The 66,149-nt window shown below is 35.8% G+C and overlaps 1 protein-coding gene across 2 annotated transcripts; it reads left to right on the top strand.

The window, feature by feature from the left end:
• The first annotated feature begins 5,905 nt into the window (after nt 1–5,905).
• On the top strand, nt 5,906–57,223 carry LOC148955376 (heterogeneous nuclear ribonucleoprotein Q-like). Of its 2 annotated transcripts, XM_089101856.1 has the most exons (11): nt 5,906–6,016; nt 22,011–22,443; nt 24,388–24,629; nt 27,619–27,754; nt 29,079–29,284; nt 38,175–38,324; nt 40,694–40,839; nt 43,191–43,279; nt 46,004–46,128; nt 47,985–48,141; nt 53,715–57,223. In XM_089101856.1, the coding sequence occupies exons 2-11, from the start codon at nt 22,029–22,031 to the stop codon at nt 53,897–53,899; spliced, it is 1,851 nt and encodes a 616-aa protein (XP_088957982.1). In that variant the 5' UTR covers nt 5,906–6,016; nt 22,011–22,028; the 3' UTR covers nt 53,900–57,223. The 2 variants fall into 2 exon arrangements, with proteins under 2 accessions (XP_088957982.1, XP_088957990.1); XM_089101864.1 differs by lacking the exon at nt 46,004–46,128 and having other exon boundaries at nt 53,715–53,853.
• Nucleotides 57,224–66,149: the final 8,926 nt, after the last annotated feature.

The following is a 66,149-nucleotide window of genomic DNA, read 5'->3' as shown; positions in this document are numbered from 1 at the left end:
TCATTTGTCCACCATGCTTTAGGAATTTGTTTAGGGAATGTTTTCTTAGGTGTTGTCCTGGGGATAGCATGATTAGCTGTATTTATTAGTAAAGATGTCAAGGCTTCAGCCAACAAGCAAACAAGGGAATTTATGTTCTCCCAAGGTGGGGGGGGGGAACGAATTTGGCTTTTTCATAAGGGCCAAACAAGGGAAACGTAGAGTCTTGCTACTTCCGCCGCAAATTAAGATGCTATCCTTATTCCAATCCTTATTGACTAGTTCATTTATACATTTCAGAAATGCATCTTTATTGAGTAGCATCCTCAGCTTGAGACTGCTCTTCTTTGTGGACTTTTAATTATTAACACATACCGAGTAACTTGCAAATACACCGAAATGATCAGAAGTATCACTTATAAGAACAGACATATACTACCAGACTACCAGACATATAATATGAAAATATGTTATCCAGACATTTCGACTACATCCCCGTAACACGAGTACTATGTAAAAAAGCCCGTTGGGCGACCACGAAAAAAGTAAAATAAGATAGTAAGACTTGTTGTCTAGACACTTAGTGTCTAGCTGTGTTTCCTTTGTTTTATACGAATTTTTTTTAGCTGAAGTAAAAGACATCAGAAATGAACTTTTCACTTTGTCGTTTTGTTCTACTATATCTAAAACAATGAAAGTAATTTGGGAGCAAAATTGTCTCTGGAAATTTTGGATTTTTTTAACGTGACTGACACATCCAAATGTGACGGCTATAATTTTCTTGGATAGAGTCATCTTGGTGTAGATTCACTTTTCTTACTTTTTTTTTGTTTCCCAGTATGGCCTATAGTTTCACCTCCATCTGCTTTTAAAAACTTTAAACTCGATTATTTCGAAAACTGTTTTCTCCCAGTGGGACAATTTTGCTCTGAGGTGACGACTAGCTTATAATGGTTCGAGTACAATATGTAAGAAATATACAAGTATACAGGTGGTTGTCAGATTTATGTCGGAAGCAAATGAAGCAAAGGTTACGGGACCTGGAAATTCATATATGACACGAGGAGCTGGCAAAAACACAGTCACTAGATTTGCTCAAGCAGGTCAAAGAGGTGTGAGGGGCAAAGATTTGTTTCAGGATAGGAATCTGGGAAGGGGGTTGTTTGATAAGCATGAGAGCAGAAGAATTAGTGCTTGAGGAAAGAAGGAAGTACGTGGGTCAGGGCAGTCAGAAAAACGGTTCTTACTTGCAACCAATGTGTGGAAATATTGGGGGAAACTTGTTTTTCCCCCAAATACTCACAAAATGAAATTGCTATCTCAGAAGAAATCATATGAATCCTGATGGATAACAGGGTTTATTAAGTTAAATGAACCTTGCATGGCTTATAAGTTTTCAGATAGACCTTAATATAACTCTCTTTGCGCTTTCCTTACAGGTTAAGCAAATTATGTTGTAAATTTAATTGTTGATAAAAAATGTCTCTCTGTCTTATGGTAGGCTGAAAAAAAAATTAGAATTTTATGATTTTATTAAGGATAAAAACAGGAAGTTCCACAGACAGTTGGCACCCAGCAGAACTAGAAAATTGAAAATATTTTTTATGTACTTTGTGTCAAAGTTTCTTTGGATTCAATATTTATATTTTTGAAAGTCAGCAGATTGCTTTGTCCAAACTATTTTTCTGGATTACGAAATAATTAAGTTTAGGATTATCTGGGCTAGAAAAAATATGAAAACATTTTTGAATTTACTGTGTGTCAAAATTTCTTTGGATTCAATATTAATATTTTTGAAAATCAGCAGATTCTTTCATCTAAACTTTTTTTTTCTGGATTACGAAATAATAAGGGCTAGGATTATCTGGGCTAGTTAAAACCAAATCTGCTCAAATCGTGTATTTTTTCTTTTTGAAAAAGTTTTCAATATGTTCGACTCGAAAAGCAAAAGTAAAGACAATAAGCTAATTAATTATAAATATTGTTTTAATTTCACATATTAGATTTTAAAGGACTGGACACACTTAATTTTTGTTGGCACCTGTTTGCCAAATCAGCACCTAATTGAAAAGAAAACGACAGTGATTCGAGCTTGAATAGAGGGTTGATAACCTCTAGTCAAGGGTCTTCAAGATTGATGATTCCGACTGTAAACTTGTTTTCAAGTCACCATTACTTTCAAGAAGTTTCAATCTCTTATTTTGAAGTTTCTATAAATGAGTTTTCATCATTACTCTTTCCAGACACAATGACCTTTAACAAATGTTTCTGTTATAAAAGTAAAATATTGCATAGTAGACCTTCTGCTTGAGTGAGATGCAAGAAGTGTTTTGAGCCTCATACCTTTGCTCAATCCTGATTTGTAAGATTTTAAATGTCTGTAAATCTATTTTCTTAACTTACAAAAAAAGCATGAATTGGCTTCAAATTTTACTGAAATAACAGGAATTCTATTTACAGAACCTGAAGCAAATGAAAAAGAAAACTGCAAATTAAGGCAAAATATTTTTGTAAAAATTCAAGTAGGTATAGATATGTCATTCATGTAATCTTCTAAGCCCTAGAAATCAGAAAAGGGTAGACATAGTAGCTTGGTAGTAAACTCCCAGAGTATATTTTTGGCAAATTTTAGGATTAATGTGATAGTGAGATACTTAAAAAATAAACATACCTTTAGAACCAGAATTTCATCTTGAATCCAAATATAATATACTTTGTTGTTGGAAATGAACTTTATCATCACCACACCCCCTAATGGTGAAATGTGTGCCCTGAGTTGTATGTACGCAATGACTTTTCTATTGTTTCAATAAGCCATAAAATCAATATGAAGAAAATACTTTTTTTTACAAACTTTCACAAAAAAATAACTGTGACACTAAAACCTTAAAAGAGCAGAAATAAAATCATTTAATAAGTCGAATAGAAATTACCGGTGAATGACTGGATTGGAACAAACAGGAACGGAATAATTAAGTCAAACTTAAAACGAATGCAACTAATCACAATTAGGAGTGGTGCTGCCACTCTTTCAAACCTCCTCAAGACTAGAATGCCATTTACGCTACACAAAAAAATGGTTTATATTACAAAAAGTGTAATATTTATTTGTTATAAAATAAAAAAAAAAATCAAATTACTAATCAGATTTACAGGAAAGAAACCTACAATATCTCAAAAGAAATGCATCTGTGACTTTCAATTTAGTTTATATATTTTAAAAGGACATTTTTTTTGCTTATATTTTCTATTCTGATTCCATCTCGTTTAAGATTACATAAAATTTATAGCTGTATAAAAATTTTAAAACTTCAATTGGTATTTCATGAAGCAATATGTCAGAAGGAATTGTTTCCTTCTGGAGATAACTGAAAAGCAATACGTCAAAGCCCGAAATAAATTAAGGAATCTCACCAAACAATTGTACCGTAATTTTGAGACAAGACTCGTCAACCACAGTACGTTGAACCCTAAAAATTCTTGAATTACGTATCAAGCAGAGATCACAACCGGAGATCAATAAAACGCTTAGCAACAAGTGACGGAACCGAAGTCATTGGAAGCTATAATATATCTGATCTTCTAAATGAGCAATTTACATCAGTCTTCACAAATGAACCTGATAAAGTTCCCATTCTCAACATGTCAACCAACCCCAAAATAAGCTCTTTACCCAGTTACCCAACAAAAGACAAACACGACGTCATTCTAAGAAGCTTTATAAGCCCCAAGTTGACAATTGAATCAGACAAGACTTCTTTAGCCAAAGGGTCATTAATGATTGAAACTGTTGAAGCAAGGAAACTGTATCTCCTTCTTCTTCTTAAAAAAAAGCACCTGGAATCCTAAACGGGCTCTTTCGGCTTCCAACTGCACTTTTCTTCTTCATCGTTAGAAATCACTTGGACTCCATTTTTTGGCGTTTTTCTGGCTTCAAAGTTGGTGGATTCTCCTCCATGGCATTGAATTTATGTTCTCCCAAGGTGGGGGGGACGAATTTGGCTTTTTCATAAGGGCCAAACAAGGGAAACGTAGAGTCTTGCTACTTCCGCCGCAAATTAAGAGTAAACTTGGCAGGTACCCCTACGGCTCTTGCGACGGGACCCTCCTCTTCTTCTGCCTGTCGAACCTTATTCTTTAAATTTACGATACTTCGGAAGAAGTCACTCACTCAAAGAACTTCTAAATTCATTAACACATCAATTGCCTTTCTGTAAAACTTCTTTTCAATGGAAGCTGGTAAGGGAACATCCACAATAAGGTTAATATCTAGTGGAAGTTTAAAATTTTGGGATAGGTTATGCAGTTTATAAATTCCAGGGGTACTTGCAGTGCATTCGAAGAGAAGGTACTGCAAAGTTTCTTCAGCCAAGTTGAAGAGTCTACAATTTAGGTCTCTATACTGCTTCCATCTGAGTTCTTCTCGTCTCAGTATAACTGCTAAGCTTTTTATTTTTAAGCAGGCCCTATTTATTTCAGGCTCTTTGAAAATTGTAACCAAAGCAGGAGGAGGCTTTCTATAAGGATGGCGGTTTCTAATTGCATTTCTAAGTGCGATTGCATAATTTTGAGCAAGCTGTGGGCTAATAGACTTTGAAGTCTCTGCGGCAAGAATGTCCACTTTTTCGTTATAGTGGATGCCTACATGCCTAGGAATATATTTGAAAGCCACTGCTATGTCAATCTTATATAGAGAATCAGGCTGTTATTTTATCTCCTGCAAATCAGTGGCCTTAGTGTTCCACGTTAAGGTTTTATTAGTTTAATAGATGTCTGAGAATTCGAGAAAATTGCTAGTTTGCTGAAATGGGGCGGTATTTTTAGACCACCTTTAGTGATTCAACTATTGCTGTCAGTTGAACCGTCAAAACTGAGGAGTCCAGCGGGAGAGGCTTTTGAATCGACAGAGAGGTGTGTGGAATTATTGCTGCTGCGGCAGATTTATTCCCTACTAGGGATCCATCAGTACAAATGTGCAGATGATCTTTAAACTCTGTAGCCTTTTTTCTTAAAAATTCAGCTACAATTAGTTTACGAGGGATATTCTCTTTTTTTCATGCATAAGCTTTAGGCTGAAATTTGGTTGGCAAAACTTCCATGGAGGGGTAAACTTAAAAGAATCAACCTGAATTCTGATATGACTGAGGTTGTACAGACTTCTGAATAAGCTTGCCATGATGCAATCCAAATTTTATTCTTCTGCCTAGTGTCTTTGACATCAGCTGAAGTTTTCAAAAGGAGACTCGATAAAGAATGGGAAGCCAAACCTTCAAGATACAACTGGAAATGCCGATCATCTGTGTCACATAAGTAGTGATTAATATATATGTATATACAACAGAGTTGTGCTAGGATGCTGATGCCGGTTGGCATACCCAACCAACTCGCATACTCTATCAGAAATTTACGCTCTGCGGCGGTGTCTACTCTAAATTACAGAAGAATGGTCCCGTTGATCATACCTATCTGTGGTAACCATTACCAAGTAGGCTGAAATTGTATCTATCCTAGCACACTCTAAGTTGGAAAGTGTGCCACTGGGCCGTAAACACAATCATAACCCTGTTCTTTTATATTTTGTGTAAAATGTTTTCTTAACTGTCATTTCAACAACGGAGCCGAACAAATCCAACATTGAACCTTATTTCGCTCCGAAGTGCGAATTAAGGTAATAAAAAAGTTGAAATTTAGCCCCTCTGATTTGAAAATATCTCTGGCATATTTGGATTTCAAACTTCCTTAGACAAAATCCATTTAGACTTTCTGTGGCAAATTTACATTTTGAGCATTTTAGTTTTTTAAACTGAAAGTTTTTTTTCCATCTGCAGAGTTGCCAAATCGGCGCATACGTTGTTTTTATTTTAGTTCTAAACTTTTCCTCCGAAAGTTGAGATTACACACAAAACGCGTCCTAGGCCCGCCAAATTTGAAAGCCGCCGCCATTTTTGATTTTCGGCATACTGGTATGGAATGGTGTGATTGTTTGTTTATGTGACCTTGGGTGGGCACTTGATTTTTTACAATTCTGTTTCAGTAGGTAAGTAGATTTAAAAAGTAATATACAGTGTTGATAATGTCTCCGGAAACTCAAGTTATTTCAGTGAAATCTTCCAAGACTAGGCTACCAAGTTTGGATTGTTTAAATAGGCTAGATTTTTTTTTCATTAAAACACTTAATAGACTAGTTTCTGAAGATTGTAAATATTAGTGAAATTTAATTTTTACTCCAATTAATTTGCTAACTAATAGATAACAAAGGGTGAGCCTAGGCCTAATAATTGATAGGCCTAGCCTAGGCTTAACCTTGCAAATTTGCCCCATTTCCCCTAAGGAGGCAAGATAGGCTGGTAAAGTTCTATCAAATCATATTATTGAGTTAGCCTAGGACTAAAGTGAATACACCACTTGATAACTTTTTTTATGCTGATTATGAATAGGCTATAATAATCATTTCTATTGGAAATGAATTTCAGCCCCCAGTAAAGTTCTACAAAATCATATTAGGGTAAGACACCCAGTAGTCGGACACTTTAATCACTTTGAAAACTTTTTGACATTTAAACTGCTCTAATTACTGTATTATACCACCTAGAAACTTAATTTTTGTATCAAAAAATTTCTGAAGAATTTCTGAACAAGTAGGTTACTAATTCAAATAGTTTCACTTGTACAGCGCCTCCTATTTTTGAATTTACTAACAAGTGACAATTCTGCCTAAACTCGGACATACAAACAGCTCATTGCAAATAGTGATTAAAATAGTATAAAAGATTATGTCCAAGAATAGGCAGGTGGCCGACTACTGGGTGTCTTACCCTATTGAGTTTGGACTAAAGTGAATACACCATTTGATGCCTTTTTGAATGCTGATTACAAATATAACAAGCATTTCTATTGGAAATGAATTTCAGCCCCCCCCCCATATAGGCCAATTCAGGGGTAGATTAGGCCTAACCTATTTAGGGGGGGGGGGCTGAAATCCATTTCTAATAGAAATAATAATTATATTCGTACTAAACATTAAAGAAGGCGGTAAAATTCTACTTTAGCTACTTCTGACTATCTTGGGAAAGAGTTGGGTTAGGAAAATGAAACTTTCAGGGATGGATCTACATGCTAAGGCATGTCCCAGGAAGGTAATTTGAAGTACCTACCTCCAATCCTCCCCCTCTATATAATGGTAAATTACTGCACATTACTAGTTGTTTTAGCTCACATTTCATCCTATATCATAATTATAAATCACTGCTTACCTTACACAACTTCAGCTTTTAATCTTGTTCATTAAAATATATTCCAAAATCCTATTTTCCTTTAACATTCATCTCTTTAAACTTATTTACTATAGCCTATAGCTGACCTGCTTATGAAACCCGTTTTTGATGTCAGAACTTTGTTATCATAACCACTTTAAGGGTATAATGCAAATGCAATGGGGTAGAAGTGTTGAGTTTATTGAAACACTAGCATGGACTTTGTGTAGTTACAGACTCTCCATAAAACATTTAAAAGTGCACCGATGCACCTTAGCCAGGGGGGAAGTTGTGCTTGGGGTGGATTTCTAAGGGGAGAATTTTCCTTTGGGAGGGAAATTTCAGATGAGTGAATATTCTGGGGGAAATGTTACACTGGGGGGTATTGACAGAATTACTATATGAAATTCTTTTTAATTTTTGATGGGGGGAGGTGCTTTTTATGTTGGATGAAATTTCCATTGAGGAGTTCCATGAGGGGGAGGGGTATATTTCATAGAGGGTGAGCCAGATTTAGCAGCATTATTCAAAAAACAAGCAGAATTTATGCCATGTATGAAGGATTGCCCCTCCTCAATACCTTGCTCTTTACGCTAAAGTTTGACTGTTTACTAAAATTGAAAAAAGGGGCTTTTTAATTAGAATAGGAAGCTATTTTAAAAGTGCTAACAGTTTTAGTGCAAAGAGCAAGGTATTGAGGAGGGGCAACCCTTCATATCCGGAATAAATCTTCCAAAACTAATATGCCAATTGTGTTTTAATTTTTAATGCACTGTGAGCCAAAATCAAACCAACATTAGTTAAAAAAATGTTCAGAAATTAAATAAAAATCAAGTTTTATTAACTGAAAGTAAGAAGCAACATTAAAACTTAAAATGAACAATTATTATTCTGTATATGAAAGGGGCTGTCCTCTCCTCAACCCCTAGCTCTTTACGCTAAAGTAACATAACGAGCAAGGTATGGAGGAGGGGACAGTCCCTTTCATATACTGTATAATTGCTGTTTGTTTTAAGTTTTAATGTCGCTCCTTACTTTCAGTTTAAAAAAAAAACTTGTTTTTATTACTTAATCTCATAAAGACGATACTTTTGTCAGTATATGAATAACCATGTATATTGCAATTATATATGTCTGGTTTATATACAAAGTAACACAAGAGACAAAAATTAACGTACAAGAGAGTAGTGAAGAATTATGGTGTGCTACAAACATCAGAATCAACTTTAGAGGATAAATTATGTTATGGGAAGATGTTTTTGAAATCCCCTTCCCCCAAACTCAAAATTTTCCAAAACTCTACTTTAGAAGCTTTTAAAATATTTCTAAAGCACTAATAGATAGAGTGCTAAAAACATCAGAATCGACTTCAGAGGACACGTTATATCACGGGAAGAGGTTTTGAAAATCCCCCTTCCCCCAAAATCAAAATTTTACTTTAGAAGCTTTTTTAAATATTTCTAAAGTGCTAAAAAATAGAGTGCTACAAACATCAGAATCAACTTTAGAGGACAATTTATGTTATGGGAAGATGTTTTTTATGTCATGGGAAGATGTTTTTGAAATACCCATTACCCACAGAAATTTTGACAAAACAACATTTTACCTTAATTTTCAGTTATAAGTTTCTTTTTCTCTGGCTTTAGTTTTGAAAATGCAATTTCAGTTATTTCAGCAGAATTTTAAGCCATATCAATGTTTTATTTCCAAAATTTAGGAAATGTATTTGCATATATTTGAAACCTTATAAGTTGGGATTGAGCAAAGTTTTGAAGCTGAAAACAATTTTGTTGTACTTCATTTAAACAGAAGATCTATTTTGCAAGGTTTCGTTGCTATAACTCACAAATTTTTAAAGGTCATTCAAAGTTTTAGAAATTCCCCTTACCATTCATCCCGTTCCCCCTTCATACTCTAAAATCTGGTTGATAATTTGAAATTTGAAAAGCCTTATTTTCCACAGGGGTATTTTTATGGGGGGAGGGTTGATTTTCAAAACCTCTTCCCGTGATATAACGTGTCCTCTGAAGTCTATTCTGATTTTTTTAGCGCTCTATGTATTAGTGCTTTATAAATATTTTAAAATCTCCTAAAGTAAAATTTTTGAAAATTTTGAGTTTGGGGGGAAGGGGGATTTTAAAAACATCGTCCCATAACATAATTTTTCCTCTGAAGTCGATTCTGATATTTGTAGCGCTCTATCCATCAAGAGGCTTGGTTGACCGCCACTGAAGTGTCACAACATCGCTGGCGCGCTGCCGGAAGAGGCGGCAGTGTTTGGTTGACTTTGAATTAATTTTGGGGCAATTTGTTATTGCATCAACCGCAAAGTCGAAGCTTTTCTTTTCTCGTGTGGTTTAAGCATTTCGATTTTCCTGATTAGAAATCAAGCAGGGCTTGCACTATTCCCAAATTTTTGGGGATTTCCCCAGATCTCTGTGCCACCCCAAAAAAAATTTGGTTCTCCTAATCCCCGAAAATCATCCAATCATGTTGCCACCTCTAGTGATTTATCACTAGTGACTATCCCTGCCAAATATTACTTTGTATACCATAATTCTTCACTACTCGCTTGTTCGTTAATTTTCATTTCTTGCGTTACTTTGCATAAAAACCAGACAGATATAATTGCAATATATACGGTTCTTCATATGTTGACAAAATTATTGTATTAATAAGGTTAAGTAACAAAAACAAGTTTTTTTTTAACTGAAAGTAGGGATCAACATTAAAACTTAAAACAAACAGCAATTATTCAATATATGAAAGGGACTGTCCCCTCCTCCACACCTTGCTCTTTATGTTACTTTAGCCTAAAGAGCTAGGGGTTGAGGAGAGGACAGCCCCTTTCATATACAGAATAATTATTGTTCATTTTAAGTTTTAACGTCACTCCTTACTTTCAGTTAATAAAACTTGTTTTTTATTTAATTTCTGAACATTTTTCAACTAATGCTGGTTTGATTTTGGCTCACAGTGCATGAAAAATTAAAACACAATTGGCATATTAGTTTTGGCAGATTTATTCCAGATATGAAGAGTCGCCTCTCCTCAATACCTTGCTCTTTGTGCTAAAGCTGTTAGCACTTTAAAAAAAGCTTCCTATTCTAATTAAAAAGCCCCTTTTTTCAATTTTAGTAAACAGTCAAACTTTAGTGTAAAGAATAAGGTATTGAGGAGGGGTAATCCTTCATATATGGCATAATTTCTGTTTGTTTTTTGAATAACTCACCCTGAAAAATTCTCCTTAGCATTTTTTTGTTGGAATAAGACTAATCTATATATTGGTTTCTTGGCCACTCCAGAAATGCCCCCTTCCGTGGAAATTATTTCCCAGAAAACAAAACGCACAGGAAAAAGCCCCCAGAACATCTCCAAATAAAAAATTTGGCAATGAGAATGTAAAACAATTAAAAAGAATTTCATATAGTAATTCCGTCAATACCCCCCAGTGTAACATTTCCTCCAGAATATTCATTCATCTGAAATTTCCCTCCCAAAGGAAAATTCTCCCCTTAGAAATCCACCCCAAGCACAACTTCCCCCCTGGCTAAGGTGCATCTTTGCACTTTTAAACGTTTTATGGAGAGTCCGTAACTACACAACGTCCATTCTAGTGCTTCAATAAACTCAACAGAAGCTTTATGAGCGCATGGACCTATAAAAATAAAAACATCTTCTCATAACATAATTTGTCCTCTAAAAACAATTTTGATTTTTTTTACTGGTCTTATCTCTTGTCAAATCCTTTCCCTATCTAATATTTTAAATTGCTTGCTTATCAACAGACTCTTCTACCCCATTGCATTTGCATTCTACCCTTAAAGCGGTTATGATAACAAAGTTGTGATATCACAAACGGGTTTCATAAGCAGGTCAGCTATATAGTAAATAAGTTTAAAGAGATGAATGTTAAAGGAAAATAGGATTTTGGAATATATTTAAATGAACAAGGTTAAAAGCTGAAGTTGTGTAAGGTAAGCATTGATTTATAATTATGATATTAATATAGGATGAAATGTGAGCTAAAACAACTAGTAATGTGCAGTAATTAACCATTATATAGAGGGGGGAGGAGTGGAGCGACGTACTTCAAAGTACCTTCCCAGGACATACTTAAGCCTGTAGACCCATCCCTGAAAGTTTCATTTCCCTAACCCAACTCCTTTCCAAGATAGCCAAAAGTAACTAAAGTAGAATTTTACCAAAAAGGCATCAAATGGTGTATTCACTTTAGTCCTAACTCAATAATATGATTTTGTAGAACTTTACCCAGCCCCCCCTATATATACCAATTTGGGGTTAGGTTGGGTTAGGTTAGGTATATATAGGGGGGGGGCTGAAATTCATTTCTGATAGAAATGATTATTATATTTGTAATCAGCATAAAAAAAGGCATCAAATGGTGTATTCACTTTATTCTTAACTCAATAATATGATTTGGTAGAACTTTACCAATAGGCCTATAGACCTGGGTTGTATGTTATATTTTTCTGCTTTTTTTGTGTAACCCCAAATTATATAGCCTAGCCTATTTCCCATGCATTTTTCCATTTCTTTATTTCATTGATGATGCTTTAATTTACTGGTAATAAATTGAACTGCATGAGTGATGTAGCCTATAGCCAAATGCATAGGAAATATATATTTTAGATTATAGGCTATATGTACACAATATAGGGAAGAGTTAAGGGTGAGTAAAGTGCTTTTAGTAATGATTAGCTAGCCTAGCCTACAATTCTACTGAATATTATAAAGTAAGAATTGTTTCTTTAGCATCTTTCCTTTTCAACAGGCCTAATTGTTGGCTACACTGATACCTGACAGACAGCATCATCAAAGTTTATTATATGCCCTAGGGCTATATCCTCAGCTTAAATCACATTGGCCAGCCAGATAAGAGGCCCATTCTTTTGCACCAAGTTCTCACATGTTTGTAAAAAGATTTCTGTTCTTTTTAGTTGTCTTTGTTCTAAGATCTTACAGCTCACTTACATTAGCAAAGGATTAGGAACTTAAATTAAATGTGAAGGATGCCATGTTTCTGCTATAGCCTGTAGAACAATGATGATCTACTCATCATTCTTCTTAGACTGCTGATCAGAGCAGAATAATGAAAGATGTTTGTAAAAGAATGCTATAAGATATAAGATGTTAGTGCTAAGATTTCACTTTTAAGTGTTCTTTGTCAAAAGATATAAGATCTTAGCACACAGGTGAGTAAAAGAACAACCCTAAGGTTGTGTTAATCCCCTTCAGAGAATCTTGCTAGGGGTATGTCTTCATCAAGATTTGGTGGGATCTAAGGTCAGCTTCCATTCTGATTTTCTCCAGTCACAGTCAACACCCTTTTTGAATTAATCAAGAGTCTTAAATTAAACAGTAGAATCTAAAAGATTATTCCACTGTGGTACAGAATAAACATTACAGACAAATTCAAATTCTGTGTTCATATCCATGAGACAATGGTATGTCAAAAATGTAAAAAAAAAAATCATAAAAGAGCTTAAATTTAGCAATATAAAAATATCTATCTTTATATTCTAGTATGTCTCTGTCTGGAGAGCTGTTATTTTTGACTCTTATCATTTTACTCACCTAGCCCAACTACTTCCTTTGATACCAAAAAGCCACTTAAATAGAAAATCAGCATAAAAAAAGAATTTCAAATTTATTGCTAATGATTTTTTTTTCAGTAAAGTTCTATTTAAGTGGCTTTTTGGTATCAAAGGAAGTACCGTAGTTGGGCTAGGTGAGTAAAATGATAGAGTCAAAAATAACAGCTCTCCAGACAGAGACATACTAGAATATAAAGATAGATATTTTTATATTGCTAAATTTAAGCTCTTTTATGATTTTTTTTTTTTACATTTTTGACAGACCATTGTCTCATGGATATGAACACAGCATTTGAATTTGTCTGTAATGTAGGAGTAGAAGGCAGTGAAAAGTTAATTACAAGGTACTGTGTCAGAAAGGGTAGTAAAAATGAAAGGCTTGCCAAAAACTGTCCTGGATACAATATCCATAACAAAATAAACTTTGGAGACATTTTTTGTTGGCTAAGGATGATAAATCCTGGTGTGTGCTTATAAGAAAGCAAGAAATGTTGCAACAATTTCTCTATGATCACACAGTTAATCTCTAGAGTCATCTATCATTAATTCCCTGCAAAGTTGCCCAAAGAGGTGCTGAAAGTATGTAAATAGGGACAACAATAATCAATCACCATCATCTGCAATCTTCAGTAATCCAGTCACTGGTGAATCTGATGATGATGATAGGACAAAGGCAGCTATTTTTAATGCAACTTCTCCATCATTCTTTGTAAATCCTGCTGCTCCTGTGCAATCTATTTCTGTGCTGTTAGCTTCCTTACTGCAAATGTGTTGCTGTTTGATGATTCAGACATTAAAATAATTATACAGAATCTTTCTGTTGACAAAGCCTCTGATATTGATCATCCATGCATTGGCTTCTTGTATAGCCAGTCCTCTTGGTTCTCTATTTAACCTTTTTTTAGATTCTGGTTGCATGGAAAAAGACAGTGATAAATCCTCTTCAGAAGGATGGATTAAGGTCAGAATTCAGGAGCTTCCATCCTTTTTCAAACACTTCCAATTTTTTCTAGGACTATAGAAAAAGTAATTGATGATCAGATCCAAAATTACCTTGAAAGAAAATCCTGTGGCATATAGTGCATCATCATTTCAGGAAAAATAGGTCTTATATCACTTAGTTGATGAAAGTTATCAAACATTTTCAAATAATGGCTGACTTAGCTTGAAAGTTTGATTGTGTTTATGTTGAATTTTGTAAGGCATTTGACAAGGTTTCAATACCTCTAATGTTGAAGAAATTCCAGAATTTTGGAATTGGATAGAGAACTCTGTTTCGGATTACAGATTTCCTAACAGACAGGTCACATAATGATAGGGTTGAAGAGGCCTTACTTAACCAATCTAGTGTTTTGAGTTGAGTACCTAAGGGTAGTTGCTTGGGACCAGTTTTGTTTTTGTATATTTGTAGATGATTTGCCACAGGTAATTCAACATAGCAAAAATCAAAATGTTTGCAGACAATGTAGAGCTTTATAGGGGCATATCTTCCCTAGTTAATGTGACTCTTCTACAGGAAGATTTAAACATTTTGGGTTATTGGTGTTATTTAAAAAAAAAAAAAAGATTTTTTAATAAATACAGTAGGTTACCAGTATTGTATTGGTGATGTAGTGACATGTTCTGTTGATTCAATTAGGGACCTTGATATTAATTTTGATAATCAATTGAGATTTGATGAACATGCATTAGCTGTATTGTGTAAAGCAAAGTACAGTTGGGTTTGTGTCAAAAGAATGTTTAGAAGGTTAACCCTCAAAGCTTTATTTGCTGTATATAGCAATGATGTAACCTATAGTTCAATACTGTGTATATGTGTGGTATCCAACAAGAAAATCTGATTCACAGCTTATTGAAAAAGTGCAAAAATGGACATCAAAATTTGCTCCTTATTTGAAGTATTTGCCTTGGTGGCTGGCATTTACCCCCTGGTGATTACCCCCCCCCCCCCAAAAAAAAAAAAAAAAAAAAAAACCTGCAGAAAATGTCCCTTCATGGAAAATAAGGGTTTCCAAATTTGAGAATTTTATTTGAGTTTTATTTTTTTTAATTTCTGTAGGGGGAAGGAATTTTGGTACTTTTGTATTGTGTGCCACTCACTCAAGTTTATGCTGTGTAAAATTTGAGAACACACTGTTTTTTGTTATTTTCTTTGTTACTTTAGAAATACATTTGGGCTATAAATTTGCATATTAGGGGGGGGGGGGTAAAGTATAGCAAGTCTGCATGCAAAATGTGTTTGATACAATTATTCTGCATGTTAGATAGATAGATAAATAAAAGTAATGTTCTCCTGGAGAGAAGAAAATGGCTAATCCTAGAAAAAAGAAAACTGGTGTGTGTAGTCAGAAAGTCAACCAAACAAGCTTGGCACAAATCAGAAATAAAGTTATAAAGGCAAGCTCTTCAAGCAAAGAAAGTGATGAAGACCTAGTGGCCTTTTTCAGTGAAAACAGCAGCACCAGTGCTGATCTTAAGGATTACAACTTGCAAGGCCCAAGTTCTTCTGACTCTGGCACAGAACTGGAAGTTGACACAGAAGAACCAGAAAGAGATGCCAAATTGACTGTTGGATCCTGGGTTATAGTGAGCTACCAGGACCCCAGTGACACTTGGAAGAACAAAACCCAGAAGCTTTACATTGGGAGAGTAAGTGAAGTGGAGCATGGGAAAATCATGGTCAAATTTGTAAGGAAGACCACCTAACCTTACTTTGCATTCCCAGCCCAGGAGGACAAGGCCATGTTCAGAAAGCTTGACATTATAAAATTTCTCCAGCCCCCAGATTTGACTCATAGAGGAGCTCTTAAGTTCCAGGATGTTGGAATTTGCGAATGAACTAGCTCAGTGTCAAAGATAATTTGTGATTCACTGCATTTGACTTTTTTTTTTCAGTTGTTTTGGAAGAAACTTCTAGTCTTAAACTCTGAAACTCATGTCTTATGGGGACCTTGGCTGAGATTTTGTTAAAGCTCATATATGAGGGGGTGGGAAACATGAATCCTTGGTCCAATATTATTTTACATTTATATCAATGATGCCCCACAATCTGTCATAAATAAAGTGGACCTGTATGCTGGTTATTTGAAAATCATCAGCCCTGCAACAACAGCTGAAGAGCAAGCCTTATTACAAGCTGACCTAGACAGACTCTCATATTGGGCAAAACTCTGGAGATTAGAATTCAACATTAAGAAATGCAGGGCAATTCATTTTGGTGGAAAGAACGTGAGGGGTCAGTATCACATGAGTGGAATAGATGGTTTTGGGCAGATGATTAATTCCTCCCTTGCTGAAATAGACCTGGGCATACTTGTGGATGAAGAACCTATTTTTCAAGACTTTTCTTTTATAACACAAGTACTGTAAAAGGTCATCACAGTATCTTTTATAGAAGGAAGAGGTAGAGGCAGGTACTTCAATATACCTTCCTAGATGATTGTTAAGACTCTAGCCCCATTCCTGACAGTTTTATTCATTCACCTAACTCAACTACTGTCCAACATACACAAAAGCACTGTAGTAAGTTCTCAGTATGATAGTTTGTAATAATATCTATGTATAATTTGTAAAACCTCAGTAGTTTGGGTAGAAAAGTAGTAGATGGCTGTCAGGATTTGATAACTGTTTTTCATTTTGTACTATGTTTTTGGAGGCGTTTGACCAATTTATGAATAAAGTACATTATTATAAAAGATCAGATATTCTAAAAGGTTTATACAAGAGGTTAATTCATATGAAATCAAAACACTAAAACTAAATCAGCCTTTGCAACCTGACATTCTCAGAACATTTTGAAATTTTGTGCTCCTATTTTAATGCATAAAATTAGTTTATTTGCAAAGTTTGAGGTTTCTCTCTCATGTGAGTTCTAAATTTTAAATTATTAAAGTATAAGTAGTATATTTTGTCAACCTTATTATCTTTAAACAAAAAAACCTCATATCCTAATTCAGATATAGACATGAAACATGTTCAAATCATAGTATTAGCATAATAAAATATGTTGTTAATTGGTGTGAGCTTAAAGCACATGGAAAATTTCAGCTTAGCAGCCTGAGAAGTTTTAAGTTATTGCCAAATAAGTACTTGGCATTGCTATCTTTTAGAAATTACTTACAGCTGGTGGCATGTGCCAAGAGTGACAGAAGTGTGTTAACCATTACGGGGGTTGTCTTATATATGGTGAGACAGTTGCAGAAGTACTCTAGACTCTTCTAGATGGGGATCTTTACTTTTAATATTAATAACAGCACTCCTATGTCTAAGGCTTTTATGGCCCACCAATATGTGCCATAAAATCCTTGTTGAATAAAAGAAGATGATTGTTGATGTGCCAAGGTATGCAAGAACAGATTGTTGGACAACCATAGTTGCATTTTTGTCCCCTCTATTCTGAGCCTCGGTTTATTTTTTGATCCAAGCCCTTTCTCATAAGGCCTGCAAAGAAAGGAGAAGAGCAACTATGAGGTCAGGTCTCCTTTCTCCTCCTGAAATTAGCATAAGATTCAATTAAAATATGAAACATGGCTGACAATTATGCAGCCATGAAGGCTACAAGAGTTGAAAACCCATTTTGGAATTTAAGGCTATGAAATACAGTTAAGTTTCAATAAAATGTATGAACATGAATTAGGTTGTTTTTTGGTCAGAGTAAGAGGAAAAAGGTATCAGAAATCTTGTGCTAAAAAAACAGTCAAATTAGTAGAAAGGGAAGATGACTTAGGAGGAAGGCCTGTGGCCTTTTGAACAAAAAATGTGAACTAATGTTGATTATCAGAGCTGCATCAAACGCCTATTGGTTGTTGGATTGAAATTTTTCTATTTTGTGTTTCAGTATCTGAAGAAACATTTAAATGCTTCATTTCAAAAATTTGTAAATTAAGCCAAGTTTTCAAGTTAATTTGCCTAAGACACTAGAATAACTTCTAAGCCGAAGCATCAATGATCCATTTCATGAAATAGACCAACATTACTTGTAATGAAAAAGTAATTTCCTTATAATATGTGTTGAAAATGAAGAGGTATTCAGGGGGTTGTCGTGATTGATTATTGATTGTAGAAACACAAAATTGCAGGAGCATCTAGAATCATCCACTAAAAGTGCAAAATACGCATGTCCTCTAGGGGCAGAATGATATCATTGATAGTCTTAGGAATGTCATTTGGGACATAATTTGAAATAGAGCAAAAATTGAATTTTCTTTTTATATTTGCTAATGAGATCAGTGATGTAACTTTAAAAGAACAGCTTATTCTTTTCGTTCGTTTCTATGACGATCATCAAATAGAAGAAAGCTTCTTTTTGTGTTTTGACACTACGAGTGACTTGACTGGTTTGGTTCTTGCAAAGTAGATGTTACACTGCTTAGACTTTGGATTAGGCTGAAGGCCTCGACCGAGTCCGTGGATTTTGAATTGAAGTTATCATGTATTTTGCGGTAGGTTGTATAGGTTGCATCAAGACATGGCTAATTGTAGACAGAGAAAAGCCAAGACAGATAGTCCAAGTAATTGAGAGGCAAATGTTTAAATGGCTGGAGCACGGGTAAATGGCAGGATTATGCATGACTCTCTTAACAAGTTAATTGGAGTTGGCTTTGATGGAGGCTGTAGCAGGTCTGGTTTTTACAAGGGCACTCAAGCAGAGATATGAAAGCAGTATACACTTGCCATTTACATGCATTGTACTTTCACTGTACTTAATTCAAATAGTGTAGTATACTTGCAGGAACTTATTATTTTTTAATATTTCCCCAAATGAACTGAGATATTTGTTCTTGCTTTGCTGCATAAAAAAAAGCAAAAGCTCCCTCACTTTTCTGACACATTGTGGGTTGAAAGGCATGATAGTATTGGCACTTTTCTGGAGCTTTTCCCTGCTATTGTTGGAGTACTGGAGAGATTGGTCGACACCCAGTCCGATTCAGGTCTAATGGCAAAAGTCAACTTCTTAGTGGTGGCCATTAGTGAGTTCAGCTTCATTTTTCCTCTGATTCTTGTGAAAATGTTGATTCAATTCTCCTTTCAACTTCAATTTCTCTGCAGAGCAAAAATTTAAATCTACTTACCTACTGTGAACATGCCAATCAATGCAGGTTGGTATTAAAAGAGCTAGTGGAAACAGATTCTCCTTGAGGGGTCCATATCCAGATAGTCAAGGGGCATGGGATACCTATTAATCTTTTTTTACACATTATTAGGGAGTAATTGCCTCCCTCCTCTCAAACGACGCCCCTGATCTGCATTGTTCAGGTATTGATCTCTTGATCCACTGCCTTTGGCTGGGAGTGCAATGCCTGGTTAGGGGCAAATCATCTGATGCCTCCCGTGTTTTCCCCCCAGATTTCTACAAATATCCATTTAAAGCTGGGTTGACTATGGCTAAGATTGGAGAATCACGCCATTGACCCCCATTCCAAACCAAATAACCAGCAACACAAGGACTCAAACCCCTTTGCTCAGGATTTCAATTCCAACTGGACACTCCTTCAATTCCTTGCCACTGTTGGCAGCATCCTTATTCATCATGAGCCCTACTCCCTGCCTCTGCACCCCATCCTTCCTGCCTAGGTAAATAAATTCTATATCACCTAATTTCATGTTTCCCACCCCCTCACATATGAGTTTTAACAAAATCTCAGCCAAGGTCCCCATGAGACATGAGTTTCAAAGTTTGAGACTACAAGTTTCTTCCAAAACAACTTCAAAAAAAAAAGAAAGTTAAATGGAGTGAATCACAAATTATTTTTGGCACTGAGCTAGTTAATTGGCAAATTCCAATATCCTGGAACTTCAGAGCTCCTCTATGAGTCAACTCTGGAGGCTGGAGAAATTTTATAATGTCTGACTTTCTGAACATGGCCTTGTCCTCCTGTGCTGGGAATCCAAAGTAAGGTGAGGTGGTCTTCCTTACAAATTCGGCTGTGATTTTCCCATGGTCCACTTCACTTACTCTCGCAGTGTAAAGCTTCTGGCTTTTGTTCTTCTGGGTGTCACTGGGGTCCTGGAAGCTCACTATAACCTAGGATCCAACAGTCAATTTGGCTTCTCTTTCTGGTTCTTCTGTGTCAACTTCCAGTTCTGTGCCAGAGTCAGAACTTTTGCCTCGCAAGTTGTAATCCTCAAGTTCAGCACTGGTGCTGCTGTTTTTGCTGAAATAGGCCACTAGGTCGTCGTCACTTTCTTTGCTTGAAGTGCTTGCATTTATAACTTTGTTTCTGATTTGTGCCAAGCTTGTTTGGTTGACTTTCTGACTACACACACCAGTTTTCGTTTTTCTAGGATTAGCCATTTTCTTCTCTCCAGAAGAACGTGACTGTGTGTTAGATGGAAGATTGACTGGTTTGTCTACTGATATTGAGCACTAGGAATCTGACTCTTCAGATGACTGTTCCCTGGGTGTGCCAGTATCCCTTCCTCTGACACTCTGGCTGGCAGACACTGTTAGCCTTTTTTTTCTGCCACAGCGTGCTTTGTTATTGTTTTCATTTGCCAAACCCAAGGGTTCAGAAACTGAGTTTTTTCAACAGCACTTAGATTTCTTCCTGGTCCTATCTTCCACCTGTCTAGAGCTTCTCCCCACTTCTGTTTGAAAGGAGCCAAAAATGCAACATCAAGTGGCTGTAGAAGATGAGTTGCATTTGTTAACAGGAACTTGAAAAGAATGTCGTTTTCCTCACATAGTCTTACTACTTCTGGGGACAGATGGGATGAGAGGTTGTCACCAATTGGTACTTTCTTCCCAGATAGCCAACAACAGTAGGGCAAAATAATCCTTATGAAGTAATCTTCAAAAGTGATGCTGTCAAACCAAACAGACTTTGATTTATTGTACCTTGCACCAGTTGGACCACCAATGTTCCAGGCATCATACAAATTGATTTCCCTGTAGCACACATAGGGAGAAAGCACTAAAAAAAAGCTCCCTATTCCTCAAAAAATTTCCCCAACCAAAGCTTGATTTACTTTTGCTCTAGCTCTTTTATGTTTGAGGCCATTCTCTCTGACACTTCACTACTGTGTCTTTCTAGAAATTTCTTCACCCACCACATGTCAGGAATATTTTCCTTGAATCTGCCAGATGATTTACCTTGGCAATCTAGGTGATACTTCGCAAAACACCTCAAGTCAAAAGCTGTCATGGGGTAGCCCATCTGTCCACAAGTCACCAAGCTTTTCACAAGTTCTTCCTCTTAAAACTCGTCAATCTCGGGGGTCTTTCTATCTTTTAGATTTTTTATCCCTTTTTTCTTGCGCTATGATGTCTATAGAGGACAATTTTTGGGATGCTAAATTTATCACCAGCTTCTCTATAAGAAATTCCACCATCAACGGTGGCTAGAGCACATTCTAGGACATCCTTGTCCACCTGCTTTCTTCTTACAGTCATGTCCCTTGATTGAGCACTTGGCAACCTGAAAAGGACAGATTTTAGTAAAAAATAAATAAAAAATTGGAAACTTAACTTTTTCCTTTGAAAATTGGTGACAGTCATCCTTAACAATGTAGCTTTTCATCTAGCCAGCTCTGAGCTTTGCTTCACTTGTCCAGTTGTAGCACCAGACAACACTTCCAGGCTTAAAAAAAAAATTAGCCACTCTTGCTTCTTTTTTTTTTGACACAAAAAAAAATCACCAAATTAAACAAAAATGGCACAATTCTATGTAAAAGCAAATGGACTTACTGACAGTAATGTCAGTTTTGCAATATCTTTAAAACTTCTCCAGATATATTGGCCTAAGTAACTTTCCTAGAAAATTATCCCTAGATTGCTGTGTCCTTTGTTAGGTGGTTTTATGGTTATATATATATATATATATATATATATATATATATATATATATATATAAAAAAAAAAAAAAATATATATATATATATATATATATATATATATATATATATATATATATATATATATATATATATATATATATATATATATATATATTTATATATCTTATATATATATATTCACTATTATCAGTAGCACCTCACCTTTGCATATAATGCTTTTTTGTTCAGCTGATGGTTTTGAAATATTTTTTTTTTTTTTTGAATGAATTACTTCAACACTAATTAGACTCATATGTTCATAAGTACTTAAGAGTTTGTAGGGGCAATTGCTTTAATAGTACCTCACATTCTTTATATTTTCTAGTTCAGATTTATTATCAGAATGGCTGCTAAACTTGATATGCCCAGTAGCAGCAAAGCAAGTTCAGACCTACAATCTTTAGTTGAACTTGGTTTGGATATAAGAGTAGCAGATCAGCTGATAGAGATTTTCAAAAGTGAAAAACTCACTTTGGGGGATTTGGATGACAGAGCCATTGATGCTATTAAAGAATTTCCTGTAGATTGTGCCCTTGCTGTCTTGAAACAATTTATGGAATCAAATCTTGAGCATGTTAGCAACAAGTCTGCTTTTTTATGTGGTGTCATGAAAACATACAGACAAAAAGCAAGGTCAGGCCTAGTAAGCTTGGCATCAACCTCTTCTAATGGCTCACGTTCCTTGGCTAGAGGTCCTGATGAAGAGAAGATTGATGTGATTCTAAAAAGAACAGGATTTTGTCTAGATGTTACAACAGGTTTCTATATTTTTATCACTACTTTTGTTTGGAGGGCTGAAATTATTTAGTTATTTTCTTTTTTAAACAGATCTTCATCAAGTTAGCCTTTTTTTTTTTTTTTTTTTTTTTTTTTTTTTTTTTTTTTTTATGGGAAATGATTGATGGGTAGATTCAGTGTTAGTGTGTGTTCGTTTTGGTTCTCATGAAGAATTAGAAGCAAACACATTTATGACGTGCACATCTAGTACCCTTTTTCCTTCTCTAGGATTAGTTTTACTCTGCAATAATGCTCCATATCTGTGCAAATAAGGAAGCGGAGGAGGATTTTAGAATATTGAAGAAGATATTTGCTATGCTTTATTGATTAATGGTTTATTTTTTTTATCCATTAGTTTAGGCTTAAAAATGAATTTTTCTTCAGTATAATTTTTTTTTTCTGTAGTTTTCCCCTTTACTGTCAAGCATCATTCAGTTGCTGACTGACTCACACTCTTAAACATAGTTGAAGTTGTCACAATTTTACCATTGAAGGCAATAGTAATTTATATGATGGATGACAACTATTCGCCCATAGTTAAATAATTTAAGAAATATAGATCAATAGCCAAATAACAACTAACTGAGCCATTCAGAAATAAATCTGACCAAGTCCAATTTTTACATCTTTTGAATTTTGTTGACTGGTCTCTTGATCAGCTCTTTAATTTAAACGCACACACACATTGATGAATTCTTTGAACCCAAGAATTAATTTCAAAATGCATCAAATTATTCTGTCATTGAAAACTACTTAGATCTTTCTAGAAACCATTTGACTGGCTTAGTTTTAAAATACATTTAAGAAAATTCTTCATTACCTTAAATTTACCTTAAATCACAGCTTGGAATCAATTATGGATTTTGATCCTTGATCCTACAAATACACCATTCAAAAATTCTGATCTTTTGTTCTTGTCAAATAGCTTGTGTATTTATATCAAAATCAGCAGTAAATCTTCTTTCTAAATTTCTCAGTTGTTTATTTTTTTGACCAGGTCTAGAGAAGCTTCTTGAATTGTGCATTGCAGCTTTTTAATCTGTGTTTTTTAAAGCTTTCAAATCATAAGTTAGACTAAATATGCACTCTGTGGGTTTTGTTGGAGGTAAAATATTTTTTTTTATTTTTTTATTTTATCACGGTTGAGTCTTGTTTGATAGTTTGAAATTCCTTGAAAAACAGATTAATAAATTGTCAAAAAATTATGACTGTCCAGGAACTGAAACTATTGTTCAGATAGTTCTAGGATGCACCCCTTCAAACTGTACAAAGGTTTGCCCCTTCTTAGTTGATTTTGTTTTCTCTTTATTCATCCCTTTTCTCTGTGCCTTCTAGTTATTTTTGAGCAAATGTATATGCACAAAAAAAGGACACTATTAAGTGGGAATGATTATTGAAAAAAAGGTTTTAACAGAAAAGAAAATAAAGTATTTCTTCAGTAAGTTTGCTCCTGTTTTTCTTCACTTTTTTAGTCTAGAGACTTTTAACAACCTTTGCCTAGTCAGTTTTTCTGGACAATTGGCATCACTTTTTGTGTGGAAGGTGACAAAACGGTGGAGGATGACATGTCAGGGGATAAGCTGTTGGAAACAAAAAGGAGTCCAATTTAAGCTCCAGTTGTTTGTTTTCTAAAGAAGCTCTAAAGTGAAATTTTCCATTTGCGAAATTTTAGTTTTTTGGCATCCTCAGTTTCCTGGTAATAATCATAATGATATTGAAAGGTTACCCTGCATGCCCTTAAAAATTGGATATATATATATATATATATATATATATATATATATATATATATATATATATATATATATATATATAATGCTCTTAAGTTTTTCCTATTGTATGTAGACCAACCTGATGAATGAACCTCTCATTAAACTAATAATGTAATTGTGGGTCTAATTGAAAAATAAGTTGAGAAATTTCAGGACAGAGAAAGTATGGTGGACCTCCACCAAATTGGGAAGGACCTCCTCCTGGACCAGGCTGTGAAGTTTTTGTTGGGAAGATTCCAAAGGACATGTACGAGGATGAGATCATACCTTTGTTTGAACAATGTGGCTCAATTTGGGACTTGAGATTGATGATGGACCCATTAACAGGGATGAATAGAGGATATGCATTTGTTACATTTACTGATAGAGATGGTGCACAAGAGGCTGTTAGGAAAGTATGTTGTTCTTTTTTTTCAATTATATTTTCCAAAATTACCTTCAACCAATTTGATGATCTGTTACCAACTTAGATTTGTGCTTCAACTATAGATCTTAATCTCATTTTGAACTTTATTATTGGTTAGCATTATTGATTACCATTTTTTTTTCGAATAGTAGTTTTAGAGGATACTACTGCAACCTGTGGCGATCTACAGTTTTCCACCAAGAGAAATAAAGTGGAAGCATTGGCATTGGCAGTGTTTATATGGGTGACTAAACTTGCCTAATGCATGAACAGCATGCTATGAAGTTCTGATATATAGGATCTGCAAGAAACGGAGATGTGCATTACCTGCTAAAAACTTGTGATAGAGCAGGATCTCAGTCAGCTTATTTTTAAAGCTGTTTATTCAAGGTCAAAGAACCTAATTGAACCCTTTGCTTGCAAGCCACATACTTCCTATCCCTGATGTATTGTATGGAAAAATAAGAGACAATGGTTGAGCCAAAGTCAACGATAGAAAACAGGGAGCAGCTTTTTTTTTTAATTCCAATATTCACGGCGCCAGGTACTTCAAAGTATCTGATATGCCGCTATTCATTTACCTCTTTCAATGGCCTCGAGGTTTTAAATCTCTATTGAACCTTCTTTTGAAGGTGTCAACAGAGGGATTTGCAGGGATAATATCCCCAGGAAGATCGTTCCAGATAGAAGTGCAACGCCGGATGAAGCTGTTCCTCAAGTACTCGGTTTTCGGCGTATCCTCCTTTAGATAATTGGACCGAGCTGTGTGGCTTCGTGTCTGCCTTGTCGGCTGGACAAAGGGGGGCACAATTCGAGAGAGCTCGTCTGAGGGAGGCGAGTTCATGTACTTGTAGAAAACAGCCATCGACGCTACATCAAACCTTTCATTTAGAGGCTGGAGCAATTCTTGTGTAGAGGCGCAGCCCGCCCTATTTGCCCTATTCTGGATCTTCTGAAGTGGTGCCAACAGCGTTTTCGGAGCACCAGCATATAGCGGACATCAATATTCAGCTATGGGTCTGACGCAAGACTTGTAGAGTGGGATGATTGAGCTTCACGGAAGAAGGTTTTTGAAGTGAATAATAACTCCCGGTTTTCTTGCACAGGAAGTTCTCAGCCGATCAAGGTGGTTTCTCCAAGAGAGACCAGTGAAGAAATGAATCCCCAATAGACGAAGCTCGTCGACTCTTTTTATAGCTTCATTTTTTAAGATGAAACTGGGGTGTTCACGTGGCACCTTTGATCGGGTAATTAGAAGCTTTTTTGTTTTCGATGCATTGAAGTTGATCATCCATGCATCAGACCACTTTTCAATTTTCAAAAGATCCATCTGTAGGGAAAGAGAGGCTTGTGTTGGGTCTTTGTGTTTAGGGACGGCTGAGTGTGTCGTGGTATCGTCGGCAAAGTGATGCAGAGGGTTTGCGAGGTTGTCTCCCATGTCGTTTATGTAGATACGGAAGAGCGTAGGTCCCAAGAGACTGCCCTGGGGTACCCCTGCTTTCACTGGATATTCGCGGGAAATAAACCCGTCAAGAACAACCCGCAGTGAACGATCGGAAAGAAAGCTCTCAATCACTTTTAACAGACATCCACGAACACCATACACATAGAGTTTCTTTAGCAGGCCACGGTGCCATACCCTGTCAAAAGCTTTCGCAATGTCGAAGGATAGTAGCCTGATATCGTATCCCATTGCCAGTAGTTCTATCCACTCCTGATAATGGGCCATTGGTCAGTCTAATCTTGAGCCTTTCCGGCGGAATCCATATTGGCGATCACCTAGAAGGTCATGTGATTCCAGATACTGTTGAAGCGTTTCATTGGGGACGCTCTCGTAGACTTTGCCAACACAGGAGAGAAGGCTAGTAGGCCGGTAGGAGCCCACGCTCGTTGGATCGCCTTCTGGCTTTAGAGTAGGTATAACACGGGCGGACTTCCATGTTCGTGGGAAGGTTACGGAGCAAAAGCACAGCCGGAAAAGCAATGACAAGGGTCCAGCTAGTTCGGCACTGCAGGACTTGAGGACATTTGGTATGTTGTCAGGACCCGTGGCTTTGGTCACATCCAGATGTTGCAGAATGCGAAGGATTTTTTTTTGTAAAAAAAAGCTTGCAAGTAGGCCTTATAAACTTTTTACCTGAAAGTTGTCAGGAAAGTCTCATAACTTCCCAGGAGTTCATTTGTATATTTCTCAACACAAGTTGTGTATAGCAAGCTGAATTTTATCTCCTAATCAAAATGAGTTAAATTAAAGTATTAAAATACCTTTACTGTTTTGAATGGGTGAAAATGACCCTCTTTATAAGCTATCCTTAAGTTTTAAAAGTAAAACAACATTATACATTGACTTTTCTGTAAAAGTGGCTTAAAGCTGAAAAATGTGTAACTCCACAATGACGCGTTTTTATCTTTATTGAAATATGTTAAATATACTCTATGAAAGCTCTCAGTAGTGATTTATACAGTATCTCCTTTTACACTTAAAAAAAATGTCTTTTGAAACCTTCACTTGTACTTCATTATTCTTGGGTTTGAAAAGTAAATTTGTCTTGCAGTTTTTTTTTTTTTTTTTTTTTTTTCCACTTCCATAGGTGCACACAAGCCTGGCCCTTGTAAGGGTAGGGGCTAAAATCGCCGAGATTGGGTCACCCTGCAAATTTCTCTTGTGCAATCAAAGAACTTTAAGGAAAGATCATGAAGTATCAATTTCGCGCTCCTAGAATAGAAAAACTTCAATATAAGATTTGAAAGATGTTTATTCTGAAATTGCATATGAAAATTCTTTGAATTTGTGATCTGTCTCATTTTGTGTTTAGGCAACAATTTGTTTTTCTAGTCTGAATTCTCCCATCCCTTCCTGCATGTAGGTAATTGCTTTATTTTATCTCTTCGACAATGCTTGTTTTGAATCAAATTTTTATGGTTATCAATCCATTGAATAATGTTGTTGTTTTTTATTAAAAAAAAAATGTTTTTAGCTTGACGAGTATGAAGTAAAACCTGGGAAGACTCTGAAAGTGAACGTAAGCATACCCAACCTAAAACTTTTCGTTGGTAACATACCAAAGTCAAAAGGAAAACAAGAAATCAAAGAAGAATTTTCAAAGTACACAAGTAAGCTATTCTACTTCATTTTTTTTGTCAGTTATGTTTCTTCTTTTTTGTAAGCTTTGCCACAGCATGTTTGGTAGAGTATTGGAAGGTGTTTTCAACGGAATTTTTATTTTATTTATTCCAACTAACATTAATTTCATATGTAAAAGAAACATAAAACAAAATAGTGCTACTACAAAGGTTTCTTTGATTAAGAGTGTCCCAGGGTAGTGGTATGTAAATGAGGCACAGGATCGGTATCGCTGCTTATCGCATGAGATTAGCTCAGTCTTCCATTAGAACTTATTTAGTTTTTGTAATAATAATAATAAAAAAAAACGGGCACCCTGCCGTGTTAATTTTGTCACTGGCTCAGTTCATTGTCATAAAAAACAGCATTAAATCATTTCAGTTGTGTCATTTTTTTCTTCAGCACACACTTTATGATGGAAAAAGGAGTTAGCAAACAAAAGCATTGCTTTCTTTTGGTATTCTGTAGAACATCTCTAAACCATTATTTGGTGAGATATAACTGAAGATCCTGGCGAGTGCCATTGGCAGATTTTTGCCCTTGCTCCTCTCCTGATTCAGAGATAAACCATTGCTTCTCCCCTGTAGCTTTCCATATGGAAAATTTATCCTAACCTGAAATACAAAAAATGTCGTTGTACATTAACAATTCTTAGATATGTTACATGGTTGATTCTACTAAAAGTGGATGCAGTTAAATTTATAAAAGCGGCACAAAGCAAATATATCACTACTCGATTGCGTTGATATTGTTGCTGATGCTGTAAAAGAAACTCTGGCAGTGACATATTCAGCAATGCTCTTCGTCTCTGCCACATGTCTCCTATTTAACCTGGAAAAACGAAAAAAGTGACAAAGTAAGATGTTGCTTTGTACTTTCTAGTCTTCTACAAAACAATGAAAGATTTGAATCAGCTTTCCAATAGCTATTTGTTGTAATAATTTACCAGAGAAAGCGCAGAACGCGAAACAAGCATTAGTAAAAGCAGAATCACGGTTAAAATAACATTTTTTTCATACAGTTTTGAAGCTTTCCAAATGATTCCTTTTATTAGCATTACAATTCATATACCAATGAATTGGTGGGAGGGGGAAAAGAAGAATTTATCTTCTGATTCTCATCCAGGACCCCACCTCCAAGCCAATAAAAAAATAGTTTGAATGACAACATGACATTTTGGTCTTACACTTTTTAAAGTTTGGCTCTTCCTCCCTTTCTTTTTGTTTTATTTTCAATAAATGCACCTTTCAACCATCTGTCAAGTGACAGTTATAATTATAGTTTGTTGTAGTTATAGTTTACTAATTTTTATAGCCGGTCTTTCTGATGTGATTATCTACAGTGCTCCAGACGACAAAAGAAAAAATCGAGGTTTCTGTTTTTTGGAGTATGATTCTCACAAATCTGCTTCTGTTGCCAAAAGAAGGTTAAGCACTGGACGATTTAAAGCATGGAATTGTGACATCATTGTTGACTGGGCAGACCCCCAAGAAGAACCAGATACAGAGACTATGTCCAAGGTAAGGTTATAATGGTCCTTGACTTTTTTTACAACTTTTTTTTTACCTACTATGTATTTCGAAAAATACCTTTTTTGGTATTTTTAATTAAAAATACCTTTTTTAGTATTTTCATTTGTAAAAATTGTCCCCCTCCCCTAAATTTCGAAAAGTAAATATTATGCCCTCCTCAACATTTGCGTGAATTGCTGTAACTGTACAGGGCTTATCTAACAATTTTTGTTCTTTTTTTTTCTTTTCCTTTTTTTTACCATTTTTTTTTTGTTTAGTAATCAATCGACCTTTTTCATAATTAATAAAGGAACAAAATATATTGGAATAAGCAAGGTAAAACTCAAAACCCAGAAAAATTACCCCTACTCTTTATGCTAAAATTTTGTGAAAACAATGCGAAGTTTTAAATGTGTATATTTTTTTTTTTTTTTTTTTTTTTTATCAAAATGTTTCGAGAAGGAATGTGCACAGTGTATTAGTAGTAGCGTTTTAAGTTAGACGTAAACGATAAAATTTTTTATTGAAATTTTTTAGAGGCAATTTGTTAATAAGATAATTAAAATATATCCAGTATAATATATATAATATAGATAATAGCTATATATATATATATATATATATATATATATATATATATATATATATATATATATATATATATATATAATATAGATAATAGCTATATCCAGTACATTGAAGTATATTTTTAGTAAAAAGAAAGCCAAACTTTAGGTTGAAAATAGGATTTGAAGTGGGTAGTTTTTTAGCCCATATTTTGTGTAATTTCTATTCTTTGTAACATTTAGCCTTGCTCTGTGCCTTCTTGTGAGAGAACTATTGTTATATTTAATGTATTTCCGCATTAAATATGTAAGTAGATAATATATTGTAGAATAACGTGTTTGGAAATGCGTTGCATGTCAGAGTGGGAGCCTTATTGAAAGCGATAGCTCTTTGTTATACTTTTTGATACTTTTCTGAATGGCATCTCATTATTTTCAAGAGAATATTTGTAAATGAAGGTGAAATACAGCTTGTTAAGAGAATGTTGACAGGTAAAAAAAAAAAAAAAAAAAAAAAAAAAAAAAAAAAAAGTTAAAACAGGGCCCCAAAATGGAAAAACCATGAACGAATTTGCAATCCAGTTGCCTAGATCTAAGATACTGAATGAAAGATACAGTAAATCAGGGGATCTTGAAAAAAATAAAAGAAGATAAAGTAAAGAAGTACCAGAGATTAGCCGGAGATCATTCTCTATGTGTGAGAGGGGGAGCGGGGGGGTACGAGGAAGCTCATTCTTGATATGTGTGTGTGTAGGGGTTGGGGTGACTGAAGGCACAATAAATATGTTTTTTTTTTATATATATAAAAGGTTCTTCAGACCAATCAGAAAAGTGAATAATTTATGTCCTGACCTCCTTTGACTTGAAGGAATTTCGACTCAAATGCCTATGCCTTGCTAGGGCCTCGCGTTTCAGTCCTTTATTTCTTGTACGAATTTTCTTTTAGTCTTTTCTTTATTTCTTTTCTAATTCTTTCATATAATTTCTCCACCACCTCTCCATTTCTAATCATTTCTTTTAGTTTTTTTTTTTTTTGAAAAACTGAACGTTTGTGGTTTACAGGAGGTTTTGCCTGTATGAACTTAAATTGTCAAAATTTGTCAAAAAATATTTTTGTTTTGACTTTTTAACACTGAAAAAGATAAATCTTTTGGCTTTAATACCAAATGTTTGTAATTTGTTTACACGTATTTTTAGCTACTTAAGAGAAATTTACGGAAGGGAGATTTGTTGGGGAGTCTTCAATGATTTCTTAGATCATACTGTCTTTCGATTATATTTAAAATGAAATGAATTTATATAAATAACGGATACCACTTTTAATTAAAGCAGCGAAAAAAAAAATCTATATGCTAGAGAAGCCTTGACATTTCGGTTTTACTCTCGGAAGACTTTACCAACGGAAAAAAAAAGGAAACATTAGATTAAGCAGCTAAAGATACAAGAAAAACATAAAAAGGTGAATAAACGCTATAGAACAAAAACGAGAATACGGAAGAAACTCACATCTGAAAAATCAAAGTTGTTGTTTAGTACAAGTTCTGACCAAAATCCAGTAGGATGATGAAAAATCTACTCAGAGCAAACAAACGTGTAGGTCCAAGAGACTGAACATTATCTTTTGTTATAACATTATCTTTTGTTATAAAGACAAAGATATGACTAAATCGGAAGACAATAATTCGACCTCTTTTTTATGGCAATATCTGTGCGTTTTGTTTGACATCTTTATTGAATTTCTCTTCATTTGAAATTTAGTATCGGTTCTTTTTTTTCCGATGTTTATATTATGTATTAATAAAGTGATAGCTGTAGTTAAATACAGCAGAAAATGTAAATAAGTTTCGATTTTCTTTTTTGTCGTACTTTGAGATGGATAAGATATATGTATTCATAAGTGCAATTATACGCAAGACGCTAGTCTCAACGAAGGCTCTGTGGCCTCCACAAGGGAGGGGGGATAAATGTAAATATTTTAACTCAAAAAAGGAAAAAGCCGAAAAAAAGCAGCCCAAGGAAAAGAAAAAAACGTGCGTGACAAATGGCACAAAAGAACATATGTGGTGAGTAACATAAGATAAACAAGAGAAAATAGAAACAAAATCAGCAAAACAACAAGAACATCCAAAGAAGGCAAATTATTATCATTAGGAGTATATTAGGAGAAAGGTTTAGGACGTCATTGCCGGAAGCAAATTACAGGTCTCTTTGCCGCAATGAATGTCGTTTATATAGACCAATACTAGCAGTAGCCCTAGGATTGACCCCCGAGGGAATCCATAGTCAGTTCCAATGGCATGGCTCGTAATAAATCCCTAAAGTCCCTCTTTTTGGCTGAAGTTCCTTTTTATGCTGAAAGTCCCTTGCTTCCCCCAAAAGTCCCTAAAATTCCCTATTTGGGAGCATGGTATATTTGAAAACTGAAGCTTGATATATTTCAAAGACCTTCATTACATAATATAGTTTCTCCACAAATCTGGTTTTACCGGTTTGTTGGTTACGCCGTCACAGTTTAGAAAGAAGCAACAAAACAGTGGGAGCTTTGTCTGTGGCCAAAGTGTCTATTAACTTTTGTAAACATAGGCAGCTAGTAACTGCACAAATTTGGCCTATATGGTGCGTGGGATAAATGGGGCACATTGTGGTACCGTTAAAGAATCGAAAGTAACATTGGCTTATAGGGTGGGGGGATGGATTCGTCATATTGCGGCAACGTTCAAGGATAGATAATTTCCTGTAGCTTCATTAAATGAACCATACCAGCATGAATAATGTTCAAATTGACTTGTATTCCAGTGGTAAAAATTCTATATTTTTTTCCTCTAAGGTTAGCTAATCAACCAATGCCAGGTTGAGTGAGAAGAGGAGAGTATCACAGGTGGAATAATCAGATGGCAAAAAACTTGTACTCAGCGTTTCTTCTGCTTTGTTTAAACCTACTTGTCTTTCAGGTCTCCCAAGTGTGTTTTGGGAAGACAATGGGCAACTGTATATTTTATTGCTCCTGGTGAACTAAAGAAGACACGAGTGGTAAAAAGATAACGGATTGTGTAGTATTTGTGATGAGTTTTCTTTTCAATGCAAAATGTGTAGTATAAATCTTAGCTGTCGCAAAGGCTTTTATATCTTAAATCAGCTTGATTCGTCGGACGAGCACAAAAAGCAGGTGGCGATCCATCTCAATCCGTAACCGTTACGGTTGTGGGGATCCCCTAGGCAACAGTCCCAATCAGAAGAGCCATCAGCTGGTAATGGAAGTAAAACTCCTGAGATGTTTTGTGACAGAGATGCTGCGTACAAAGTAGAATTCAGCTGGGTATTCAAGTCCTTGAAAGCGTCATGTCTGCCTGTTCGTGTGATAGAATCGTTGATCTCTTTGAATGCATGTACCCCGATAAGCTACCGTCTGGGATGTCGATGAGTGAGAAGAAAACTGCGTACTTGATAAATGCTGCAACTAGTATTATGTGCTCAGGAACTCGCGTTGGCAGAAAGACAAGGGTGCTGTCAAAGGGCGCAAATGCATTTCGAGGCAACTGCTGAACACTTGATCAAAAAGTGCCCCATCTCTTCTAATAATCTTCTCCAAGCGCTTTTTCCTGAATCCCACGGAAAGGGAAAGAGCTAGAAGTCTATGAGATACAGTTGTGCTTGCTGGAGAGATCCCAGTAGGAGTAAGTATTGACGATGTTAGAAGTGAGTGGATATTGATGCAAGTCGAAAACTCAGTAGAACCAACCCCATCACGTGTCAACCATTGCTGGTATCAAATCTTCTCTATGACGGATGCTTTTGTTGGGCAGAAGTATACGCTTTTGTCGAAGCTTGTAAAAGCTGCGCTGACATTATCGCACGGTAGTGCTGATGTAGAGAGGGTTTTTTTTTGCTCTTAGAAAGACTTCTTTCGTCAGACAGAGCCTCCATGTCAGAAAGAAGCCTGAATGTAAAGCTGTTTGTGATTGACGAGTTGAACGCATATGCTTTCTGAAAAGCTTTCTGATCAAGCGTTTCAGTTCTGGACCGATGGCGCCATCTATCGTCGAAAATTTAATCGCATACCAAGTGGCGCTATCTGTCGTCGATAATTTAATCGCATACCAACTATACAAACCTAGCGAAGATGTCGCACCCGTTCAGCGCAAATCTAAAGCGAAGCGGAGACGGCGTGGGAAACGCGCAGGCAGGAGAGTCCAAGCACGTAGAGAGCGCTGTGTACTTCAAGGTGGTGACCACTGTATTCCAGTGATATCCATAGTTCGGAATAACAACAGAATCAAAAGGTCAAGAAATAACCGATATTTGACACGTGTAGTAACTACAGGTTATTCAGCACCTATGCGAACCCTGAGACCTTACTCTCCTGATAATCCTGTGGACCACCTCCCCTCGAATAGTTCCCCTCCCTTTCTAAAACCTGTAACGCTGAATAACAAGACATATCTTCCAAACCTGATTCTTTGCAACGCCCGGTCCCTAACCAACAAGGTTGATGAATTAGAACTTGTCTTGCGCATAAACTTAGCACCATTAGCAGTAATTACTGAATGCTGGGATATGACAACCGAAACGGGTGCAATCAAAGGATATCTGAACTTTCTGAATACTAGACGCGATAGAGAGGACAACCGACGTGGAGGTGGCGTAGGAATCTATTGCCACGAAGACCTAACGTGTAAATAACTTAGTATTCCCCAGATTCGTGCCACGAGACAATCTGACTCTGGTGCAAGCCAAAGGGGCTACCAAGGACTTACTCATGCATCATAATAGCAGCAATATACTATCGAGAAGGTGCGCGTAATAGGCGAGAATTAGTGACGTATCTGCAATATCAAGTTGACAGTTTTCGGAAACGGTACAGCAATCCAATATTTATCATAGCAGGAGACTTCACCTTAACCGACAAAAAATGGATTTCACGTGTGCTGGACCTTAAACAAGTTGTCGATGTTCCCACTCATGAGAGTGGAAGCATACTGGACCTCATACTGACAAATCTCGAAGCGTACTATGAACCGCCATTTTCCTTAGGACAACTTGCAAAATCTGATCACAATATTTTATGCTGGAAGTCGAAGAACAGAAACCGTATACCTAAACCGAAAAAGACTAGAATACTGTACAGACCACTGAGTGAAAGCTTCATTCAAGCCTTTGGCAGATGGATTGCGAACTTCAATTTTGCTGCAATCTGTGCTATAACTGCCATCGATGAAAAGGTCGAGACACTATATTCGACTCTGCAACAAAAATGCAGCGAATTGTTTCCTGTCAAAATGCGCTTGGTCTGTGAAACAGATAAGCAGTGGCTAAACTCAGAGCTCAAAATAATGATCAAAAAACGATGCAATCTCCATGCCGTGGTAGAAGTATCGGAGGGGAACAAGTTTAGAAACAAAGTTGTTTCAGCCCTCCGCGTATCTAGGAAAAGGTATATACGGGAAAAATAGCTCCACTCTTCAAGTCAGATTCCCACAAGTGGCACGATGCGGTAAAAAGGCTTACTGGAAAACAGAAAGGGACTGAAGTACGAATCAGCAACATAGACGGGAGTTTAATCAGAGCCTCGGATGTTAACGAGTTTTTTACACAAATTTGCACTTCTTACCCCACCATAAGTGACGAACAGATGAGCAATATCATCAACAGTTGTAGTGCCGATGATATTGTAGAAGTGTCCGAAAGATCAGTCTTCCGTGAAATCGAACGACTACGTAACAACTGTGCCACATATCCGTGAACTCCCTGTGAAGCTACTGAAAGAGTACTCACCTTTTCAAGCCAAACCCATGGCATCAATCATAAATCAGGGTTTCTCAGAACAATATTTCCCAAAATTGTGGAAAGCTGCCTATGTGCGGGTCATTCTGAAAGTAAAGGCATCCCAGTCCTACGATTAGCTGAGACCTATATCCACAACTCCCAACTTGGCTATAGTGGCCAAAGGTTTTATCCACCGTGCCCCATTACAGCAGATTGCACCCTCAATAGACACTTACCAATATGGCTGTATACGAGGCAGTAGCACGGCAATATACCTAGTGCGGATGTACCATTTGATAGTTGAGTGGCTGGACAGCCCAAACTGTGTTATTGATTTACTTTTGGCAGGCTACAGAAAAGCATTCGACCTTATAGATCACCTCATTGCACTGACAAATCTAAAAGAGATGGGAGCTGGAAAAAACTTGCTGCTATTAGTGAGAGATTTTCTACGAGGGCGACGGCAATCGGTATATCCGTTATTTGCCGATGTTATCCGCTCTGGGTGGACCGAACTTACTTGTGGCTGTCCCTAAGGAACGAAACTAGCTGCCCTTTTATTCCTTGCAGTCATCAATAAAATCCTTGCAGAATTTGAGGAGCGTTTCAAGTTCGTTGACGACTTGTCTTCGCTTCTCAAATACATAGTAGAAAACGCAGTAGCAAAGCAGCAGTTTGAACCAACACTTCTTTCGGACTTCGTTAACCAGTGTAAATCTAATAGCCTGCAACTGAACGAGCAGAATTAGAAAGTTCTACGTTTCAACCCGCTCAAACGAGATATTACAATACCAGATGTTCCCTTTCCAATTGTTTCGTCCGCGACAATACTAGGCGTGACTTACAATCGATTGCTCGTTTAAACTGCAAGTAGACAATACCGCACGCAAAGGACACTACTCAATCCAAAGTTTAACGAGTATGCGAAGGCTGGGTTTCTCAGATCGTCAGCTCTTATTGCCTTATACGACATACATCAGGCCAATCCTTGAATATTGTTGTCCTGTCTGGGGTCCCCAAGCACAAAACACTGCCTACATGTCAGAGGAACTAGAAGACGTTCAAAAACGTGCTACTAAAATAATTCTTGGACCCAGGTATTAGAGTTACGAGAATGCCCGTATGGTTATGAGCTTGCCCACTTTGTTCGTCCGAAGACACGATTTGATAATGAGATTCGGGAAATCACTCATGTCAAACGTGAAACATCGCTCAATTCTTCCTCCAACCGCACCGACCCCCAAACTCAACAGGCATCAGAATTGACTACAACCCGTCAAGTGCTGAACGAACAGATTTGCGAATTCCTTCGTACCATATTTTGTTAGTGTATTAAATAAGTGATTTTGTTTTTCTTAAATGATTGTAAAAATAGCATAATTTAGCGTTCAGTTTTGTTTGCTACGAAAGCTATTTGATCAAACGAATACGAATTTTTGGCTTTGGCTAGGTCTGCTTGGTCAAAATACCCAGACTCTGTGGAGAGCAAGGAAAAATAAAAAGCTGCTGAACGAAGCGTCCAAGAGCAAGCGCAAGAAAGGAACTGAACTTAGTTGACATCTCTTGCAAAAAAAAAGAGCTACGTAGACATGAGAAATCATTCCAGGAAATGGGGCCTCTGAAAAACCAAAACAAGCAATTGTTTATACCCTTTTGAAAGAGGCCACTGATCGCTTACAGAGAGCGATGGCTTTAAAGAATTCCGTTGACATCGCATTGGCCAATTCCGTACTAAATTGTGACATGAAAATGTGAGAAGACGAAATAAACGAAACAGATGAGAAAGAGCGGGCTGAAAAGGACATACAAAAGAAGAAATCAAACCTCATAAGCAAGTTCACCAATCTCTCAGAGAAGCCAATAAAGTGATTGAGTTAGCTTGCAAGCTGAAGTCTTATCTATCGTTTTTCTTCGTTTCTAGTCTTGAAGTTACTTTTCTTTTTTTGTTTTGAATAAACGCAATTGAAAGATAGAACAGAAAGAAAATGTAAAAACAGAGACAACTGACCCATCCAGGGAAAACGAGTTCTTTCCAAGGCTCCTAAATATGATGTTTCTTAGGGTGACTTGGCCAAAGAGTGTTTTGACTATGAATGGCAAAAGAAATATCTTCCCGCTTTAGGTCCCTATTGGTCACTTTTTTCGCCCCTAAAAGTCCCTTGACAGGCTGTCAAGTCCCTTTTCTAATGAGCTGGAATCATTCCCAGCCCTGCAATGGTGAAAGGAAAAGTGGATTAACAGACGTCATTCTCCACTCAAACAAGACCTCAACCAAGAAAATGTACTCCTTCTTATACCACTGTGAGGTAACTTAGATAAAAGAGTTGCATGGAATCAAATCCTTTAGGTAAATCCTGGGATAAAGCAACAGGAATCAATCCTTTATTTAGCGTATAAGGTAAAAATTTACAAGGGTTATACATGCATAATGATAAAGGATTACGTCAATTTGGTCTTCGTTCGAAAACCAAATTGAGATTATTATCTTGAGATTATTATCTTGGGGGTCTGTATATACCCTCAAGTATAAAATATTTCACAATGTTCCTTGAATTTTATGATCCTTATAGGTAAAAGTGCTATACGTTCGGAACTTGACGCAAGATATCACCGAAGAGAAGTTGAAGCAGGCTTTTGAAGTTTACGGAGTAGTAGAAAGAGCAAAGAAGATCAAAGATTATGCTTTCGTTCATTTTGACGAAAGGGATAATGCAATCAAGGTAATGTACTCTTGTGTACGTGTGTGTCATAAAAGTTCGTTGCATAATATCCTGAATACTCATTGATCTGACCGGGGGGGGGGGGGGGGCAAAAACAAAAAATTGTGAAAGCGTGTATTATATAGTAATATTGGGCAACGGCTCTTTTTTAATAAAATATTTTTGAAAATATTTAAAAAACCAAAAATGAAATAGTTGTGCAAAAAAAAAGGTAAGATTGGTGTTTATTTTTCTCTTGTCCTTGCAGCATCTCAGGTGCTGATTGTATTTTTACAATAATAAAATATACAGAAAAAGTGGGCTTATTTAATATGTATGATATAGTACTATTGGGGAAAAAAGAAGAAAAACAAGCTGAGATTGCTGTAGAGCTAAATAATAACTAGAAAACTTACAATCCCCCAACAAATACACATCTTCGGTTATAATCCATAGCACGGGTTTCATATAATATTTGTTGCCAAAAAGACACCAGGCCATGATAAATAAACAATATAGTAACTTGATAAATAAATGAACATCTTATCAGTAAATATAAAAAGATTTACACAAAAACCAGCCTGTAATACCGTATCATTTTTAATATACTCCTTGCTTGTCCAAGGAATCCTTCCAGGTGCTTGAGAGTACACTGGCTTCCAATCATACTTCCAAGCCACTTAGGGTCATGTTCTCACACTCAAAGATGTTCTCTTAAATCTATCAATATTTCACACTTGCGCATCAAATAAACCACATTTTTATGCATACACCCACACATCGGGCATGAATAAGATTATTCTTTTTTTCCCTAAGATTCTTAATATATTTTTTTTCTTTCTCCATATAACGACAATCAACCATGAATTCAAAAACCCATCTTAGAATTTTTTTTTAAAGCCACAGCTCGAGAAATAATATATCCCCCCCCCCAAGTCTTTTTCACACAACTATAGACTTTTAAATATTAATACTTCCTTCTTCGCTGTGCCTGAATTTTCAGTCCCTCCAATTGTTTTTAAACTTCTTTTTTAAACACTACCATTTGCCATACTTATCTTGATAACTTTTTATCTTGATTTCAATCCTCTTTTGGTAAGGCCCAGAATCTAAAGTCCCATTCAAAGAGTATGGGTAACTTATAAGAGTGGAAAATGGTGCTTGTTTTGGCAAAAAAAAAACCTCAATATCATTTTGCGCTTGGTGACACTTGACATTTTTTCAAGCTCTCTAGTCTTTTTCTGTAAGAAACCGAGATCAGATACTGGTTAATGCACTAATTTTTACCAACTGCACAAATAGATTTATTATTTTGTTATCTCACTGAAAAAATGCCCAAGTGTCGCCAAACGCTAGATGACGTTGAAGTATTATTTGTCGACACCGGCGCTAGTTCTCACTCTTGTAAGTTAACCATACTCATTGATCCAATCCTTGACTGACTGCAGTTACTAAACATTTTTTTTTAATAGAACATATTTCTGTATAATTTAAGTGCATGATTCAAGTGCTTCCAGTGAACAATGTGAAATCAATAAAAATGTTTTCAGGTAAGGCGACCCAAGCTCAAAGAACTAAAAATTGTGTCCTGAACCACCACAGGGTAAAACACAATCTAGGTACATCTTGATAATAGGGGGGGGGCAAATCCGAACAAAAAGGAAAACCGTATGGGATAATATTAGACACTTTTGGGATAATTGTACATATATCTGTAAAGATAGTTCAGAATTTTAGTTGCTTAAATGGAGAGTGCCATTCAGAAACTGACAATGATAATCTTTACGCGGGGTTAAAAATTTGGATAACTAAATAATTTGAAAGAGAAAAGAATAAGCTATGTTTAAATATTAAATCATCTTACGTTTGTCTATGTTTGTTGTAATTTATCGTACCTCAACCTTGAGAAGGTATTTTCATTGTTATGAAACTACGTTCCTACAATGGTTTTTATTCTGATAATATACTACCAACTTGGTTTAAATTAGTATGTGTTGTACTAGTAGTACGTTTTATATCTTGCTTGTTAAATGCCTTATAAATGTATTTTCATGTAAACGTGATTGACGTTTAATAATTATTTTACCGAGCTCTGTGTTTTCTCGTCGCTGTCAGTTCTAAAGGTCGTATCTGACAAAGTTTCGCTTCTCTGAAAATTGTTAAAACCATCTGTTAAGCTGTCCTTAGAGCGAGGATCAGTAGGTATGTTCAATCACACTTTATCGTCCTGATCTACGTTGCGCTTCTGATCTTCCTATTAAGAGTATCTTAGCTAACAGCTGTTGGTAATTATATCAGAAGCGTGTACATTCCTGATACGATTTTTTTAGGAGTGACAGTGGCGATTTAAATATTAATGTTTAATCAGTATGTACCTGTTGTTTTCGCAGGCAATTAACGGTCTAAACGGGAAAACGCTTGAAAATGTGGTGCTTGAAGTTTCCTTGGCCAAACCTCCATCAGATAGGAAGAAAAAAGAGGAGATGCTTCGAGCAAGAGAAAGGAGAGTTATGCAAATGTTTATGCAAAGAGGAGGGTGAGTTGTCACTTATATATTTCTACTTTTATATCAATATTTCTTTTTAAATGGAAAATAGGGACAATTCAGTCACATTCACTAGTGCACAGGGACATGGGACACGAAAATACCCTTTTTAAGAACGGTTCCACAACGCCTCTTACTACCCAGGAGGGTAGTAATACAAAAATTACGTATTCTTAAGTGCAACAATTCCAGGTTATTTTCGGGCCTCTTTCGGTTTTTTATTGAGGGTGAAAGATAAAGAATGACTAAGGCACTAAGAATTGACACCTTTTTTTTGGGTTTTCCCATAGATTCATACTAACCTTTTTTTTCTAGTATAATTTGTAGACAGTAAGTGTAAGCATAATTCCTGGCTGTAAAGTAACTGGCTGCTGGAGCAATGCCCTTGAAGCGGTGCGCTGGTTAGATTTATTGAAACGTTCAGACGTAGCGTGAAGTAAATGTTGCGGTTGTTGAGTCTCTTGCTAAACTGATTTTTGAGAGAGCGTGTATATCTAAGTGAGCCAAATCTGAAAGGTCCTCAGGAACCTGTTTCAGAGAAAGTGCTTGATTAAGGTTTCATTCTACCCTGGAAGTGCCCTTTGAAATAGTGTTTTCCTCTTTTTTCTCGAAAGCTGAAATTTTCTTCAGGTAATTTGTGGAAATGTGAGGGATAATGTTCAACCCGGTAAACATAGAACCATAAACATGGTTTTGTTTAATCACATATGTTAAGGTAATTTGGCTTGAATGAATCTCGCAACTTGCTTGGTTCAACTTTCATCAACGTTTGAAGTAGTTATTGGCTGAAAAAGGTCATTCTCTGTATAAAGCATCCAAGTGAGGAGAGGCACTTAAAGGTTCTGCTGATAATGTAGCACTGCGACAAGCGGAACGTCCTCATTTAGTGTTTATGGGAACGTTGGTGGTGGACTCTCCCGTGTATTGAGTAGTTATTGTCCTGGGATAACCTTTAATACTAATAAAGGAAAAGAATAAGTGCCACACCACCAAGATTTTACGAAATCCCAAAATAAAAAATCATATTTGACGACGTATTTGATATGTTTATCAGAATTAAATTTAGTTATAGAATCAGCTTTAAAATATTTTCTTGATATAAAGTGCAGTTTTCCGAGTCGAATCCTGAGATTTCATACGTAGTGATGGGTTTTTCGGGTGTTTAGCAGTAATCTGGTATAAGCTTTTTAAGGGTATCCTAAATTTTCTTTTTATTGCTTTAATTTTTGAATTTAACGTTAAAACTAGCTTTTACGAGTTATATACACTTGTTATGAATACTAAGAGCTAATAGATTGTAGACTTCCATTTATCCAATTTGCAGTGAAAATATGCCGTCGTTTACCTTACGAAAATGCTGCAATATTTTAAAATAGACGCTCACTACATTGTTATTCAGATTTACCCAAGTTTTGACGGTCACATTGGCTTTCGATGGGGTTTTCTTTGTTTGAAAGTAGAATTAATTCCACAACTTGCACAATTACGAACAAGTTTCTGTGTTTAGCGGTAATTTTGTTCAAGCTGTTCTAGATGGAGCCTTTAATTCTTTTTTGTGTAAAAGTTAAACGTTGTATTTTAGGAACTACGGTTTAATAAAGTTCGTTTATACGAGCCGAAATTCCAAAAAAAACAATAAATAAAAAAAAAAAAACGGAGTAGATACTGAAACCTCTTGAAAATGGTAGTACTCCCTTGATAAATACTACTATTATCATAGATGAAGCTCAGTCTCAATTGCCATGCCCCGTGAAGTGTTGCAACGACTGTCACCTGTGGGTTACTACCTCGGAGAAGCACAAGTAACGATGTGTATTCAATTACGCTCAAACCCTCTAAAAGTGAGCCTTGTTCCCTTACAGGATATCTTTGATACCCACCCCCCGCCACTCCAAACAATCGGATTGGTCGTATAACTAAGAGTCAGGCTCTTAGTTCGTAGTAAGTTTTTGTGGGAATATGGCACCCCCATCCAATAAACGTGCTTATTATAACAATATTAAGGTCTGGATTCTGGACTCTGAAAGGCAGGCTTAGGATATTAACGGTTATTTCTGAGTAATTTTTGTTGACATCTAACGACCTTTTTTGGTACCCTAATGACTTAAACGTTTGAATTCTTTTTTATTTTATACAATTTCGTTCATATTGGACAATCCTCTTTGTCTTATCTTCGTTAGATTGGCACTGTCCTTGATTTTAACTATCGCATTGCTGCTCTTTTATCCCAATGATTTTGACCTATGTGCTACCATCTAGCGATCCCTCTCAGGATTATTTGATCAAACATTCCAATTGCTTTATTTTTCTGTAGTTTTAACTCCATAATTTTTTCTCCACAGTTTTTTCCCTTCAAATTTTGGTTCTGTACCACGTGGCCGTGTGGATGGTGGAAACGACATGCGTGGCCTTCTGTCTCGACCGGAGTACGGTAAGTTGATAGAGCTTCTTTACAGAAAACCCGCATTCAGGATATTTTAAAGAAACTGTCAATTAATACAATTCTTGCATTGTTGCCAGTGATTTTGTTCTCGGAAATATATAGAATATTCAAATTAGAAGAGGCCCATAAATTAAATTTTTAGTTCAATGATTAGGATAATAAAAATTTTTGAAAGTGGTTCTATGTTTTTTGGCTTTTTTTGCCTTTTACCAATTATTTTAGATTGTTGAAACTTTCATTTAAAATTGCTTTTATTGATACTTATGATGCTTAGTGATTGTAATTGTAGTATTTTTGTTTTCAAAAGTAATTTGCTTATTTATTGCAAAAAAAACGAAAAATTCGCTTATTCCGATCAGTATTGACGAAGGTCTCTTGATAATTTTGAAAAAGAAGCATGACTTACAAAATATATTCTGAGAACGATTTTGTCAAAAAAAAAACATATTTGTCGAAAACAAACCCCAGAAACTTCTCTAAAAGGGCCAAAAGAAAGAAGAAATGCATACTTTTTACATGCAATGTATTAAAATGCAATGAACACGCTTGACAACCAGGATTTCAGTTAATGACATCCAACTAGAGTTTTATCAGTTGTGACTTTTCAAGCTTATTCTTGTTGCTGTTTACTCAATCATTGTTCAGTTGCATTAATTGTAATGGTTTGGCTGAGTATGTATGATCGAATTTTCTAACCTGCTTATCATGAATTTTATATATTATGCTATTATGTAATAGATTTAAGGAGCTGCTTGTCTTGTTTTGTTTGTGTCCATTATTTGGCTATTAACACTATAGCTTCTATAGCTTCTTCCCTCCCTTTTCCTCTTCTTCAAAAAAGTTTTCTCATTTGTTTTTTGAAACAGTCTTCATAAATATATATTTCTTTTTTACTTTCTGAAGTGAAGAAATAAATTTTGAAGTTGTTACTGGTCAACCATCATGAAACTACTGACGTCAGTATGTCCTCTTATTTTCCATTGGAATGTTACAATCCCTATTTCTTTATAACGTCCAACTTTCATTATAACGTTACAAAACTCGAAACGTTCTTTCCAGTTAGCTTATTTTTGCGACTTAAAATGTAATGATATTGTCATTTTAGTTATGAAGAGGATTTCGATACAAAAGTTTGAAAAGTTGAATGAATCTTGAATTACACAGACAGGTTAAGGACTTGTATGCGTGTGGATGGATTGTGTGTGTCGTGTTCTACACCTGTAAAAAAGGGGCCATTGTGTTACATATCAACCAAAAAATGATCCATTGACAAAGGTACCTCATATTGATCCTCAATGTATTTTAATTTTATTCGTTTTTGTTAGCTTTTAGAGGTGTTATAGAGCCATAGAAATATTTAGGAGGAGGGCGGACAGTTTCGAATAAAGCACCCACCATAGGTGAATGATATGGAGAATATACGGAAACGCACCGAACAGTCCCGAGATTTGGGAGGGGGTATGGGCTCGAAAACCAGCCCCCCCCCCAGAAAAAGAGAAAATGCATTGATGACACAAAATAGAAAAATTAAATAATCGCTTGTCGGGAAATAATTAGAATTTATGGATATATTTTCACTTTATTATTGTCTACCTATTTAAGTTTTGATAATTTACTTGTCTAGACCCAACTACGGAGAAATTATTGTTTGGGAGGGGAGGGAGATGTGCTTGTCAAAGCAGAAGGTGCATTACAGGAAGTTACGGGATTACTCGCAAAGTCACGGACAATAAGATGAAATAGTTCCCTTATTCTGTGTCTCAATTTTGGATTTTCTGATTATTACATTGTGCCATCTCCTTCAATTTGAGGGAGGCTTTAGGTATATAGATGGTTATAAATTCAGAGGTTTGATCAACAAAGGTAGGTGAGGTAGGATAATTCAACGTTTTTTATATTTGAGGTAGTAGGCGACTTGCTAGTAGTTGTGTTGTGAATACAGCATTGTGTGCCCCAACTCTTAGTCTGAATCTTATTTTATATATAAAATTCGTCAATTTTTTCTAAGAGCCTTTTTTAATGCAAGATCTCAAAGCTTTATCTGTCATGTAGAATTTTTTCGGAAGATATCATTTACCTGCTTGTCTTATCCCCTTCAGTCTGAATTATGCTTCTGTACATTATGAAATTTTAGACGTATTTATTCTATAGATACAAAATCAAAAAGATACAAAATCATTTGCTTCATTGAACTCAATTCAATTATCATTTGCTTCGAAATCTAGGGGAGTTTTGTCTTAAATGTGTCAAAATTCGTCACCGGAAGTCCTGGAAGGATCATTGTTCTTTATTTCTCATTTTTAGTTCTCATTTTTAAATTAGGACATATTGTGATTGATATTAGAGAATGTATAATTAAGTCTATTTTGAAAAAAGCAGAAATGAACATAGCTGAAGTTCCAAACTTAAAGCAGTAGTACATTATTTAGGAATGGGACCATTGGTGTTCTTCTTGCTTTTTCTGTTTACTGCCCTGATTCAAATTCACGATGGAGTTACCAAGGCTCTACTAGCTTTCAAAAATTCTACTGTTTTAATTCTATTTCAATTTTGTATACTGTAAGAGTGTAATAATTTTCCCTAAGTATGAAATGCTATATTCTTTATATTTTGTTTTGTGACTTTCTGGTGGAAAATTAGTCTTTTTTGCAGCAACGCGAGAAAAAATAAAAAAAGGAAAATAAATAATTTTAATACTAATCAAAATTGCAGATTATGGTTTTGAAAGCAGACGTGAATTCATAACTGATTCTGGGAGTTCGTATTCTGATCAGTACTACAGAACCTATTTTCACCAGTACTCTTATGACTTGCCAAGTGGGCCATGTTCTAGTGGGGTCAGTGGAACCTTTCTGTTCATTTCTTTTTGTTCTTCCTCTTCTGAGACTTTTAGCTTGGATTTTTTTTTCTGGCTTATCCTTTGCTTTTTGTATGTAGTTGAATGTTGATGCTTGCATCGTTTTCTTCAACTGTGTTAATCACGTCCTGGGCTTTTGTAGTAAATCCAGGCACAATTTTACGAAATCGTTTTTCAATGCCTTGGTTTGATGTTTGGATTCTTTTTCATAGGGATTTCTCCCTGTTAAATTTTAATTACTTTTTTGTCTTTGTTTTGCTGCGATATTTTACTTTGTTCCTTTGAATTGTTGAACTTTAAATATCTTTTGGTTCTTCTTTTAGTGTTCATTCTTTTTAGTACGTGAAAAATTAATAAAAATTGCCTTTATCTTCAAAATTGTATTCGAATTGAGCACAGATTTATGTTGTGGTAAAGAATATGCTCGCAAAACTCGCAACATACTCAATCAGATTTCTGACAAAAGATCAGAAATTGAATTGAAAGACACTCCTTTTAACTCTTTGGTAACTTTCTTTAAATAAAAAAAAAGTAAGAAATCTATAATGTCTATATAATACCCACACTGAAGTTCTGTTTTGTTGGTTCTGATATAGAGAGTATGTAATATGAAAATTGTTATGGTGAAATTTTTATTGTTGAATTCTATTTACAAATATGGATGCTTTATGCGGTCATATTGCTCTATTCCTACTTCCTTCTTCCCTCAGACTTTACCTAGTTCTTGACTTGTTTCATTTGGAATATTATGGTTTTAGAATATTTTGCCTAGTGTTTATTAATGGTCAATTTAGAAAACATTTGTGGAAAATCACTCAGTCTCGGAAACCTATTCCCTTAGATTTCAATTCCGACCATGTAAATAAATTTCTATTGTTCGTAGTATTGTCCTATGTATTTTAATTCGGGCGTTAGAATGCTAACCGAAAATATTCCGACCAACGTAGCCTTTAAAAAAAAGAAAAAGTTATGCTTGTCGAAAGCACAAAAGCAGTAAATTCTAAAATTGAATGAAATATAAAATAAAAGGTTTTTTGACAAACGAAACTCAGAGAGGAGAGAAAGTAACAAAATGAAAAATAAAATAAAAACAGGGTGAAAAAAAGGTTTTTTTCTGGCTTCTAAGCTTTGCAACCTCCCAAAGTATGATTAAAATTCGTTATTTCGCATTTTTGGTGGCTTTAAGGAGGAACATTGTGCTCTTTAAAATCCAAGTTTTGTATTTGTCATACAAAATGTATGACATGGCCATTAATCACCATACGATTTGTACCTGGATGTTTATTTTTATTTCAAGTTTCCCTTTCCAATTTAAATTTAACTCTCCATTTCAAATACTCGCCATTATACCAGCGATTGGTCGATTGATCGATTTATTAGCCCAAAGGTCACACAAAGGTTTCTATAAATGCCACCGACAAGACTCAACAAAAAAAATATACTCTGTATTTAGTTGATATGACTATTGGTATATATAAGCAGCCGTGCGCTTTTTAAGGACATGAGATGCAACACTGAAAAAATCTTTGACAACCTAGGGTATCAACTCCGAGGATTACCATCCATGAAATACCGTAATAACACAGCTTTGCAAAGAAATCCATCGAACACATGATCATACTTATAGACAGCTCGACAAACGAAAAAGTGTTGTTTTTCTTTATTGAAAAAGCGTGAGTTTACCTACCCTGAAAGAGCTACCCGACCAACCATTATTTCTCCTTTTGAAACCATAGGCTATCCCCTGATACTTTTCTATCTTGTTTTTTAGTTTGATATGTCTTTCTTTAGGTTATTATGATTTGTATATGTGTATTAATATTTGGTAATTTTAAGGCTGGTACTACCCTGGAAGCCCATTGGGAATCCCGCAACTTGGACCACAATCATGGCCCTCTTGGGCGCCGAGAGGTCCGCCAAGGGATGTTTCTCAAAGGGGAAAGGGACCTTCAGGAACGAGGGGCCAACGGGGATCCAAGGCGGCGAGATGAAGGTAGTTGAAATATCTTTTTAAGTTTGCGTCTAAAACTTTTTTTTTTCTATTCGAAACCTATCCTGCAATAATTCTAAGGTGAAAATGATTTCGAATGACACCACCGATATGTCAAACTTTACCTCAATTGTATTCACGTTGTGATATATCGGTTACGTCTGTAACCTGTTAGTACGTCTATGTACAACTGTACAACTACTACGTATAAATGTGCGTCTGTACAACTAACTACGTAATGTTCTACGATACATGGTAACGTAAAGTTAGAAGTGGTTAGAAACAAACTAAAAAAGGAAGCAAGTATAATTTTTAACATGGAAAGAGTTGCCACCTTAAAAAAGGGGAGGGGGTCACAAAAAAACTCCCATAATTATTGTTCTGCTTAGATCGAGATTGCAGGGTGTTTGAAAATCGCGTAATAAGGTTACCATAATCTGAGCCCACCAAAACAGAGTTTAACAAATGTAAACATAGTGAAAACAGACATAGTATTTTAAAGCTGTGGACAAATCAAAACAAAAAAAAGAAAAAGGCAACAAACTTTAAATATAAAAAAACAATAGTTCGACTTCACATCCGAAAGCCTTTATCAACGAAAAAAAAATGTCTTAATCTAAGTTAAACAAAACACGAAGAAAAAGAAAACAAAAACAATAATCAAAACTTTCATCTTAACTTCCAATATCGCCATGCAAATAGACCGAATACGCACAACAAAATGATAAATTAGGTTGTTTCTGGTACAGTTTGAGTTTGATAATCTAGTTGTGAATTACTGGATGAAATAGAAAAAAAATGTTTTCGTAAGGATGGACGGTTTTCCAACTAAATAAATGAAGCTCAATCTTTAGCCAGTAAAAGGCAAGTATCTGGAAGCATCTTGGAGGTTACCTCTTCTAATTGTATGGATGTAACCAATCGTTCATGTAGTAATTACAGCTTAATCTCCTCATTCTGTTAGTACAGGAAAAAACCTTCAGTTTCAAATTTGACACCTTTTGGTAATTCAAGTTTGATTACGCTAGATGAAATTATAAAATGTCAGGAAGTCAATTTCATAGGGAATTAACAAGGTTTGTCATCATCACTTTAAATGGTATGAAAGAAAATCCTGTTTAGTCGGTCGATACTATGAGCTGATAGATGAGCCAATGAATAGTGAATTATGCTCTTTCAGTGCTCGGAAACTCATCTGCCGGAATTGTAGAATCGGAATGGTCAGTAAAGGAAGAGATATATGACAAGATTCACTCGCCCTTGATGAACTTATGTTTCCGACATGTCTACTGCTCCGAATATTAGAGATTATATAATTGACTTTGACCTAGTTCCGTAAGAGCAATGGTCGCAGTTCAATATAAGTACCATTAAAATCATAATTGACTTTATAAATGGTTTATTTTTTATGAATTTTATCTTTGATGAGTTATGGGGTTAGTTGGTTAGTTGGTTTTGCTGTTATTGATGTTAAAAGTAAAGATCAACATCTAGTAGTGTCAAGGGTTAATTTAAAGCTGAAATATCGGAAGGGTAATTACCTCCCGGGAAGTTATGATGTTAGTAGACTCCAGGATGAGAATTTGAGAGAAACTTTCCTGGAACAGTTGAATACTAGACTTGAAAGTTTAAAATTTGATAATGTGGAAGATGTTTGGAATAATTTTAGAAAAATAATTTGTGAAGTTGCTGAAGGTTTATAAGGGAAGAAAGCTAGAACTGCAGCTAAGAATATTGGTGAAAAAGCTTTATGTTTAATAGAAAGGAGAAAGGAATTGTACAAGAATTATCAGAGTGATAGATCGCATGAAAACAAAAGAAATGTAAAGAAAGTGGAGAAAGCATTGAAATATGAACTAAGGAGGTTTGAAGTGGAGGCCATGGATAAAATTGCCGAGGATTTAGAAGATGCAGCTAGACGGCATAATAGTAAAATATTGTACTGGCACGTTAACAAATTGAGAGGTAGTAGTCAATCAGGACTTGTCCCAGTTAAAGATAGGAATGGGGTGGCAATTAGCGATAAGGAAAAAACTAAAGCAAGATGGGCCGAACATTTTGAGAACTTGCTTAACCGAGATAGAGTTGCAGGAAAATATATAGAGTAAAATGAAAAAATTTGTGATACCTTGGATATGAAGGAAGATTTGTTTTGTGAGGATGAATTAACTACATTACTAAAAGGATTAAATAATAAAAAGGCTCCAGGTGCTGATAGGGTAGTAAATGAATTTTTTAAATATGGTGGCTCTGAGGTTAGAAATAAGTTATTGGAGATTATGAATATGATTTTTGAAAAAGGGGAAGTACCTAACGATTTTAGGAAAACCTTAATTAAGCCACTTTATAAGAAAGGTGATAAAAGTAAGTGTGATAATTATCGAGGCATTAGTCTGGTCTCTGTAGGTAGCAAATTGCTTAGTAATATGATACTTTTTAGACTGAGAGATGCCGTAGACAAAGTTTTAAGAGAAGATCAGTGAGTTTTTAGAAAAGTTAGAGTATGTGTTGAACAAATTTTAACTCTTAGGTTAATAATTGAGAAGTGCCTAAGTTTTCAAACACCTTTTGTCCTCAGTTTTATAGATTATGAGCAAGCGTTCGACTCTGTTGATAGAAAAGCTTTAGTAAAGGTTTTATCCTTGTATGGTATACCAGACAAATACATTAAAGTGATTATTGCTATGTACGAGAATAACACTGCTGCGGTTAAGGTAGGAAATGAGGTTAGCAGCTGGTTTTGTATTAAATCAGGAGTTAAGCAGGGTTGTGTTCTATCCCCCTTTATATGGATTATTTTGATGGACTTTGTTTTAAGGAGCACAGGAAAGGCAATGGGAGACCACGGAATCAAATGGGGAGGAAAAAGTCTCCTGGACTTGGATTATGCTGATGATTTAAGCATCCTAGATGAAAGTGTGAGCAAAATGAATGAAGTTTTAGAGGTTTTGCGAGTTCAGGGTGCTAGTATTGGTTTGAAAATTAATGTTAGGAAGACTAAGTCACTAAGGCTAGGAATAAGTGAAGATGAAAAGGTGACGTTGGGTAATGAAAAGATTGATCAGGTGGGAAGCTTCACTTACCTTGGTAGTATTATTAGTAAAGATGGTGGGATCAGTGAAGATGTTAAAAATAGAATAGCCAAGGCTCAGGGTGTTTTTTCACAGCTAAAGAAAGTCTGGAAGAATAGGAAGACAAGTCTGCAAACTAAGATTAGAATCTTAGAAGCTACAGTGATGGCAGTGGTCAAATATGGCTCTGAAGCATGGACGCTCCGAAAAGCGGATGAAGATTTGCTAGATGTTTTCCAGAGAAATTGCTTAAGGATTGTTCTGGGTACCCGGCTGACTGACCGTATTTCAAACAATAGGCTATACGAAAAATGTGGTTCAATACCGCTTTCTAGGTCTATAATGAAAGAAAGGTTGAGGTGGTTAGGACATGTAGTGCGGATGAAGGATGACATATTGCCCAAGATTGTTATTCTCGGCCAACCGTATAGGGCTACAGGAAAAGAAGGTCGGTACCGACGGGTGGGGGAGGTCTTAATAATGATAGATTTCCCGGCCCGTGGCACTTCCTTTGCGTGTATAGTACCGTTGGATGGGACTACAGTGGAGTTGAGGAGTATCGGCCTTAGAGGGGCTGTAAACAGGTGTCGTTTTGATGAGCTGAGTTGTTAATAGTAGCTCGTAGTAGGTTTGGCCACTGAACGGCTAAGTTGAAAATCAAACGTAAAAGTTGTTGAAGGGACTCGGTTCTTGCTTGTAATAAACCGAGCTTGACTTATTTGTTTATTTATTTATTTTACGTCTAAACATGTAACGGTCATTTGAATTTGGTTCAACTTGGATTAATGAGTGGACTAGCCCAGTCAAATATAGTCTTTTTTAGTGTATAAGCAAGTCTTCTTAGCCATTTCTCATCTGTTCCCATTTTTTTTTTTTATTTATACTTTTAGAAACTTTAAATGGAGGAAATTGCGGGGCTTGGGTGTGATCCTAAGCTAAAGGATGCACTGGCTGTTTAAAATCGAAACCACGAGATTCTCTGCTAAAAATAAGCTATGAACAATTGAAGTTGAAAATCATATTTTGCTTTAACGAGGATATATAAAAAGTGACGCATCTTCCAATTTCACAGACGTCTTCGACTGGTGAGGTATAGCCCTAACCTTGTACAACATTTAGCTTATTACCTGATAGCTGCAAGGAATCTGTTTTGATTCTGGACGGCCCAAATGACCTGCAAGGAACAGTAATTTTAAATAAAGGAGTTCGAGTATAAAGAGCAGTTTTTTGATGCTGGAAAAATAGAATTCCAAAATTGCCTCATTTTCATAAATTGACACAGTTTTTGATCTCTTGAGAGGGTTTATTTTGATGTTTTGTCATTGTGTAATTATTACTAGAAATTTATTCTTTGGTGTCTTGCTATGCATTTTTTATTTTAGGGGCATTGTAGTTTTTTTTTTGTTTTGCTCTTGTTAATTACAGTCTTCTTTATTAAAGCTAATCACTTTTATTTTCGGCGGGGACCAGATAAAGATTCATACTGCCTGGCACCAATGGACGACGAGATGACTGATGTTGTCGAGCATGATCTTTCAGTGGCAATCTCTTCTGCAACATTCAACCCATCCTTGTCTCAGCGAGCCGGGGTTCGGCGGAAGCCATCCAAAGGACCCAAATTAATATTAATATCCATCAGAGAATCTGTCTCTGGTTGCCAAATTTCCGTTTTCAAGTTGGCAAGTGAAGACAGTGTGGAATATGTTGCTGGTTGGTCGTCGTAATGTGTGTTCTAGGAATTTTAGCCCTCGTTGTTCTGTGATGACCAGGATGGTATCTTTTTTGGCGTAGCGTCTTAGAAGTTCAGTGGTTGATCTATGAGACCATCGCCTGACACGTAGATTCTGCCTCATGCAACATTGGTTGAATACTTATGGGGAGCGAGAGGAGGCAACTTTCATTTGAAAGTAAATAATTATCAAGCCAAATGAGTATAACGTTGTAGCGGCAGTAGAGTGCAATTTCTAGTATTGCTGGAATTGGTTTTGGCCAGGTGCACTGGGTTCGGCAACCCTGCCTGTAAGCATTGAGTTTTGCAGAAACCGCAATGGACCTTTTGAATAGTAGTAGTAATAGCTACGTAATTAATTGATGATTCCATTAATTGATCTTTGATTAATTGATGGTGCCATTAATCTTGATTAAAGAAATGGGGGAGGAAATACAACCAACAACGGGCCCTTAACCCAGGTATTGCTATTTCTGTAGCTATTGTTGCAATCCTAACGTAAAAAGCTAGCTTTAAACTTTATCTTAGGATTTATTAATTTCTAATTACAAATTTGAGGGATTTGTCTTATATGTTGAAACTTTCTAGAAAAAAGTATTTCCAATATAATATAATGTTTGAATATAACTACCTACCTATTGATGAAAAATGAGGACACATCTTCTGCCATTACCAAAATTGGTGATTTAGTCTCTTTTACAGAATTTTTGTTGTTTTTGATCAAGGGATTCTTAAAAGAGTATATATTTATTTGTTTATGAATTTCCTGTTTTTAGCGGATTCGGGAGCGGAAGGCGGGTCTTCGGGCCAAGGAGGGAAGAGCAATCCAGTTTCAAGACAGCAAGACCAGTCTTTTCAACCTGGTGTGTCTCGGCCCCATTTTGGACCTTGGACAAGTGTTTATAATTCTGGCACTGAAGTCTGGTATCGCGATGATTCATTTGGGGCATCTTGGAACTAGCCCCCTCCTTTTTCCCACCCACTGCCAGTTTTTTTTTTTAGTGTGAATGAGATTTTTCATTTAAAGTTGTTTATTTTGTTTTTCATTTTGGGTAAAATCTCGTCCAGTGAATTATTCTGATTATAAAAAAGTGTTGCCTTATCTGAGACATCAGGGAAATGAGTGTGACTGGAAGTGTATCTGAAAATCGCCGGATCTCCCTCCCCTTTCCTCCCAAGTTCGTTCTAGTATCCATTTATGCTAGAGCTTTTATTTTATTTTTCGATTGTCTGTGATTTTCAGAGCTCGGTGAATTTGCGGTGAGCATGATTGATTTTGCTTACCGTATCTGCCATTTTCAACTTAAGTACAAAGTCACCGTTTGCATGTGCGACATTCTGTAGAGGATTTAGGATGTATGTTTGTCGTCGACGTAGGTCGCTAAACTTATTCAACTTTGCTCAATGTCAACTCGCTATTCCAAAGGATATTTCTCCCTATAGACAATTCCCGGATTGGATAAAACGTGGTCCTATTGAAGTCAATGCAAATTAAGGTTTTCCATTCTTGCAGCTTTTAATTCAAGTGCCTTTGAAAAAGAAACAAATTCAAAAGAAAAAGTTGTAAGACGGAATATGCAAATAAATAGCCAAAACAAATTATCTCCATCGCTTTTGAATAAATATAATAAATAATCTTTTAACCAATGGTGTACCGTCATCCTCTTTTTATTATGTTGTCATTTTTTGAACAGTTCATCATAAATAGTATTCGTATAATATGTTTAGTTGATTAGCTTTAGTAATATCGAAGTTTCTTCTTCGAAGTGGAAATATTAATTTCATTATATGAGTTTATAGAAACTGATGGTAACCTCAACATATTTCATTAATATCCAGAATGCGAAATATTATTTTTTCTATTTATTATTACTACCTTTATAATGTCTTCAAATTTCCATTATCTAAGTCCTAGCCTAAGTACTTTGTTTTTTAACGTATTTTTTCTTCTTCTCAATGTTTAATAGATGTATGGGAAAATCGATTCCTGAGGCCGTTATCAAGTCTTTGGTATTCTAAAGGGAGCAGTTGATATTGAGATATGAGTAAATTGTCACTTATGAGTGAAAGGCAGCGCTATTATATTGTAGTTGTTCACCTGACTCTTTCAGAAGGATTGTCTTTTTTTTTCTATTTTTGTAGTAGCTAGAATCAAAGATTATAAATTCCAACTAACAATAGGTGACGTCGTTTGAAAAAGTAGTTTCATATGTTGTTGTGTTTTTTGTTTTTTTTTTCAGTACAACGCGTGATTATTATTTATTGAGTCTTTTATACGAGTGCGTTCTACCTTAATGTTGATTAACTCTCAAGAAAACTGTCGATAAGTATTTACTCTGCCATGACTGGGTCGGCTATGGCGATGGTAAAAATCAAATTGCAGTGCCGAAAACTGAACAAAGAAGGCCATTATAAGATTATAAATGATTAGATCCTCATTTCTTAATTTAATATGTCATAAATATATTATTTGTATTTTTGAGTTTTTTCCCCACTGAATTACTTTCAAATAGCTCGTACGTCGAGTTTTCTTTCGTCAATATTATCAATAGACCTTTCTTTCAGGCGCATGCTCAAGAATTTTTTTTTTTTGGGGGGGGGGAGATAAATTTAAAATAAAGGGATAAATGGGTCAATTATATGCCAAAGAAGAAAGTAAATGAAAAAGATCGGGATTTCGGGTTGGCATGTGTGTGCTTGCTGTCAAAACATATCCATCTGGTGAAAACATTTTGTGCCAGCAAGCCGCTAAATCAGACTACGTCTCCTCTGTTTTCATCTCTTTAACTTTTGAGCTATTCTTCTGCCCGTGGAATGGCCTAGAGTTAGTTGGAGCTAAAATAGAACGCGAAAGTTCTACTAAAAACTTTTCTCTTTTTGGTTTCTTGGGAAAGGGTATTCTAAGTGATTGTCGCACATGTTTTAAGACAATTTCTGTCGCATATTCGTTAGTTATTTATAATCTTTAGTTAGAAATCGCTTTGGAATGGCTTTTGTTTGTAAGATAGATGCCTAAAGATAATTTTTCTGAAATGTCTAGGTTGGAAAGTAGTCATTTGTTTGTAATTTTTGTTTCTACAAGAAAGAATGTGATTCTGTGTACTTTTATTGTATTTTGGATTATTATCTTTAAGCTGTGGTATTAATTCAAGATAAAGCTAGGTATCTCCCCTCCCGCCAGACCGCTCTACCGATCAGATTAATTTTACAATTTTTGCCGACTTTAGGAAACGGATATAGGACAAGACTTATGGATGACTTTTGGCTATTGGCTGATTACTAACTAAACTTTTGAAGTTGCTCTCTCTTGCAACCGAGGAAGTTTAGGCTAATAAACTGCGAAAACGTCACACTACTGCATTTTATTCAGTAATATTTTGATGTCTGTTGGAAAACTGCACTCCATTTGCAATCTTTCATTTCCTATCCACTTTTTCACTTCAGCTACTGATAAAAAAGTTAGAAAAACTTAAAATGAGTCAAATTTTATCTCTTTTTTTTTTGTTTCATAGGTTTTAAGTCTAATAGGTTTGAAATTGACGATCAAAAATATAATATTTTGAGTACTGGTTACTTACTGTTTTCCTTTTTTTTGAAAAAAAGCTTGGTAAGTTAGATATTTGACGTGTTAAGTACGATTCGAACAGTTCGAAAAAAAGACAAGAGGACTCGACGTTTTTAATTTAGAACGGCTAAGCCACATGTTTTTATTTTATATATTTTTTAGGACCAAGTAACCATTAGGCTTACTTTTGTTAACTGGAGATTTATACGAAACCTTTTTTTTTTCATGGTTGTCTTTGAAACTCTGAAAAAGTATTATACGAAATATATCAAATTTGATTATCTTTGTTTTGAGTCGATTTTCAGCTAGACGTGGAATATTTGATTTGAAATGAAAGATTAAAATTATTTTTGGCATAGAATGTGTTGATTGTTCTAGTATTCTTGAATAGTTAGATTATCATTGTACGAATGGAGTGCAGCCTAAAATGATAGGGGTTTTCACAGTTTGTCAACGCATTTCGGTGTTCAGATACTCCACCAACGCGATTGGCTTCATTGTGCATATTTGTATATGCTTTACCTTTTTCTTCTTTTTATTTTTTAATTGTTTGTGTTCCTTTTCTTTTGGAAAGAAGAAGCTTTAGTGACTGAAAGTTTTATTTTTTACCTTTTGTAAGTCTAGCTGTTTTTCATTTTAAACGTGCTATTGAAATATTTGTTTACCATTGTTTGTCATGGTAGCTATTTTTCAGGTCCTAAAATACATTTTTGGCTTATGTTCTATGCGTTAAAATGGCTAGACTTATCTAACAACTTTTAGTATCCATATTACAACTTTCCTTCTTTGCTTCTGATATTCTTTTGCTTCTTAGTATAGTTTTAGTTTTGGATATTTTATAAGTTCAGATCTTTTTTGTCTTTCGTACACAGAGGATAGACTCATAACAGTGTGATTGGAATCTATCGGTTTGCTGCCTGTTTATGATTAGTTGTTGTGCCCTCTCATGAACTGATGTTTTCAAAGTGAAGAAATAAAATTTTTGTGTGCGATTCAATTTTGAAAGTTTAACCTTTAGGCCAGTACAAGCACTGCACCGAGGTGCACTGCTTGTACTGAGGTTTGCACCGAGTTTTGGATCACTGAGTTGAGGTTTGCACTAGTTTGCACTGAGTGCTTGCATCCACTCAGGTTTGGATCACTCAAGGCAACCATAGTACCCCTTACGTTACATCTATTATCAGTAGTTTTTTTTATTGGAGATACTATAATATCTCTTCTTTTTGTTTGAAAAAAATAGGAAATGGTGATTGGAGGCACTTGGGTAAAACAGAGGGTATTGCGCATTTATTAATTATGATTACTCATTTATTAAAACGAAAAAGAAATAATCCCGGGGTTTGTCGACCGAAAAATTCTTGTCATTGTCAACTTGAAATGTACAAGCACTTTTTGTTTCATTTGGTTAAATTAAATTTCTGGCTTCTCTCTTTCTCTCTAGCGAAAACATTTTCTGTATATGGTACAAATCAACTAGAGATCAGGATACGGATGGAAAGTCATTAGGTCATTGATTGCTTAGCAATCATAGTATTAGTTGTGATGTTTCAGCAGAAGGGGATAACGACTCTGCAATACTTTCTGCAATTCTTGCCTAGCAGACTGGAAATAAACCAGTCTTACTAATTCACAGTAATTAATTACAAATTTTTTATCACAAGATGTATTAATTACCAGTAATGAAGAGATTTGGCTCTAGGGGTTTAACTAATTAAGTTTTGATTTAGGAGTGGCTTCTGGTACTACGTGGGTAAATAAAATTAATATTGGATGACTAAATAAATGGAGAATAATATTATATTAAAAACTATTTAAGGGGAATTTGGAGATGTGGATAACAATATATTTTATTTGGAAATCACAGGAAGACTGTTGAAATTTATTTCCCCTCTGTGGCATAAATCTCATTTGATCCTCTACTTGTAGATGGCTTTGAATACACGAATCATAGTCCTCTATTAAAGAAATATTTTGATATTCTGTTGAATGTCTAGGTTATTTGTAAAAAGTTCTCTTTTCCTGTCTTAAAAAAATTGGCGTCACAAATCAATACAGCCGGGTTTGTTTCATTTTTTTTGTGTGTGTATGTGATCGTTGATGTTTCCTTGGCCCTTTAACTTTCAAACCGGTAGGCGAAAAAAAGAGTAAATATTAAATTTTTTTCCATTATTAATCGACACGACCGATCTTTCATTCCACATTGTTTGTGCTCATTGGGGTTTTCTTGGTCCAGTCTACATGACCTGAAATTTTGAAGTCGATCAAACAAAACAATTTTTGCCCATGTTAGGATCCCATCCAACTGCTGCAACAATCCTCAGAAGTCACCGAGTCGGAGAAGAAAAATTCTAATCAACATCTACTGTAGTGAAATCACGCGTTGTGCTGAGTGTTGTTCCGTTCCTGTACGTAAAGTTCGTTCGGGTTCAGAAATACCTGGCTGGTCGATAAATTCGGCTTTACAGCAAAGTTGCAAATCTTCAAAGTTTTGGCACCAAATATGGAATGACCGCGACCTGCCGAAATCTGATGCCGATAATGACATTATATACCAAACGTCGTTTTGCTAAGTGTCTTGTCAATCACAAAGCTGAGATTATTGACTGCAGGAGCGAGCGTCTCGCAATCAACCCAAATGAAATCTGGAGATTCGTCAGGGGAAAAAAGTCAAAAGGTGTCGCTTCAGAGCTTCCAAGTGAGAGTGACTGGATCAACTATTTCAACAGAGAATTTTCTCCACCTGATCCAGTGTTTGAAACCCGCTATGAATCACTGCTAGTGGATAGTCTAGTTGATACCAAACCAGACATTGGTTTCGTTGTTACGGCCTCTGATATTTATAGTGCTATCATTCACCTTCAAAAAAAGTTCTCGCGTGGTTATGATCAATTATGTGGTTTTCATTTATTAGATGCAAGTGATTAGCTGCTGAAGCATCTACATTTGTTTTACCGAATCATTTTTAGTTCTGGCATTGTCCCCGATTGTTTTTGTGTAGGTACATTGACTCCCGTTCCGAAAAAGATAAAGATAGTCGGCAATGTTGTTCCTATATGCCTACATATAACAGTTTCTTCTGTTCTATGTAAATTCCTGGAGTTACTAGTGATTAAAGACGTAAATAAGGCTTGTTGAACTCCGGACAACTAGTTTGGATTTAAAGAAGGCTATAGTCAAGAACACGTGCGTTATATACTTGCCAACGTTCTTATGGATATAAAGAATAGTGGCGAGTTTCTCGTCCTTGCGGCTCATGATATCTCTCGTGTTTTCAATTCTAGTGTGCATTCCCATTTGCTGTATAGTGCGCAGCAGCGAAGTCTCAATCCTTCAGTTGTGCGAGTATTTAAAAATCTGTATGCGGGATTATGTGTTGTCGTGAAAGTGCCTACTCGTCATGGTTACGTAATGTGTAAAGCCGTAATTCGAGTTAGGAAAGGAATCCACCAGGGTGGGGTAACTTCACCACCATTGTATAATACTAGTGTGGCTGCGCCCCAGAAAAAGGCTAGAATTAGTTTTGTTTTTAAAGGTCTGGACCTTTCGGTACTCAATTACGCTGAGGACATCCTGAATTTAAGTAGAAACGTATTGTCTGTTGAGGAGAATTTTTCTGTGCTTAGTAGGGAATATGTCGAAAATGGTCTCAGTTTTAATGCTTCGAAGAGCGAGGTCCTTGCTTTCGGCAAATCTGTCGGTAATGTTGGATGCGTATAGTTCGGAAATCAGAGTGTTCAGTTATCTGTTGGTATTAAGTATCTCGGTCTCCCGATAGGGGATAATGTAAAAACGACAAGGGCTCTCCTTATTCCTCATTTAAGCGAGAAACTTAGAAAAAAGTTTGGTGTGCTAGTTCGCTGTAAAGCTTGCTATAGCAGGCGTACTCTCGCCCGAGTCTACAACGCTTTTGCGATGCCTCATATCCTCGCATTGACTCCATTTTGGAATATGTTTACGGCTGCTGATAAAAAGACTATTAGATCCGGGTATTTTCGTTTCGCGAAATTTCCCTTGTGTATTTCTTATGGTCTAGAAACAAAAGACTCCACTAACCGTGGCTGGGCAGCGTCACGGTCGCTATTTTTCTAGGCGTGATAGGACAGACAGCCTCCATTCTGCTATATGTTAGTAGAAATATTTGAATCTATTCTTGGTAGTATAGTTTTCTCTGTGAGTGTGTTCTTCTTTCTTTCTTTTTTTTTGTCTTCTCATCTACTCCATATTGTGTTTTTTTGGGCAATAAAGATATTGATTGATATGGATGTAATCCATTTTTTTAAATATGTTTTCCCCCTAGGTCAGTTTTCCTTGTAAGTTTCAGTTTCAAGCCTATCAGAGACGAAAAAAATGTGGGGTAAAATTTTCATTTTCTTGATTAATTCGCTTGCTGAAAGATTTGTATACCCTTCTGTGTGCCTTTTTATGCTCTTTCCAAATATATTAATAGCAGCTCTTGCAAGTGTGTCCCAGACCCCTCTCCCTTAATGGGCCAGCCAGCCCTAGGCTATATACAAAAATTTGCTAATTTTGTTTGTCTTCAGTATTTTTTTTTGGGGGGGGGGGATTATTTCTCACCAAAAGTTTATTCATAAAGGTAATTTGGAAGAAGAATTTCACAAGGTTTTGTATATACCCTAGGGTATACCTGTGCCCGATAGATGAGCCGGGACGCCTTGGTGAGAGTTTCAATTAGTATATTTGGGAATATTGTTAAAAGGCACATTGAGTGGTATGTTCATCTTTTACTTTCTGAATTAATCGAGCAAACCAAAAATTTACCAAATGTTCGGCATCATGAATTGATACAGCCAAATTAGTGTATTATTTTTTCTACCTTGGGGTCTAATTCGCTTAAAGATATGGATGTGATTTCCATGCCGATAGGGGACACGAAATATATGGTGTTGTTTTTGAGTGTCCCAAATCTTAACATTTGGCTTGGAATGATCAAAAACATTCGAAGTCTAGTCCAGTAACTCGTCCTGGCCAGTTGGGACAAAAGAAAGTTTTTTATCCTTTTTTCTGGCTAGCCAATATTTTAGAGATAAATAACTTTTTGGCCCTCTCATTCCTCCCCTAAACATAAAATTTAAATTCCCCTGGCCCCCGCCCCCTTAACACTCCCTTAGAGTTTCAACTCGATCCCCCAAGCAGGTCTCCCGCTACATTTTTTGCAAAATAACAACAAAACAACTAATTTTCATATCCAACTGTTCGTAGAAAGTTCTACTCAAGTCCTTATCCTCGAGTCTATCAACGTTAGGTCAACCCAGGAGGTAGTTACGTTTTCCCAGCTTCAGGTTGAAATTAACTCTAAATATTTCTAAAGGGTGATCTTCATTTTTAATTCAACAACAGCACTTCTATATACCGTAGTGTCCCGTATTGATGCTGTCAGTCTTCGATTTACAATGGCATATTCAGTACGGCTGGCTGTAATATAAGTATCATGTTATCTTATGGACCATTTTATGACTAGATACCGCATTGGTTATAACTAGTTTATGGTATTGAAAAACTGTAGGAGTCTAATTCCTTCGCTACTTTCCTTCCTACAACAAATTTACTTAAGCTAGGATAGCATATATCCCCATTTGTGCCAACCTGGGCATTAAAGTCCCCTGATAAAACACAATACTTTTACATCGGATCTTGCCTATTAGTTATAGTTAGACCCCGGTGCCGCGCCGGCGGATCGACCGAACGCCACCGACGAGCGGCCCGGTCGAACGCCGCCGGCAGAGGCGGCGGCGTTCGGGCAACTCTAAATTATTTTTGGGGCAATTCTTTATTGCGCCAACCGCAAAGTCGGAGCTTTTCCTTCTCGTGTGATTTAGTATCTCGATTTTCCTGATTAGAAATCAAGCAGGGCTTGCACTATCCCCGAATTTTCGGGTATTTCCCCGAAAATTTATGCGTCACCCCGAAAAAAGTTTGGTTCCCCGAATCCCCGAAAGTCATGCAATCACGGTGCCACCCCTAGCGATTTATCACAAGTGACTTTCCCTGCCAAATAATAATTTGCATACCACAATTCTTCACTACTCTCTTGTTCATTAATTTTCGTCTCTTTTGTTACTTTGCATAAAAACCAGACAGATGCAATTGCAAATATTGCAATATACACAGTTCTTAATATGTTGACAAAAAAAAGTATCGTCTTTATAAAATGAGTTTAAATTATTTCGAATGCAGATTCCCAATCGCTATTTCTTACATCATTCGTAGTCAAGAATTTTATTTTCAAGTTGAATAGAATTATAGAACGCATTCACTACTATGCAGCTCCAGCCTTCAGTTGGATTTTGAAATTGACAGCCGACAGATTGTTTCTACAGCTAAATTGTAAGTTTGCAGATTTTTTTTTTTTTTGCTGTTTTTAGATAAGATTTTATTAATATTTAATACTCAATTGTTGAACGCCTTATAGAAAATATAATTTTCTTTCTGAAACATTTTTACCCCCCCCCCCCAAAAAAAAAACTTTCTATTGAGACAAAATTTAGCTATAGAACAAGCTATGTACAAGGTTGGGAAATTGAAGATTGAACCGGAAGATACCCCAAAAATATGATTCATAAATAAATTATAAATTATTGCCTATAGAGGGGGATAGGGGGATATCATTTTTAAATGATAATATCTCCTTTTTTTTTATTGAAAGCGGGGATGCCAAAAAGATAATTATTTTTTTCATTTAAAGTGGAGACAGAAGAAAATGATATCAAATTCCCTAGGAAACCATTGAAATATTTTGATAGACCCAGGGCTCCCCATTAGGCCTTGTTCATAGTCTTGGGTATTTTGCGATTTCTCATAGGCTACTGGCGTTATTTGGCTTTTGTGTGTGCTCCCTTTTAATTAGATTCTTTGGATCGTATTGAATGCCACGACGAATCTATGACTCAGTTTTCCAATAATTTGAGGTATATCTGAATAATTTCGACATTTTTGTTGTTGTCTCTGTACCCCTTTACTCATTCCCTCAATTTTTTTCAAGGAACACTAAGCTGTTTAACGTTATTTTGCGTGTTTGTTTGAACCATATAGTGACCTAGATAATTATTACGCAAATTATTTTTCTATTGAAAGCTGAGACGGTATCCTATCACGGTGGTTTCCAGAGGGGGAGGGGGTTTGGGAGGTATTACATTTAAATGATAATATCTCGAATTTTTTTTATTGAAAGCAGGGATCCCAAAAAGTTTTTTTTTTAATTTAAAGCAGAGGCGGCATCCTATCAAGATGGTATCCAGAGGGGGGGGGTAGTGAGCTATCATATTTAAATGATAACACCTCGATTTTGCTTTTTGAGAGCAGGGGTGCCAATAGGTTGGTTATTTTTTTTTATTTAAAGCAGAGATGGTATCCTATCAACATGGTATCCAGAGGGGGGGGGGCATAGGGAGTTCTTATATTTAAGTGATAGTACCCTGACTTTTTTTTTATTGATAGCAGGGATGCCAAAAAGTTGACAAAAATTAACAAGATTTTCGTGAGTTATACTTGATACAGCACTTGCATGGTTTTATCGTCCAAAGGGAAAGGGACATATGCGTCCAACCCGTTTTTTTCTTATTGATGAAACGGGTTTACTTTGAAAACATTCATTCATAAGTACCAGGCAGATTCACACTAAAACGGATTGTTGTGACGAAAGCGATATCGACATCCCGACCTAACGTTGCGCTCGAGAGACACTGGTGTCCTTTGTCCAGTGTCCAAGTTACAATAAAAGGCCAGGTCATAATAAAAGCTTTCAATTGGGAGGTTCAAGGAGGAGTCTTTGACAGTCTTATAACGTCAGGGTACTAGATGTCAGTGGTTTAAAAAATTCGATCACCCCACAAATGATTACCAAAAATATGCACAAATATAACAAATGTAACACTTTATATAACAAATGTAACACTAATATTATAATACTTTTTTCAAAGCTTTGAAGAAAAGCAAAAAAGGCTAAATACCCCTAACTACGCTTGAAAGCTATTTTAAAAAGAAACTCTCTGGAGATTTCCATGGAAATGATCATAGCAGAAGCTTTGAGCCTGGGTGGGGATCAAAGAGGAGTCTTCGAGTATTGTGACCACAGGTGACTTATTGTTACGACTTTCTTAAATTTGGTAATTTTTGTGAGCATTTGGAAATCAAAGCTTAAACTCAATAACTGATACTAAGTGTCCTAACATTTTGCTTGCATTAAAAGTGACGAACTAGGATGAAAACCTCAACATCTTCCTGAAGCTACTTCAGTCTGCATATTATTTCATTTAATTACATTTAAAACGGATGAGCTTTTCATTTTTTACCTAAGAAAATAGCTGGCACTTCATTTTTCTTCTTACCGAATAAACCATTAGGTGTGTTTTGTTTCATTGTAATTGAAGTGTTCTCATGTGAAGTGTTCATCATGTATTTTTCAATTTCATAAATTTACTCCTTTTAAATACAGTTTATAATTTGACTGATATTAGGTATTTATCAGTTTATACTTTGGAATGAATCCCCAAAAGAAACAATGAATAATATCCAAAAGAGCAGCCAAAAGCGATAAAAAGCAGTTCAGCCTTAGCCTACATGACATATATTCTATAAAGAAGCCAAAAAACTTTAAAATGTTTCTTTTTAATTATTATTAAACACCAGTTTTTCATAAAAGAAAGGATTCTTAGTAATCCAAAACACCAAAAACAAAAAACAAAAAACAATCAATATCAAAGTAGCCAATTTCAACTGTTTTAAAGGTGAAAAAACAAATAGGGAAAGGGCATTATGAAAAAAATAAGCTTTTAAGTTCAAAGTTATATTCAAAGTTTTTACCGAGATAACTGACGAATTTTGATATACGGTATTTGAAGTTTTGTATGCAGTAATGCTCGATGAAAAAAACTACTAATTTTGATAATTATATATTTAATTTTGATATTATTTTCGTTTCTACCAGATTTCTACTTCTCTTGATGAATAACGAAGAAGACCAGTTTCCAGCCAGCGACTTGTGAATTTTTGAACTCATAAATAGGCTCGAATCTGTTGTAAATTTAAGCTGTGATTTGAGAAAGACTGACGAAAACATTAATGTTTGCGGCCAACATTGATCGCGCCGGCGGCGCGCCGCCGACATCTTACCGGCAGCGCGGCGCGCTGTTTTTGGCCCCGCCGGTCTTCCCTCATCGGCGCGGCGCCGGGGTCTAGTTATAGCTACTGTATGTAAAATATATCCGAGTCACTGCCTTGTCTGTCAATCAGTTCAACAGGGGCTTATGCTACTATGACTGGTATCTAGCACTTTTAGTCATAAAGTGAGCAATTAGAATTCTATTGTTAATGTCTTTTAACCCAAGGAAGAGTTAAAAGGTTCCCCGTTCATCATCGGTTCAAAAAACAAAACAGCGTTTGCGTGTACTTTTTGGTTGCCAAGAAGTAGAATGTGAACTTTTTACATAGGTACGGGCTCAATGGGAGGACAGGTCAAGATGTTGTAGATGCGGTATTTCGATTACCTGGGTATATATAGTGTCGATTTACTTCTCTACTTCACTTGAAAAAAAAGTCGAGTTGAAAACAAGGCAAAACTTCTCCGCAAGCCAAAATTCGAGGCCTACTTGTCCCCCAGCATACCCCCAAGGTTTAAACTGGGTTTCCA

This window comes from Artemia sp. Qi Xiang Cuo, chromosome 2 (assembly GCF_049724085.1).
Source record: "Artemia sp. Qi Xiang Cuo chromosome 2, ASM4972408v1, whole genome shotgun sequence".
Classification (NCBI taxonomy): domain Eukaryota; kingdom Metazoa; phylum Arthropoda; class Branchiopoda; order Anostraca; family Artemiidae; genus Artemia; species Artemia sp. Qi Xiang Cuo.
This window is presented reverse-complemented; position numbering and strand designations above follow the sequence as displayed.

Bases quoted from the DNA above. Each gene is read 5' to 3' on its own strand.
- LOC148955376 (XM_089101856.1), top strand. From the start codon at position 22,029: ATGGCTGCTAAACTTGATATGCCCAGTAGCAGCAAAGCAAGTTCAGAC. The intron at 27,755-29,078 runs GTAAGCTATTCT...TAATTTTTATAG, and splicing joins AGAATTTTCAAAGTACACAA to CCGGTCTTTCTGATGTGATT. The intron at 48,142-53,714 runs GTAGTTGAAATA...TCCTGTTTTTAG, and splicing joins TCCAAGGCGGCGAGATGAAG to CGGATTCGGGAGCGGAAGGC.